The sequence below is a fragment of the Bos indicus genome, chromosome 29 (genome assembly GCF_029378745.1).
Source record: "Bos indicus isolate NIAB-ARS_2022 breed Sahiwal x Tharparkar chromosome 29, NIAB-ARS_B.indTharparkar_mat_pri_1.0, whole genome shotgun sequence".
NCBI lineage: Eukaryota > Metazoa > Chordata > Mammalia > Artiodactyla > Bovidae > Bos > Bos indicus.
The window spans coordinates 38182909-38254997 of record NC_091788.1 but is presented as its reverse complement, the minus strand read 5'-3'; the positions used below and the strand labels follow the sequence as shown (position 1 = coordinate 38254997).

Genomic DNA, 72089 nt, shown 5'->3' with positions numbered 1-72089 from the left:
TAACACCCTTTTGAAATGTAACTTGTTTATATACAAGGGGACTTACTGTTCTGCTAAGACCTGTGGATCCAAAAGTGAATGCATCCCCTCTAGGTCCAAGGAAGTCACATTCTTGGTTGGGATTTTTGAGGAAACGTGAGATCTCCATAATTCTAGCCATCTCAGTCCTTTCAAACAACCTTGATCAGGACAAACAAAACTAAAGTAGAAATAGTCATTGTGTTTCTACCCACTTCTAGAAAGTGTTGCTAACTCCCCAGTACTGGATCTTGTAATGCTGCTGACTAGATGGAGAAGTGATGTGAAAAGAAATAAGGAAGGTGAGACAGTTAGGTCAGGATGTTAGGTAACAAAGACAAGGTATTTAGAAGCTGAAGAATTGAGAGAAATTTGGGGCCTGAATTGGAAAAGCAGTTTTCAAACCAAACTGGGCCATGTGGTATGTGTAATCCTCACTTCAGTCCTTAGACTGAACTACTGACCAGTCTGCCTCTTTTTTCTGGAGCACAGTTCAGATCCATCTAGCTGTTTCTCATTGCTGCTTCTTCCTCCTGGCTCCCACAGTGTGCCCAGCCGTTCAGCCTAAACCATTCAGAAAAGGTCTGTTCTTTAAGGTAGGCACTGCAGGATGTCTACAAAATGATCTATTCTCTGCTTCTCTTTCAAAACTGAAAATAGTTTGTTATATACCATGAGCACAGTAGCCACAGGACTGCATTTCTTACCCACCCATGTTCTTAGTCATGACTGGTGACTTTGAGATGCAAGCACATCTCAAGAGGGATTTCTTGGAAGACTGCTTTCAAGGAGCTGATTTAGCTAAGAGAAGAGACTCTCTCCTTTCCCCTATTCTCCCTAACTGTTGCCTGGATTTTAGTTGTGATGGCTGGAACTCCTGCAGTTGTATTGGAAAATCATGTAACCTTGAAGATGGATACCACCCAAGCTCTGGCTGGCCCACCTCCAGCTTTGTTTCAGTGGGAGAGAAAAATTAAGTTTATCTTGCTAAAGTTATGGTTGTTTTAGTTTTTAGCAATGTGCATCCAAACTTAATCCTGATACTACTATGTGATTAATATTATATAGCCTTATTATTTTGTTGGGTTTAGTGAATATATTTATATTTTACATTTCTCTTATTTTTTATTTTATAAATTGAGGCATAAACCACAGGTATATCTAAATTGTATAACTGCAAAATTATGAGTAAAGCATGCTTTCTATAGATTTTGAATTTTTATACTTTCTTATCTTCTTTGCTTTCTTGTTTTCTCCATATTTGTACAGCCTGGGCCATGTCCAATCTTATAACCTCATCCATATCCATATCTTCAGGCCAAAACAGGCTGAGACCTGGGTGGGGAGAACCAAAGAAGAATGAATTACAGGGACATGAATGAAGGGTGGTGGCCCTTGTTACTCATCATGAATGTTCTGTAGTAGGATCACATTCCCCTGCCCTTCTGTGGACCCACCTCCCCCAGGTTTGCCATGGCCATGGAAGATACTTCAGCCAGTGGAATTTGAGTAGAGGTGATATGTCACTTCCAAATGGAAGTATTATTTTCTGTCCCACTAGCTGGAATGCAGAGGTAATGACAGGAGCTGGAGCAGCCATATTAAACCAGAGGTAAGTAGCAGAGGTGGAAGATGTGATAAGAAAGAAGTGGGTCTCCATCTATGGGGAGAGACCTGCACTAACATTATATGAAAGCAAATTGAAATTTTATTGTATTTAAGACAATGTTATTTAGAATTTGATTACAGTAGTTGAACCTGTAACCTAGCACTCATAATAGAATAATTGATCTTTGTATTAGCCTTGTCTTGACATTAGAGTCTGGTATAATGAGACAAGATCTACTGACGTATACTTACAAGTGAGTCAAGTGACAGCCCTGCCCTCGGGAAGCTGTGGTCTAGTGTGGGTTTCAGAAATTACAAAGCAAATACAAAGCCACATGGCATGGACAGCTTCAAGATGCTGTAGAGACACTTGGGAGGGGAACCTAAATCAGTCCTGATCTCTGGAGATTGCCGGAATTAAGGGACAATCTTATATCAGTCTCTTCATAAATAGGCCATGGTGCCAAGTTTCATGTAAAAGTGATTTATTTCCAATTTTTTTCAGAGGTTTTTCCTTTTTGATCCAGTGCTTAAAATATGCATTTGAGACCTGGTTTGGGAAGACTGCAAATGCCCCAGGGCAACTAAGCTGGTGAGCCACAACTACTGATCCTGAATGCCCTAAAGCCTGTGATCTGCATCAAGAGAAGCACAGGATTGAAAAGCCACTGCACTGCCATTACAGAGTAGCCCCTCCTCACTGCAAATAGAGAAGCCCTGAGTAGCAACGAAGACCTAATGCAGACAAATTAAAAAAAAAAAAAATTCTCCCAGAGAAACCAATGAGGTCTCAGGGGAAGCAGGACATGAAAATGGATGAAAGCAGTCTGGGTCTGATTTCATGCAAGTCATGGAGAGGGAAGCTACAGCCTGTTTTCACAGGGAACTTGGGACATAAGTTGTGCCTCAAACATGCCCCAACCCAAGGCTAGGGAGCTGGGATTTCACTCTCCCACTAGCACCTCCCTCTCATCCTTCAACGAACACCCAGCTGGTGTCTCCAAGCCCTTGTATTAGATCCTCCAAAGACAAATCATAGGAGACATGAGAAGCAAAAGGACAACAAAGCTCAGGAAAATGCAACCTCAGATAATGTCAAGATTTCTGCACCCACTCTGCCATCTCCAGCAAAATATCTGTAATTGTGTGAATCTAAAGAAACCCATTGGTCTCTAGACATAACCTTTTTTTTTTAATTTAGATTTTATTTTTTATTTATTTTAATTGGAGACTAATTACTTTAAAATATTGTAATTGTTTTTGCCTTACATTTACATGAATCACCCATGGGTATGCACTTGTTCCCCATCCTGAACCCCCTCCCACCTCCCTCCCTATCCCATTTCTCAGGGTCATCCCAGTGCACCAGCCCTGAGCACCCTGTCTCATGCATCGAACATGGACTGGTGATCTGTTTCATATATGATAATATACATGTTTCAGTACTATTCTCTCAGATCATCCCACCCTCGTCTTCTCCCACGGATTCCAAAAGACTGTTCTATACATCTGTGTCTCTTTTGCTATCTCGCATATAGGGTTATCATTACCATCTTTCTAAATTCCATATATATGTCTTAGTATACTGTATTGGTGTTTTTCTTTCTGGCTTACTTCACTCTGTATAATAGGCTCCAGTTTCATCCACCTCATTAGAACTGATTCAAATGCATTCTTTTTAATGGCTGAGTAATACTCCATTGTGTACATGTACCACAGCTTTCTTATCCATTCATCTGACAATGCATATCTAGTTTGCTTCCATGACCTGGCTATTATAAACAGTGCTTCAGTGAATATTGGGGTACACATATCTCTTCCAATTCTGGTTTCCTCAGTGTGTATGCCCAGCAGTGGGATTGCTGGGTCATAAGGCAGTTCTATTTCCAGTTTTTTAAGGAATCTCCACACTGTTTTCCATAGTGGCTGTACTAGTTTGCATTCCCACCAACAATATAAGATGATTCCCTTTTCTCCACACCCTCTCCAGCATTTATTGTTTGTAGACTTTTGGATAGCAGCCATTCCGACTGGCATGAGATGGTACCTCATTGTGGTGTTGATTTGCATTTCTCTGATAAGGAGTGATGTTGAGCATCTTTTCATGTGTTTGTTAGCCATCTGTATGTCTTCTCTGGAGAAATGTCTGTTTAGTTCTTTGGCCCACTTTTTGATTCGGTCATTTATTTTTCTGCAATTGAGCTGCAGAAGTTGCTTGTATACTTTTGAGATTAATTCTTTGTCAGTTGCTTCATTTGCTATTATTTTCTCCCATTCTGAAGGCTGTCTGTTCACTTTGCTTATAACTTCCTTCGTTGTTAAAAAGCTTTTAAGTTTAATTAGTTCCCATTTATTTATTTTTGCTTTTGTTTCCATTACTCTGGGAGGTGGGTCAGAGAGGATCCTGCTGTGATTTATGTTGGAGAGTGTTTTGCCTATGTTTTCCCCTAGGAGTTTTACAGTTTCTGGTCTTATGTTTAGATCTTTAATACATTTTGAGTTTGTTTTTGTGTATGGTGTTAGAAAGTGTTCTGGTTTCATTCTTTTACAAGTGGTTGACCAGTTTTCCCAGCACCACTTGTTAAAGAGATTGTCTTTTCTCCATTGTATATTCTTGCCTCCTTTGTCTAAGATAAGGTTTCCATAGGTGTGTGGATTTATCTCTGGGCTTTCTATTTTGTTTCATTGATCTATATTTCTGTCTTTGTGCCAGTACCATGTTGCCTTGATGACTGTGGCTTTGTAGTAGAGCCTGAAGTCAGGCAGGTTGATTCCTCCTGTTCCATTCTTCTTTCTCACGATTGCTTTGGCTATTCAAGGTTTTTTGTGTTTCCATACAAATTGTGAAATTATTTGTTTTAGTTCTGTGAAAAATACTGTTGTTAGCTTGATAGGGATTGCATTGAATCTATACATTGCTTTGGTTAGTATACTCATTTTCACTATATTGATTCTTCCAATCCATGAACATGGTATATTTCCTCCATCTATTAGTGTCCTCTTTGATTTCTTTCATCAGTGTTTTATAGTTTTCTATACATAGGTCTTTTGTTTCTTTATGTAGATGTATTCCTAAGTATTTTATTCTTTTCATTGCAATGGTGAATGGGATTGTTTCCTTAATTTCTCTTTCTGTTTTCTCATTGTTAGTCTATAGGAATGCAAGGGATTTCTGTGTGTTAATTTTATATCCTACAACTTTACTATATTCATTGAATAGCTCTAGTAATTTTCTGGTGGTGTCTTTAGGTTTTTCTAGATAGAGGATCATGTCATCTGCAAACAGTGAGAGTTCTACTTCTTATTTTCCAATCTGGATTACTTTTATTTCTTTTTATGCTCTGATTGCTGTGGTTAAAACTTCCAAAACTATGTTAAATAGTAGTGGTGAAAGTGGGTACCCTTGTCTTGTTCCTGACTTTAGGGAAAATGCTTTCAATTATTCACCATTGAGGATAATGTTTGCTATGGGTTTCTCATATATAGCTTTTATTATGTTGAGGTATGTTTCTTCTATTCCTGCTTTCTGTAGGGTATTTATTATAAATGGATATTGAATTTTGTCAAAGGCTTTCTCTGCATCTACTGAGATAATCATATGGTTTCATCTTTCAGTTTGTTAATGTAGTGTATCACATTGATTTATTTGCAGATATTAAAGAATCCTTGCATCCCTGGGATAAAGCCCACTTGGTCATGATGTATGATCTTTCTAATATGTTGTTGGATTCTGATTGCTAGAATTTTGTTAAGGATTTTTGTATCTATGTACAACAGTGATATTAGCCTGCTAGTCTTCTTTTTTGTGACATCTTTGTCTGGTTTTGGTATTAGTGTGATGGTGGCCACGTAGAATGAGTTTGGAAGTTTACCTTCCTCTGCAATTTTCTGGAAAAGTTTGAGTAAGATAGGTATTAGCTCTTCTCTAAATTTTTGGTAGAATTCAGCTGTGAAGCTGTCTGGTCCTGAGCTTTTGTTTGCTGGAAGATTTCTGATTACAGTTTCAATTTCCGTGTTTGTGATGGGTCTGTTAAGATCTTCTATTTCTTCCTGGTTAAATTTTGGAAAGTTATGCTATTCTAGGAATCTGTCCATTTCTTCCAAGTTGTCCGTTTTATTGGCATATAGTTGCTGATAGTAGTATCTTATGGTCCTTTGTATTTCTCTGTTGTCTGTTACGATTTCTCCATTTTCATTTCTAATTTTGTTGATTTGATTCTTCTCCCGTTCTTTCTTGATGAGTCTGGCTAATGGTTTATCCATTTTATTTATCTTCTCAAGGAACCAGCTTTTAGCTTTGTTGATTTTTGCTATGGTCTCCTTTGTTTCTTTTGCATTTATTTCTGCCCTAATTTTTATGATTTCTTTTCTTCTGCTAACCCTGGGGTTCTTCATTTCTTCCTTTTCCAGTTGCTTTAGGTATAGAGTTATGTCATTTATTTGACTTTTTCCTTGTTTCTTGAGGTAAGCCTGTTTTGCTATGAACCTTCCCCTTAGTGCTGCTTTTACTGTGTCCCACAGGTTTTGGGTTGTTGTGTTTTCATTTTCATTCATTTCTATGCATATTTTGATTTCCTTTTTGATTTCTTCTGTGATTTCTTGGTTATTCAGCAGCGTGTTGTTCAGCCTCCATATGTTGGAATTTTTAATAGTCATTTTCCCTGTGTTGGCATCTAATCTTACTGCATTGTGGTCAGAAAAGATGCTCGGACTGATTTCAATTTTTTTGAATTTACCAAAGCTAGATTTATGCCCCAGGATGTGATCTATCCTGGAGAAGGTTCCGTGTGTACTTGAGAAAAAGGTGAAATTCATTGTTTTTGTGTGAAATGTCCTATAGATATCAATTAGGTATAACTGATCCATTGTATCATTTAAAGTTTGTGTTTCCATGCTAATTTTCTGTTTAGTTGATCTATCCATAGTTGTGAGTGGGGTATTAAAGTCTCCCACTATTATTGTGTTATTGTTAATTTCCCCTTTCATACTTGTTAGCATTTGCTTTACATATTATGGTGCTCCTATTTGGGGTGCATATATATTTAAAATTATTATATCTTGTTCTTAGATTGATCCTTTGATCACTATGTAGTGTTCTTCTTTGTCTCTTTTCACAGCGTTTATTTCAAAGTCTGTTTTATCTGATATGAGTATTGCTACTCCTGCTTTCTTTTGGTCTCTACTTGTATGAAAATATCTTTGTCTATCCCTTCACTTTCAGTCTGTATGTGTCCCTTGTTTTGAGGTGGATCTCTTGTAGACAGCATATATAGGGGTCTTGTTTTTGTATCCATTCAGCCAGTCTTTGTCTTTTGGTTGGGGCATTCAACCCATTTACATTTTAGTTAATTATTGATAAGTATGATCCCTTTGTTTTGGGTTCGAGTTTATACACCTTTTCTGTGTTTCCTGTCTAGAGAAGATCCTTTAGCATTTGCCAAAGATCTGGTTTGGTGGTGCTGAATTCTCTCAGCTTTTGCTTGTCTGTAAAGCTTTTGATTTCTCCTTCATATTTGAATGAGATCCTTGCTGGGCACAGTAATCTGGGTTGAAGGTTTTTTCTCTTTCATCACTTTTAGTATGTTCTGCCATTCCCTTCTGGCATGAAGAGTTTCTACTGATAGATCACCTGCTATCGTTATGGGAATCCCCTTGTGTGATTTGTTGTTTTTCCCTTGCTGCTTTTAATATTTGTTCTTTGTGTTTGATCTTTGTTAATTTGATTAATATATGTCTTGGGGTGTTTCGCCTTGGGTTTATCCTGTTTGGGACTCTCTGGGTTTCTTGGACTTGGGTGACTATTTCTTTTCCCATTTTAGGGAAGTTTTCAACTATTATCTCCTCTGGTATTTTCTCATGGCCTTTCTTTTTGTCTTCTTCTTCTTGGACTCTTATGATGAGAATGTTAGGGTGTTTGACATTGTCCCAGAGGTCCCTGAGGTTCTAATCATTTCTTTTCATTCTTTTTTTCTTTTTTCCTCTCTGCTTCATTTATTTCTACCATTCTATCTTCTACTGCACTTATCCTATCTTCTGCTTAGTTATTCTACTGTTGGTTCCCTCCAGAGTGCTTTTTATCTCATGTATTGCATTATTCATTATTAATTGACTCTTTTTGTTTCTTCTAAGTGCTTGTTTATCATTTCTTTCATCTTCTCAATCCTTGTCTCCAGGCTATTTATCTGTAACTCCATTTTTTTTTTTTTTTATCTGTAACTCCATTTTGTTTTCAAGATTTTGGATCATTTTTACTATCATTATTCTGAATTCTTTTTCAGATGGACTCCCTATCTCCTCCTCCTTTGTTTGGTTTGGTGGGCATTTATCATGTTCCTTTACCTGCTGAATATTTCTCTGCCTTTTCATCTTGTTTAGGTTGCTGTGCTTGGGGTGGCCTTTATGTATTCTGGCAGTTTGTGCTTTCTCTTAATTGTGGATGTTCCTTCCTGTGTGTGGGGTTGGACAAGTGGCTTGTCAAGTTTTCCTGATTAGGGAAGCTTGCATCGGTGTTCTGGTGGGTGGAGCTGGATTTCTCCTCTCTGGTGTGCACTTCAGTGTCCAGTAGTGAGTTCTGAGATGTCTGTGGGTTTGGTGTGACTTAGACAGCCTGTATATTAAATCTCAGGTCTATGTTCCTGCATTGCTGGAGCATTTGCATGGTATGTCTTGCTCTGGAACTTGTTGGCCCTTGGGTGGAGCTTGGTTTCAGTGTAGGTATGAAGGCTTTTGGATGAGCTCTTATCATGTAATGTTCCCTGTAGTCAGGGGTTCTCTGGTGTTGTCAGGTTTTGGACTTAGGCCTCGTGCCTCTGGTTTTCAGTCTTATTCTTACAGTAACCTCAAGACTTCTCCATCCATACAGCACTGATGATAAAACATCTAGGTTAATGGATAAAGGATTCTCCACATTGAGGGACACCCAGAAAAATTCACTGAGTTACATGGAGAAGAAAAGAGGGAGGAGGTAGATAGAGGTGACCAGGAGGAGAAAAGGGGGAATCAAAAGAGAAAGAATAATCTAGCCAGTAATCAAATCCCTATGTGCTCTCCACAGCCTGGACACCCAGAGCGGTTCATGGAGTTACATAGAGAAGAGAAGGGGGAGGAAGGAGATGGAAGAGACCAGGAGGAGAAGAGAGGGTGTCAAAAGGAGAGAGACAGATCTAGCCAGTAATCAGTTCCCTAAATGTTCTTGCACAGCCCAGAATACCCAAAGAGATTCACAGATTTGGGTAGAGAAGGGAAGGGGGAGGGAAGAGATAGAGGTGACCTAGGGGAAAAAAAGGAGATTCAAAAGGGGGAGAGGGCAATCAAGCCAGTAATCACACCCCTAAGTAAAAATGTGCACTGGAGACTTGATTCTTAAAGGTAAAAAATTGATTACAAATACCAAAAAGCAAAGATTAAAAATCTAGAGTAGAGGTTAGACTCTCAAAAGTACAATTAAAAAAAAAAAAAAGAAAACAAATTCACAAAAATTATAACTATATAGGAAGTTTGCTTTAAAAATAGGGTCTTTTTTTGCAAGGTAATAGTAGGTTATAAAAATGAAAATTAAAGGAGTAATAGAGGACTTAAAAATGAAAAAATAAGAAAAAAATTTTGAATGATAATAGTAAAAATATATCTAGGAATTTCTCTGGAGCTGTTGCGGGCAGTGTGAGGTCAGTTCAATTTCACATAGTTCCTTGTTTCAGCTATACTTCTCAAGATCTATAGGCCCCTTCCAATGTAGTCGATGCTAACTACAGGGTTTTAATCTCTTGCACCTGTCACTTCCAAAGCAGTTCCCTCTGTTTATTTTGGCTTCTTCTATTTGCAAGTCTCTTCAGTGTCTAATTTCTACCCTGACACAAGGGGGTGAAGGTGATCACTTATTTAGGCTCACTTGTTCAGTCGTGCTGTGGGGAGGAAGGAACACTGCAAATAAGTATCACTGGCATGAGTGGGGAGTGCTCACAGTGTCTTGGCCACGTTGAGTTTGCCCCCACTCACGGTGCATGTGCTTTCCCAGTCTACACTGCTCAGTCTCCAGGTTGCTCTGCAGGGGAACTGTCTAAAGAGTCCCTGGGTTGCATGCATTTCCCTGGTCTAAGCCACTCAGATTCATGTTCTCGGGTACTCCACAAAGGTGCAGACTCAGTTGGGCCTACTTTTTGTATCTGTCCCAGGTCCAAACAGCTCAGGTGACCAGGTGCTTGGCATGCACACACTCTCCAGGTGCAGTGCATCTTATCGCCTCCCCTGTCCCAGCTTCTCAGTTTCCTGGGTGCACAGCGGGAGCGCAGTTTCAGGTGTGACATGTGTCTCTTCTGGGGAGCTGACCTCTGGCTGCAAACCTCCAGGCAGATGTCAATAGTCCAGGATCCCAGGAAGACTTGGTTAGCAACTGGGAGCCTGCTCACAGTTTGGTAGAGGATGCCGTCTCTGGGGCCAAGATTGCCCCTTTCCAGCTCTGGCTGTCGCCCGCCTGCCTCCCTGTCTCTGACAGAGGATGGGCTGTTCTACAGCCGGCTAGCTCTCCTATGGTATTCCTTCAGTCCCTTGTTCTGTGAGTGGGCCCGGCAGTGCCTTAGGTTAGGGCTTTACACGAGAAAGTTCTCTCTCTCTCTTTTTTTTTCTCTCTCTCTGGCTAACCCACAGTTTGAGTTGCTATCTCACATTAGCTCCCTCAGATTGCCCTCAGGGCATTCAGGCCTGGTCCTTACCATAAACAATGCAGCCCCTGCCTCCCTGTTCAGCCCCTGCTTGCTGGTGGTGGACCCAAGTGTCTGGGCTACTTCTCTGCTGGGAGTTGCCATTAGGCACATAATCTGTGGTTTTATTTATTTATTTTACCTCCTGATGATGATGCCCACTGAGATTCCAAAACTCCCCACAGACCCGCCGGTGAGAGGATTTCCTGGTGTTTGGATACCTCTCCTCTTTTATGACTCCCCACCCCCACCCCAGGACCGATCTCTGTCCCTAACACTTTTGTCTCTCTTTTTATCTTTTATCCTTTGTCCTATCTCCTTTCAAAGACAATGGGCTTCCTTTCTGGGTGTCTGCTGTCCTCTGCCAGCGTTCAAAGTTGTTTTGTGGAATTTGCTCAGCATTCAAATGTTCTTTTGATAAATTTGTGGGGGGGGAAGTGGTCTCCCCATCCTATTCCTCTGCCATCTTAGGACCGCTGCCCTAAATATAGCTTTTAATTTATTATATGAGCAGTTTATTTACATGATTGTATTAATATTAGTTGTATGGGAAATTAATTCCCTTATAGATAAACATGTATCCATTCTTTCTTAGGTTCTTTTCCCATACAAGTTATTACAGACTACTGAGCAGAATTCCTGTGCTGTAAAGTAGGTCTTTGTTGATTATCTATTAAATAAAGTAGTATACAGATATTAATCTCAAACTCTCAATTTATCTCTCTCCCACCTCTCCACTTTGGTAACTATAATTATGGTACTGATGGAGGGAAGTGTCTATAGGCACTTTTTGGATCAGGGTCTGTGCTTGTGAGAGTGCAGCGGCCAGGGAAAGTTAGCCTGAGAGAGACTTATTTGAGATGATGCTAAGTGTTGAGAAGGCCCCAGCCATGCAAAAAGCTTGGAGAAAAACACTCTAGATGTGAGAAGTAGACACTGATAAGGACCAAGGTAACCAAGCTTTATAAATGGCTACCCTTCCACTGCCATCCTTCCTTCCATGCTTGGAACTTGGTCTACAGGTCAACCAACATGACCTCATCACATACTTCAGTTGTGAGTTAACAGCAATGAGCCATGTCAGCCTCCCCAAGAAGGGAGACCTGGGGCTCTCACAAGGCTGAATAGGCTCTGGTATTAGGAATGTGTACAAAAACTGGTTATCACCTGGAGCATCAGGTGCAGGGGCACCACCAATACCTCTAACTATCTCTATGTACTTGTCCTCAGGGGTAGAAACTCCAAGGAACTGATAGAGCAAAGAAACAAGTAATCACTCTTGTTTCATCTCACCCCATGTGATTCCCATGACCCTTTGACCACACTGTTCTCTGCTCAAAATCTCTTTCCTCTTTTGCTTCTTCAAAGGTGGCTTGTGAATAACATCAACACCTGACTCTGAAGCCTGGTGTCTGGAACTCAACTGACAATCAGCTGGGATCCAGAGATGTCCAGCCTTGTCCTGAGTTTCTGTCCTTTTTCTCCAACCAGATTCATAAAGCAAAGTCCCTAAAGAACTTAAATGTGTTTATAAACCTCTCAAAGCCTTTGAAACTCCAAGGCCTATTTTAAGCGTTAAAGAGGGAACACATCCCTTGCATCCAGGCTAGTCTCAGACCCCTCAGCCAGGGGTTCACTGAGGAAAGAGTAAGACACTGTATCTAGGTTGCCAGAGGCTGAGAAGAGAATGCTTCTCACAGTGATGCAGGTCCATGTTATCCAGTCACCCAAGTTTCTGTGTTGTGTGAATGAGGAGTGGGAACTTTGGGGATGCTGGCTTGGGAATGAGTCAGTCACCACCTGCATGACTGCCTCCTGGGGTCAATACAGCTGGGGCTCCCCGACTGTGCCTGGAACCCAGAAGAAACAGTCCTCAATATTGTTTTCCTGCTGCTACAAGAAAGCAGGTCTGATGATAAAATCAGAACCAGACTTGACGGGCAACGGGAAAGGAACTTCCACTCTAGTGCCTGCAGACGTCTAAGAAGTTGCCCAGCATGGATACAATAGAGCTTTCTCTCATCTTTCCTTTCCTGGAAGTCTCTTAGCCTGAGAGCCAGTTCCTGGGTCCCAGGTCTTCACTAATCTACCTGCAGCTTAAAGTGAGCCATACACCCCAGGGTTCAGTTTGCCATATGTTGGATGACAGAGACTGGACTTGGTCCAGAACACTTGTTCCAGACTGAAGCTCAGTGCCAATCAGTGGACAAGTGGCTCAGAGGTGTGTGTTTCTGAGGTTGCTGAGTCTGCCTCTGGTGGCAGGGGGCCATAACTGCCAGGTGATGTCCATGGATCTTGGGCTCAGGACTGGGAGTAGTAGACGACATGGCACACAGTGCTGTGACACTGAAGACCTTAGAGCCATTGCCCACTGGAACATTCCACCACTTGGGTTCCATGGGATGAGATCAGGTAGTTATAAGTCAGAAGTTACCCATGGGGAAGTTTGTAAATTCCTCAGCAGATACCCAAATTAAGCTGATGAATCATCTCTCCTAAAAAACTCTGGGCACAAGATATGCCATGACTCTTAGACAAATTTTGTAGTATTTTAAATACTATTTAAAGTAGGCCATCTTTTGGATGACCAGACATTTGCTCTCTGGCCTGGGATGATGCCCACAATTAGTGTGGAATCAAAGGGCTCCTGGGGGAGGCTGTCCATCTCCCTGTGACTCATTAGGAGTGAGTACAGCTCTCACCCCTTCACATCTGGAGCAGGAATTTCAGCAGGAAGGATGTGACCTCCAAGTTTAAACAGAAGACTCAGATATGTCTGGCCCTCAGGTAGTCACTATTCTTTTCCCAGTGCTTCTTCCTTCCCTCCTGGATCCTGAGCAAGATGCTTACCTCCTCATTACTGGGTTCTGAATTCCTCCTCCCTTCTCTTGCAAATATCCCTGCAGTCCCACTTGTGGCTTCCTCTCTACCCAGGGCCTCCCTCACCTGCAGATGGCACTAAAGAAGGGAAAACCAAGGAGGGGTCTGCCCAGTTCATTCTCTCTAAAAATGTGCGCATTCCTTATGCTTCCAGTCAGTCAGTCAGTTCAGTCACTCAGTCGTGTCTGACTCTTTGTGACCCCATGAATTGCAGCACACCAGGCCTCCCTGTCCATCACCAACTCCCAGAGTTTACTCAAACTCATGTCCATCGAGTCGGTGATGCCACCCAGCCGTCTCATCCTCTGCCGTCCCCTTCTCCTCCTGCCCCCAAGCCCTCCCAGAATCAGGGCCTTTTCCAGTGAGTCAACTCTTTGCATCAGGTGGCCTAAGTATTGGAGTTTCAGCTTTAACATCAGTCCTTCCAAACAACACCCAGGGCTGATCTCCTTCAGAATGGACTGGTTGGACCTCCTTGCAACCAAAAGGACTCTCAAGAGTCTTCTCCAACACCACAGTTCAAAAGCATCAATTCTTCGGTGCTCAGCTTTCTTCACAGTCCAACTCTCACATCCATACATGACCACTGGAAAAACCATAGCCTTGACTAGACGGACCTTTGTTGGCAAAGTAATGTCTCTGCTTTTGAATATGCTATCTAGGTTGGTCATAACTTTCCTTCCAAGGAGTAAGTGTCTTTTAATTTCATGGCTGCAATCAACATCTGCAGTGATTTTGGAGCCCAAAGAAATAAAGCCTGACAGTTTCCACTGTTTCCCCATCTATCCCCCATGAAGTGATGGGACCAGATGCCATGATCTTAGTTTTCTGAATGTTGAGCTTTAAGCCAACTTTTTTAACTCTCCTCTTTCACTTTCATCAAGAGGCTTTTTAGTTCCTCTTCACTTTCTGCCATAAGGGTGGTGTCATCTGCATATCTGAGGTTATTGATATTTCTCCCAGCAATCTTAATTCCAGCTTGTGCTTCTTTGAGCCCAGCATTTCTCATGATGTACTCTGCATATAAGTTAAATAAGCAGGGTGACAATATACAGCCTTGATGTACTCTTTTTCCTATTTGGAAGCAGCCTGTTGTTCCATGTCCAGTTCTAACTGTTGCTTCCTGACCTGCGTATAGGTTTCTCAAGAGGCAGGTCAGGTGGTCTGGTATTCCCATCTCTTTCAGAATTTTCCACAGTTTCCAGTGATCCACACAGTTAAAGGCTTTGGCATAGTCGATAAAACAGAAATAGATGTTTTTCTGAAACTCTCTTGCTTTTTCAATGATCCAGTGGATGTTGGCAATTTGATCTCTGGTTCCTCTGCCTTTTCTAATACTACCTTGAACATATGGAAGTTTATGGTTCACATATTTCTGAAGCCTGGCTTGGAGAATTTTGAGCATTACTTTACCAGCATGTGAGATGAGTGCAATTGTGCGGTAGTTTGAGCATTCTTTGGCATTGGCTTTCTTTGGGATTGGAATGAAAACTGACCTTTTCCAGCCCTATGGCCACTGCTGAGTTTTCCAAATTTGCTGGGATATTGAGTGCAGCACTTTCACAGCATCGTCTTTCAGGATTTGAAATAGCTCAACTGGAATTCCATCACCTCCACTAGATTTGTTTGTAGTGATGCTTTCTAAGGCCCATTTGACTTCACATTCCAGGATGTCTGACTCTAGGTGAGTGATCACACCATTGTGATTATTTGGGTCAGGAAGCTCTTTTTTGTACAGTTCTTCTGTGTATTCTTACCACCTCTTCTTAATAGCTTCTGCTTCTGTTAGGGCCATACCATTTCTGTCCTTTATCGAGTCCATCTTTGCATGAAATGTTCCCTTGGTATCTCTGATTTTCTTGAAGAGATCTCTAGTCTTTCCCATTCTGTTGTTTTCCTCTATTTCTTTGCATTGATCGCTGAGGAAGGCTTTCTTATCTCTCCTTGCTATTCTTTGGAACTCTACAATCAAATGGTAATATCTTTCTTTTTCTCCTTTGCTTCTCACTTCTCTTCTTTTCACAGCTATTTGTAAGGCCTCCTCAGATAGCCATTTTACTCTTTTGCATTTCCTTTCCATAGGGATGGTCTTGATCCTTGTCTCCTGTACAATGTCACGAACCTCCATCCATAGTTCATCAGGCACTATGTCTATCAGATCTAGTACCTTAAATCTATTTCTCACTTCCACTGTATAATCATAAGGGATTTGATTTAGGTCATACCTGAATGGTCTAGTGGTTTTCCCTATTTTGTAAATCATCAAGATCGCCAGCTAGATGACTCAGCAGCTTAGCAGGGGAGTAGAGATGCAGATAGGGGTGGTGGTAAGGTTCTCAGGTGTTTGGGGGATGGTTTTCAGATGACAAGAGATGAGTTGGAGTAAGGAGCATGTGGTCCTCCAACCACTCACTCATTGGGGACCTGCCTGAATCTGCTATCTTGGGCCCCTCAGGGTATCACTAAGACAGAAACTTCATTCTATAAACTTATTACTACAAAATGATTTCAAACAGAACAAATATAAGAAAGAAGAGTGTCATGAACTCTATATTTCATCATTTGGCATCAATAAGTACAAAACTAACCTCTTAGTCCCACAGGTTGTCATAGACTGGAGACTATACAATATCAAAGTGGTGGACAATTGAGTTCCCGGTGAAGACATTCTTGACTTGCATCAGGTCTTTCTCTTCTTTCTATGTTCTCACATGTGATGGGGGAAGGGAAGGAGGAAGAGGGAGAATAATAAAGGAAAAGAGGGAGAGGCTAATCTCATCATGAGGGACCGCCATCAAAACCCCATGTCAAATCACATACTTCCCATAGGCCCTACTTCCTACTACCATCACATTGGAAGTCAAGGGTAGACACTTTTCAATCCATAGCAGCTATGCCGATCTGTTTTTAAATCAAGACAGACCCAAATTTAATTATTTTTTTTACTCTATTCATTTTTCCTGAAGATTTAGGGAAGAGATGAACATTTCACAAAATCTACATAATAAGTATTTGGGGTAAATTGATATGACGTGAAAAAAATGCTCCTCTGTTCCTAATAAAATTAACACCTAATATCCAGTCCATGTGCAAATTTCCCTGATTCTCAAAAAGCAGATGTCTTTTCACAGTTTATTAAAAGAATGTACTCATATCTTGCACTTGGATGTTCATCTTAAGACTAAATAACTGTTTCTCTCCCAATTTTAATGCCATTTATATGTTCAGAATCTGGGAGGAAGCAGGGTGGTTTGTCTTACAGAATGGCCCGCTATTGGGTTTAGATCAGGAGTCCACAATACCAGCACAGTGGGTCAGGACCAGTACCAGTCCTTGATCTATTAGGAACCAGACCTCCACAGCAGGAGGTGAGCTGCAGGCCAGTGAGGCTTCATCTGTATTATAGCTGCTCTCCATCACTCTCTCATCACCCCCAGAAGGGACAGTCTAGCTCCTTTTCCTGGAACTGTTTGTAGTTACATAACTTATGCTTAATAGAAACAAAAATAGCTTAAATATTGATGATTATTTTCCTTCCTCAGTGCTCAGAATGGTGAGTTGGTGCCCTAGCAATCTGTCACAGTAACAAATTAGATGTTGCCTATTAACATTTGGACACATTTGACCAGCTTAAAATTAAATATTAAAAAACTAAGATCATGGGATCCAGCCCCATCCTTCATGGAAAATAGGAGAAAATGTGGAAGCAGTGACAGATTTCTTCATCTTAGCCTCTAAAACCACTGTGGATGGTGCCTGCAGCCATGAAATCAGAAGGCGTTTGCTTCTTGGCAGGAAAGCTATGAGAAACATAAACAGTGTGTTGAGAAGCAGAAACATCATTCTGCCCAACAAACTTGTAGATATTTGGCTGTTTCATTTGGATTCCTAAAATTTCTGTCCAGTCCCCACTTGTCTTTGAAGTCCCTCAGGTCTCTGGTTCTTCAAGATTCCCAAGATTATTTTGTGCATTTCTTGACCCAGTCCTGAAATCAGCCATCTCTTTAAGAATCCATGGATTGTCTGGTGGGAAATGCATTTAGAAGCTACATGTTAGACCTCAGAATAGTCACTGTTATCAAGTTGTCATTGCTTCTAAGCTTTACAGTGGTCAGAGTAAGAAGTACACATTTACCCTAAAAAATAAAATAAAAAGGAATATAATTAGTTGGTACAAAATTCTGCTTTGAGTTCAAGATTTAAGACAATAAGGTTTTAATTAAACTTCTTTATGTTATGTGTGAACCTCTTTTTCTAACCAATGAAAGTGATACTTCAGAACAATATTAGTTTTAATTATTGACTTGCTTTTACCTGTTAAGAGACATATGATTCTGTTACAATAACAGAAACAAAATCAGGAACAGCAGGTTGTTGAACATAGTTTCAGATTTATTTTCTTTTCATTTTCATTGGTTTTCTTTTGGATCAGCAGTATTTTTGTTTGTTGTTAGAAGGTATTCCACTCTGAATGTAGAGTCATAATTTAAATTTTAAAGCCGCTTAATTAATGTGTTGTTACGTGCAGCTAGTCACCAACTTGATACAATTAGATTTATTATTCTTTCTTCTCTATTTCACTCATTCCTGTCCGACTCTTTGCAACCCCATTGACTGCAGCATGCCAGGCTTCCCTATCCATCACCAACTCCCAGCGCTTGCTCAAGCTCATGTCCACCAAGATGGTGATGCTATCCAACCATCTTATCATCTGTCTTCCTATTCTCCTCCTGCCTTCAATCTTTTCTAATATCAAGGTCTTTTCCAATGAGTCAGTTCTTCCAATCAGTTGGGCAAACAATTGGGGCTTCAGCTTCAGCATCAGTCCTTCCAGTGAATATTCAGGACTGATTTCCTTTAGGATGGACTGGTTTGATCCCCCAGCAGTCCAAGGGACTCTCAAGAGTCTTCTCCAACACCATAGTTCAAGGGGCATATACGTTTGTCATTTGTCAGTGATGTGATATTACCCCTGTTGGAATTTAACCACCAAAACTGAATTTAAACAATATGCAAAATTCAGGATTAAGACACAGTGCCCCATCTATACACATGTGGCAACCAGGAGAGGCTCCTGTTGTATTCAAAGGACAGGCATGGATAGATCTCATGCAGGAATAGGCCCTGAAAGTCCTGGATGAGTCATTAAACATGATTGTCTTTACTTTGGCTGCCACAGTTGTTTTGTGTTCTTTGATTGGTAAGACATTTCAAAATTATTTTTTGTATGTTTGGTTTGGCAGGCAAAATCTTTCATGGCATAGACCCTACGGGAAAATTATATCCGAAATATCTCCATTTATCTTCAGCAGTTAAATTTGCTGGTTTGTATGTTCCTATCGATCTTTCTTTATAAATAGAAAGGAAACAAACATGTTTAGTATGCATTCAGTCTCTTTGGAAATCATCCAACTTGAATTACATACCTTCTTTCCCGAGGGCACTCCCAACTCTAGTCCAGAAATAAAAACCTGCAGAGACTGAAGGCTGATTCTAGCACATAGCTATGGAGATTTCATTCCCACTGTTTTTTCAGGGAAAAATAAAGCATTAGTTGCTAACATTAAAATCAGTATATTGTACATAAATATACAACCTGCTTTCCAGCATGGTTGAAGTGGAGGAAAGGCTGATCCCAGTGGTAAGGCCTGTGCTGCCTAGGGTTCAACATGGCAACCTAGTCCTAGTATCATTTCTCTTGCCTCCTGGGGCAATGAGTTTGTGAGAGCTAGACTGCTAGCTCACATAAGATAAACACTATTTTTGTCTTGATCAACTTTTACTTTGAAGCCTCTTACCCAGAACCTAGCACACAGTTCTTCCTTGAACATTTGTAGGATGATATAAAATATCTTGTGGATGCATATGATATATCTTCCAATACTGAAACCATGCAATTGAAGTACTGCTCTGCCCTAAATCTATGATACAGATTGGCATCATGGGTGCCCCTGACATCTGCCATTAGACCCACTACCTAAAGCCAGTTGTATGTCCCTGGGCTGCCCCTGAAGTCTTCCCTTTGCCATTTGACAACTTATCCTCCTAGCAATCTCCTCTCCAACGAAGACAGCAATGCATATCTCATGAAGTGGCTAGGAAGATGACATGAAACCAAGAATGTCAAGCATGGCCCCTAGTATCCATTTTCATGATGTTCTTCGCAGTTTTTTCTCCAAGTAGGCAAGGTTTTCCATCTTCTTAGATGTCCATGCAGATCAGTTTGATTTTCCAGCCCAGCTTCAAGGAAGAGATTACAGTTCAATTCTCTGTATTCTGAGAAGCTTCAAAGTCCACTCGCCAAGGACACTGATGGAGGTAAAGATTTTATTGAGAGCTTTGTGTTTTATCAGATCTATTAGTGGCCTAAAGGGGAAAATTAGTGCAGGTCAGAGCATATATAACTAGGAGCTCCTGGTCACCACTACATGCTAGGAACCCGAACTTCTTTGAGTACCTGGAGCCAGGAAAGAAACATGAAGTGGCCTGTGCTCCTCGGGCTGGTGGCCTTCTCAGAGTGTATAGTCAAGTAAGTATGGGGACTGTAAGCAGCAGCATCTTCCTTTCTCGGATTTTCTTTTCATCTGATTATTCTTCCACCCATCAGGTTGAGAAGAGAATTGAATATTTCCCTGACAGTTTTAAATTCACTTCTTACTTATTGATAAATACCTTGCTATAGCAAGTTAGCAAGGGTCTTGGTGTAGATTAGCATGTTTGCACAACTCTTGGAGTCCAGTCATCTCATGATCTATTGAAAATGGAACTCCTTGCAATTGTTCAGTGCACAGTCAATGCAGATGTAGTTGTGGTCCTGTGGAATAGCACTTTTTCTACATTTTATTCAACATGTCCTCTTTGTTCTCTCTCTATTTCAGTATGTATATGTCTATGTCTGCATCTCTGTTTCACTGTCATTTATCTCTCCATCTCTTTGGAAGTCTCTGTGAATGTGTTTCTCTCTGTGTTGTTTTCTTTTCTTTTAAATTTCATTTGACTCATCCTTCCTTCTCAAGCCTCTGAATTTCCCTAACTTGTTCCTTATCTCCTGGATTCTTCTTTCAACTGTCTCTTCTATTTCAACTTGGAGAACGAGTGGAAAACTACTTATACACTGTTTTATATCTGACAAGCAGTGTGACCACAGCCAACTCACAAACCTCTTGCATTTCAAATTTTTCCCTTGTAAAAGAGGATAGGAATCCCATTTCTACCTCCTTCCCTGAGCTTCTGTGAGAAGGATACAGTGGGATGGCAACAGCAATACTAATGGCTGTCATTGTTGAGATTTCCTATTTATCAGGTACCTTATATCCATCACTTCACTTATCCCCAAAATATTCTATTTGGAGGGTGGGAATTATTACATTCCACCTTTTTCCCAAGGGAGAGACTGAGACCCCACATGGTCATATGGCTTACCCAAGATTACAGAACAGAACCTATTTTCAAATCTATGTATTTCCCATGGTATATGCATAAAATTCTGATAATAATGTGACACTAATAAAAATGATTGGAAAATACACAGTGCCATTACAATGACATTTATACCTTAACAGATAGAGCTAATTGTTGCTTCTCCTTTGTTTTCTTTCCCCAATGATTGGTGAAAGAATACCTCTAACAAAAGTGAACGTCATGCGAGAAACCCTCAGTGAAAAACCTTGCTGAACAATTTCCTGAAGGAATATGCTTACAGACTGCCCCAGATTTCTAACAAAATAGTGTTTGCTTAGGCAATAATTTAGACTTACCTTATTTGTGATTATTATAGCGATTACTATAACTACAAGGTATAATTTTACTTTATTTAAATTTTATGAATTTGAATGTTTTTTACACTAACTTTTCCCAATAAAGTCCACTATGAAACCAAAAAAAAATTGGCTTCTGTACCCATGAGGAACTTCCTGGATGTGAGTCTATTGGGAGGATGGTGCTCCCCCGCGCCCCCTGGTGGTGTGGACTAGCACTGGGGCTCATCTGCAGGTGGCAGATCAGACGTTGGGGCTGTGGCAGGGGCAGAAGGCAGGGACACTGGGGAACAGGGACCCCATTCCTGGAGGAGAAGGCATTCTCATCCTCCACTCTTGGTCTGTGGTCACTAGGCCCTGCAATGACCAGGTAGCAGGTAAACATCCATTTTTGTGGCAGGTAAACGTCCATTTCTGTGTCAGAAATGTGTCATTAGTTTGAGGGAGATTGTTTTCTGAACTAAGTGAGGCACTCAGTTACAGATAAAGGATGAACCATCTCTGATCAAAAGGTAAAGCCAATTTCAAAGTAATTGTGAATCCTCAGGCAGAGGAATTCAACTTCCACAAGTGTAAGAACCACAGCAGTAAAAATTTACCAAACCCCTATTCTGTGTAATAGCATAAGAATCTAACTGTGATTATTTTTATTAGATTAGAAAAGAAATCATTCTGCTTTCAAGAATGCCCAGGCCAGCCTGGGAGCGAGGCAAAGAGTAAATACATGTCAAATGAAAGGGTCACCTGTGTGGTGTTGATTGGATGTGGTATGAGTTTAGAGGGAGTGAGTGGTGTTGATCAAAGAGGACCTCCTGTAGATGGAGGTGCTCAGGTTGGGTTTGGAGAGACTAGAAAGCTTCTCAAATGAAGGCACCAGGACTTCCCTTGGGGTCCAATGGTCATGACTCTGGGCTTCGAATGCAGGAGGTACTTCTTCAATGCCTGGTCATAGATTTAATATCCTTCATACTGTGTAGTGCAGGAAAAAATATCAAATGCAGGCACCTCTCTGAGAAAGATTGTGAACTTCATGGTGGTTGGAAAGTGATCTCAGGAGACATGTGACACCCAGAGGGAGGCAGCAGTGTGGAAATCGAGGGGAGCCAGATCTATACTAACCCACCCTTCCTGGTCCCCATAGATAGCATACGTGGGTAACATCACCACTAGAACACCCCCTCAGCAATTCCAGGTTGTTTGACATGGGCTCACCTGACTTGTGGGTGCCCCCCATCTTTTGCACCAGTCCTGCCTGTTATGAGTACAGACACCTCCCAAACCACCCATCTTTTACATGTCTGATACCCCGCCTTTTTCATCATTGGCACCTGACACTCATCTGACAGTGTGTCTGACTTATCTGACAGTGTCACTCTCTGACATTCAACTCTTGTGTCTGCAGATACACACATTACCTTCAAGTATCGGGAGTCTTCCACCTACCAGCATACGACCAAGCCCTTTGAAATCATCTATGGATCTGGGAGAATAAAGGGATATCTTGTTTATGACACCATTCAGGTAGTGTGTAAACAGAAGCTGAGTCAGTACTGGGAATGGAGTGACCACAGCTACAAAACAGATGCAGGACCAGCTGGCAGGACCCATCCTACACTAACTCCCCTAGTGATTGGCCATCCTACCCACAGGGTCCTGTCCCTGGGCAGACAGCACCCGTGATGACATACAAACTCCCAGATTAGCTAACCCAGAGAGTACCTTGGGGTGTGGACTTGCAGCTCCTCTGCCCATGAGCAGTTCAAGGTTCATTTTGCTGGGAGCGAGAAGAGGGGGGGGAAAGCACCCACTTTTAAATTCTCAGAATGTTCTAGGCACTTTCGGGTAGTAACTGGTTTAATCCTGCAACAACCCTACACAGCAGGTACTTTGATTAGCTCATAATACAGATGAGGAAATTGAGGTGCAGACAGCAAGGGCCTTGCAGAGGTCACACATGTGGTAAGCAATGGAGCTGGGCTGGCTTTTCAGGATTGAAGTTGCCGTGGGGTATTTGGGGCAGAATCAAACTGATCTGGGGACCCTGGTGGCAGCCAAGTCCTTCCGATATCCAAGATGGAAAGAAGCAGTACAGACATGTCAGAGGGGCCTGATAAATGAGTTCTCACTCTAGGGGGCCTTTGAGAGTCTAATAAAACTTATGACCTCCCTCCCTCAAAGTACCCGAGTAGTTCTCTCTCTTTTATTCTCTTTCTCTCATAAACACTCACACAAACACACACACGTCTCCAGAAGTGTATTTCCCAGGCAGTACCTTCATAGAACCCTGCAAGCAACATTGTATTTTCAGCTTCTGTCTTCCTGGGCAGATGCAGAATCCACAGTACATTACAGTGAATTCAGTCCATTTCTGTCATCAGGTCATAGTGATGACAAAGAGAAGACTGTTCTGATCTCTACTCATATTGTCCCGAAGGGGGCACCATTGGGTCCTGTCCTGACTTTTTGTTGCCCCAACTGTACAGAAGACTTGAAGCCAATTTGACTCAAGCAGATGTTGTTTTTTCAGAGGGGCAGATGTTTTAAAGTCCACAACCCCTCACAAACGGAATCCAAATTCTCCTCAGCGTGGTCTAACCATCTGAGGTCCACCAAAGACACAGCCCAGCCTCAGTTCTTCTCTGAGGATTTAATGACGATGCACCCCAGTCCAGTCCTAGCCCTACTTCACAAATCTGTAAGTGGGAACACTCTTCTCTCCCATAGATTGGGAACCTTGTAAGTACTGACCAGCCGTTTGGTCTAAGCCTGGAGGAGTATGGATTTGACCGTTTACCCTTTGATGGCGTCTTGGGCTTGAACTACCCCAACAGGTCCATCATAACAGGTTCTTCACAACCTGAAGAAACAAGGTGCCATTTCTGACCCTGTCTTTTCCTTCTACTTGAGCAAGTAAGTCTGAGCTGGACAAGCCCTCTCTCCAAATTAGCTTAAGATGCTTCAGTTGCAAGAAAATTATAGAACACTTAATAAAGAAGTATCCTGAGAGATACTCTAACCCAGGAAAACTATGGCCCCAGGGCCCCACCTGGCTTCATTACTGGCCCTTATAAATAAAGTTTTATTGGAATACAACCATGCTCCTGGGTTCAAGAGCAGCAGTTTGGTGTAGGGGGTGAGTGGAGATGAAGACTAATGCAAGGTACCAGGATGTGAGTTGGAAGAAAAGGCAACAAGATTTACTGATGATTTTGAAATGTGTGGAAAGAGAGGGATGATGGAAATCTTTCCTTCCTCACTAACATTTCACTGGGAGCCCAGATCAGCTACATGATTTGCAGGAGCCAGTGCAAAACAGAAGTGTGGGACCCAAAATGAAAGTGTGGGAATCCTTTTTCAACAAGTATTGGGATTTCAAGCCCGGGAGAGCAAAGGTCGGGTCCCCTACTGAGTGTGGGGCCCTATGGACAGCACAGGTCACAGGCTAGCAGTGCCAGCCCTGGGTGAGCTGAACTCACACCTTTAGCACTTTCAGGCCTTGATTTTTCTGGACTGAGACAAGGGGAAGCCAAAGCCTTCAGCACACTGTCTTCTGAGGGTATCTCTGAGCACTCAGGTCACAGGAGGTCCAGAACTCACCAGAAGCTTGGGTAGGTGGAGCCCAGGAAAGGTGGCCCAGCCTCTACCCTCCTCTGTGCCACTCATTATCCAGTAACTGACCTTGGTCTAGTTCACAGTTGCTCATAGCCTCAATTTCTGCATCTGTAAATAGGGACATCATCAGGGCCTTGATGGGTGGACAAGCACAGTCCTGACAGTGCTGTTGTTACTGTCATCCAAGGATCACTCTCTTCCTTCTTTCTACAAATGCAGGGTGAACAGCAGCATGCTGATGTTGGGTGGCAGGGACAAAGCCTACTACAAGGGACAGCTCAACTGGATACCATTGTCCCGAGTGGGTGACTGGCATATAAACATAGACCAGTAAGCTTCTCCCTCTGAGGGTCACCCCAAGTGATGCTCCCACATCAGTACATGGACACAAAGCAGACACACACAAATACACTCACAGACATACACCAGACATATACACCATCCACAGTGACACATACAGACACACAGACACACACAAACACAAAGGCGGGCACATATAAACACATAAGCAGATACATACAAACACACACACAGACATACATTGCATAAGCAGACAGACACACAAGCAAACACACAGAGCCACATACAAATACACACACAAACACAGAAACACACAGATACAAAAACCACCCATGGATTCATAATTGCCCCAGGCCTCCTGACCAGGGCTCTGTCCAGGGTCCTTAACAGGGTCCATAAAGGCCTATGCAGCTGAGGGAGGGCTTCACCCCTGAGTGTGAGGTGGGGAACATGTTTAGAGGACCCTACAGTGTGGTGAAAAGAGAATCAGGGAGAATTTCCTCAGCCTGAACAGAGCTGTGATAAGATGACCAACTGTCCATGTTTACACAGGACTAAGGAAGCTCTCAGTTCATATAAATGTCAATTTAAACATAGGGAACATCCTGAACAAATGAGGGAAAACAGTCTCCTTAGGGAGAAGCTAGCCAGCAGTGGAGAGAGGTTGACCACAGTCTTGAAATCTGAAAGTGACTCATAATAAGACACCCCACTTAACCTAGCTACCTATTGTTTATCCTAAGCACACAGTGGAGAAGCTGCTGTAACTGAGAGAACAGGAAGGTGGGATCTAGGAATGGCTTGAGAACAAGGGGCAATAATTGATGAGATTCTGTGTAGTATCCTCAGACAAATGCTGACCTGTCCTTTGGAGGTCCCCTGGGCTACTCAGATATCTCCTGGCCAGGGCATCAGTGTCTGAGCTGGGTGAGTAAGCAGTGCTGGAGATACCCTTTCCCAGGGAAGCTGGTCTCCCCCACCCCATGAGAATCTGCTGCTTCAGGGAACCTCCATCTTCACTGTGTATTTGACCCATTTTTGTTCGACACCAGATACAGCTCTCTGGATGGTCCTCATTCATTATTTTCACAGTCTTCATTCACTCATTCAACAGACAAGCATTGTGCATCCACTCTGAGCCAGGCACTTTAGGGATGTGATGAGAAAAAAACTTGCCCTCACATCTGAGAAGGCAAATGTACAAGAAATGCCTCACAGACATAGTGAATTGTCACATTGGTACATGCTAGACATGAGGAAGGGTCTACAGAGAATGACCAAGACAGGCGACTAATGTACACCGAGGAAAAGACTTCACTGAAACCATGACAGTTAAGCTGGAATCTGGAAGAGGAAAAGAAATTTGCTAGTCAAAGGGGAGGGGGGTCTTCTAGGAAGGAAGGCCAGCTGTGTCAAGGTACAAAAGAGCCTGATGTATTCAAATATTGCATTCAAGGGTGTCAAGGAAGGTGTCATGTCGAGAGCAAAGTAAAAGAGTCAGGGAAAGAGATGTTGCCTTACATCTCTGAAGGGCTGTTCAGGAGACAGGAAGGGGGCAGCTCTGGGGAGACTCAGACTTACCTTGATGCTGTTTTTGTTCCACTGTCTCTCAGCATCTCCATGAAAGGAAAGCTTATTGGTTGTTCTGGCGGCTGCGAGGCCCTTGTGGACACTGGGACATCACTGATCAACAGCCCAACAAGACTGGTCACTAACATTCAGAGGCTCATCTGTGCCACGCCCCTGGGTCCCAAGGTGAAGGGTCATGCCACAGGGTCACTCCCAGTCTCCACACACAACAAGGATCTCCAGGGCCAACCTCTCTCCCTCTCTCTCTAACAGCACTACATTTCGTGTTCTACCATCAATACCCTGCCCTCTATTATCTTCACCATCAACGGCATCAACTGCCCACTGCCAGCTCGAGCCTACGTCCTCAAGGTGAGGAGACAACCCTGAGGGTTGGTTCTCAAATAGGAACTTGCAGAAACCCTTGAGTTGGTTCAGGGAGGAAGGTACCCTCTGCAGGCCATGTCACACCATGGCAGATGATCCTGAGCCCCTGTAGCTGGGCCAGTGCCTCCCACAAAACCAACCACTTGAGAGTAAAGGTCAGTCTGGGGCACTGATCTTCCTGAAATAGATATGGAGACACCACCCCATGCTGGCCTGGTATGAATCACAAGAAGAGGGGAACACTAAGGACCTCAGCCTCAGAGAACTTCTGTTCAATCAGAACCCTCAGATGCATGAACACAGAAAGTCAGCTCTAGCAATCCCTGAAATAGGCCATGTGACAAGGAGAATGGCTGGGGATAGTCCCAGTGTGCTATCCCACTAGAGGGATTAACAGTCTCCCTTCCCTTCTCAAAGTTTTCCTTGTTTGGATGATAAATTACATAGTTACCCTAGTCTCAACTGCTTCTTTCTGTTGCTATGCCCATGTGCCCCCTTTGTGAGTTGGGATACCTAAGCCCTCTGTGGGTAAGTTGGATGCTAAGGTGACTAAAGGGTGCACAGTGTCTGTACAGCCCTGACACAGGGTGGAGGCTTCATGTCAGCTCCCTGTGGGAGTTCAGAGTAGGCTGATGGGCTCAAAGAAGGCTTTGAGGAAGAAAGGGAATTTCAGTAATTCTAACCCCGCAGACTCATAGCACAATAAGGGGGCTTGCTTGTCTATAGGCAAATCTACACTGGATTTCATGCAAATGGCACCAGAGGTGCTCTGCAAAGGAGCACTGGGGACTTACTAGGGATGATCAGGGCTACAGATCGACCAGTGTGGGTGGAGCATGAGAATGAATCACCCAGTCATTCCTGGAGTGGCCAAAGAAGGTTAGTGTGGCTCCAAGGAGTTTTCCCAGAGGGCCTGAGTGAAGACTTAAAGAACATGTTGTGAAAATCGCTATTAATGTATTTAACATGCATAACCAGCAATGAGCTACTGTATAGCACAGGGAAATCTGCTCAATGTTAGGTGGCAGCCAGGATGGGAGGGGTATCTTTGGGACAAGGATACATGTATATGTATGACTGAGTCACTTCATCACCCACCTGAAACTCAGAATATTGTTAACACCTATACTCGAATACAAAAATGAAGGTTTTTAATAAAGAACAGGTTGTGGAGACGAAGAAGAACCGGCAATCTCTGCAACGAAAACAAGAATCAGGAGTCAGTAGGAAAGAAACAAGAGAGTATGAAGAGAACTATGGGACACTCTCGTTTTTTTCTAAAAAATTTGTACTGAAGTATGACTAATCTTCAATGTTGCCTTAAGTTCTGCTGCACAGCAAACTGACTCAGTTATACACATACAAAAATATTTTTTTTCTTATTCTTTTTCATTACAGTTTGTCACTGGATATTGAATATATTTCCATGTGCTCTCAGTAGGACTTTGTTGTTTATCATTCCTCTGTATATTACTTTGCGTCTGATAATCCCCTACTCCCTGTCCTCCCCTCACCCACACCCTTCCTTCTGGCAACCACATGTTTTGGCCCTTTTTGTTTTGGATGAACCGTCAAATCCCCAGCTGCTGAGAAAATCACCTGATACTTACCAAAAGAGGTAATAAAACAAAGAAGTGTGCTGAGCCTGGATACTGGGGGGAGTTGCAGGTAAGGGCTCAGGCTGACTGGTGTCTCTGACTCCCCTAGGATTCTCAAGGTGGCTGCTTTAGCACCTTTAAAGGAGGCGCAGAAATTTTTAAACATGCAGAGACCTGAGTCCTGGGTGACGTCTTCCTGAGGCTGTATTTCTCTGTTTATGATTGAGGAAATAACAGGATTGGCCTGGCTCAGGCAGCGTAAATGCTTGGACTGGTTTAGGAATCAATCAGGCTGCTCCAAACACACACACTGGCTCACACTTAGGGCACTCTTGCCCAGGGATGCTGGTGAACTGCATTTGGTGCTCTGCAAACCCTATTCTCAGTAAAGAATAAAAGGTTTCACTCTTAATGGTGCTAAAACAAATGGGTGCCTCTGTTTGTGTCTGGGAGGTGCATAATGATCAAGAAGGATCTGGTACAAAGTCTGAGGCACACTTGAGAGGAGCCCAACTCCAACTGGCTTCAGAGAAAGGGGGAACTTATTGGATGGATTCTGGGGATCTGGGACATAGGAACCTGAGCAGATCCAAAGATCTCAGTGACTGGGCCCAAGAAATCAAAAGTCATTGGTTTTCTCCTTTTCATCCTCGCTCTTTCCCCTCTCTCTTCTTTGACTGTCTTAGCCTGACAGCTTTCTTCCCTAAGGCTTCTACACCTACTGAGGAACTCCAGAGCTACCTGCCCTAGGGTTTTATATCCTGAAGTCATCTAACCCATAAGAAAAGAAGCTCAGAGATATCAGGATTCTAGGGAGTGCTCTGAATGGCCCACCTCAGATCACATGTCCAACTGGAGACCAACCATCCTGGCAGTGCCATGGGGTGCTATGAGTGGCTTTACATGGTCATGTGGCCCTGACCCAGCAGCAAACATGATTGTCAATTTCCTGCAGAACCACATGACTGGAGCTGGGTAGTTGTAGCCTCAAAGATAGTGGCTAGGGGATGGTCTAGACCATGGAAGAGTTTATGACTCTTCCACCACCAACTCCACCATCTCCTCAATCAGAGGAATTATAAGGGGTAATGAAAATATTCTAATCATCCCATCTCAGGTGAACATTGGCAGTGGGCTTCTGCTCCAGGGGTTCTGTGTGAGTCCATCATACTGAAAGTGTTTGCTTTTGTCCCCACACTCCAGTCACCAGCCCTCTGCCACACACGCTTGCTGTGTCCTGTCCAGTCCCACTTGGCAAGTGATGGCCCCTGTGGATCCCTGAGCCATCCTCCTCCTGCAGGGCTCAAATGCCCCTTCCTTGGCCTCCAACTCTGCTGGGGAGAATGTAACTCATATATCAGGGCACCCAGGGTACACAGAGGCTTCAGCCTTTCTGAGCTTCCTCCAAGGGTGGTGCTACAAACCATTTGGTTAGAGCTGCCATGGTTAGGCACTTTTGGAGTGAAAGCATCAGTTCTTCCCACCTGAACACCCTCGACAGAGACCTCATCTGGGACAGCAGGGGTCAGAGATTGATTACCTTTAGTACTGACTAGTTTCATTTCCTTGCTCTATAAGGGACTCTCAAGAATCTTCTCCAGCACCACTATTCAAAAACACCAATTCTTAGGTGCTCCCCATTCTATAATCTCACATCTGTATAAGACTACTGGAAAAAGCCATGGCTATGACACTACAGACCTTTGTCAGCCAAGTGATGTCTCTGCTTTTTAATACACTGTCCAGGTTTGTCATAGCTTTACTTCCAAGGAGCAAGTGTCTTTTAATTTCATGGCTGTGGTCAAGGCCCATTGTGATTTTGGAGCCCAAGAAAATAAAATCTGCCACTGTTTCCACTGTTCTTCCATCTACTATCATTAAATGCTGGGGCTGAGTGCCATGATCTTAGTTTTTTGAATGTTGAGTTTTTAAGGCAGCTTTTTCCTTTTCTCTTTCACCCTCATCAAGAGGCTCTTTAGTTCCTCTTCCCCTTCTGTCATTAGGGTGGTAACATCTTCATATCTGCTGTTGTTATTTCCCCTAGTAATCTTGATTCCAGCTTGGATTATCCAGCCCAGCACTTTGAATGATGTGTCCTCAGTTCAGTTCAGTGACTCATTTGTGTCCGACTCTTTGCAACCCCATGAACTGAAGCACTCCATGCTTGCCTGTCCATCACCAACTCCTGGAACCTACTAAAACTCATGTCCATCAAGTCACTGATGCTATCCAACTGTCTCATCCTCTGTCATCCCCTTCTCCTCCTGCCTTCACTCTTTCCCAGCATCAGGGTCTTTTCCAATGAATCAGTTATTCCCGTCATGTGGCCAAAATATTGGAGTTTCAGTATCAACATCAGTCCTTCCAATGAATATTCAGGATTGATTACATTTAGGAATGACTAGCTGGTCTCTTTGCAGTCCAAGGGACTCTCAAGAGTCTTCTCCCACACCACAGTTCAAAAGCATCAATTTTTCAGTGCTCAGCCTTTTTTATAGGCTCTCTCTCACATTCACACATGATTACTAGAAAAACCATAGTTTTGACTAGACAGACCTTTGTCGGCAATGTAATGTCTCTGCTTTTTAATATGCTGTCTAGGTTGGTCATAGCTTTTCTTTCAAGGGGTTCAGTTCAGTTCAGTAGCTCAGTCGTGTCCGACTCTTCACGAGCCCATGAATCGCAGCACGCCAGGCCTCCCTGTCCATCACCAACTCACAGAGTTTACTCAGACTCACATCCATCGAGTCAGTGATGCCATCCAGCCATCTCATCCTCTGTCATCCCCTTCTCCTCCTGCCCCCAATCCCTCCCAGTATCAGAGTCTTTTCCAATGAGTCAACTCTTCACATCAGGTGGCCAAAGTACTGGAGTTTCAGCTTCAGAATCATTCCCACCAAAGAAATCCCAGGGCTGATCTTCAGAATGGACTGGTTGGATCTCCTTGCAATCCAAGGGACTCTCAAGAGTCTTCTCCAACACCACAGTTCAAAACCATCAATTCTTTGGTGCTCAGTCTTCTTCACAGTCCAACTCTAACATCCATACATGACCACAGGCAAAATCATAGCCTTGACTAGATGGACCTTTGTTGGCAAAGTAATGTCTCTGCTTTTGAATATGCTATCTAGGTTGGTCATAACTTTCCTTCCAAGGAGTAAGTGTCTTTTAATTTCATGGCTGAAGTCACCATCTGCAGTGATTTTGGAGCAAAAAAAAATAAAGTGTGACACTGTTTCCACTGTTTCCCCATCTATTTCCCATGAAGTGATGGGACCAGATGCCATGATCTTCATTTTCTGAATGTTGAGCCTTAAGCCAACTTTTTCACTCTCCACTTTCACTTTCATCAAGAGGCTTTTTAGGTCCTCCTCACTTTCTGCCATAAGGGTGGTGTCATCTGCATATCTGAGGTTATTGATATTTCTCCTGGCAATCTTGATTCCAGCTTGTGCTTCTTCCAGCCCAGCGTTTCTCATGATGTACTCTGCATATAAGTTAAATAAGCAGGGTGACAATATACAGCCTTGACGTACTGGTTTTCCTATTTGGAACCAGTCTGTTGTTCCATGTCCAGTTCTAACTGTTGCTTCCTGACCTGCATACAAATTTCTCAAGAGGCAGATCAGGTGGTCTGGTATTCCCATAGGCTGGCACAGAAAAAAAAAAAAACACAGGCACAGATAAACATGCATAGTCAGGCAGAGACACACAAGCATACACACAGAGCCACATAGGAATACACACACAAATAAACACACAAACACAAAGATACACAAACCATCTGTGGATCCATAATCACTCCAGGCCTCCTGACCAGGGCTTTGAGCAGGGTCCTTCACAGGGTCCAGAGAGGTCTGTGCAGCTGGGGAAGAACTGCACCCCTGAGTGTGAGGTGGGGAGCATGGTTAGAGGACCCTACAGTGTGGTGAAAAAAGGATTAGGGAGAATTTCCTCAGCCCAAACAGAGTTATGATAAGATGACCAATTGTCCAGAGCTACATGGGACCAAGGAAGTGTTCAGTACATATAAATATCAGTTTAAAAACAGGGAAAGTCCTGAACAAATGGGGAAAACTGGTCTCCTTAGGGAGAAGCTAGCCAGCAATGGAAAGAGGTTGGCCACAGTCCTGAGACCTGAAAGCAACTCATAATAAAAAACACCCCACATAACCACAGCTACTTATTGCCTCCCTCAGGCACCCAGTGCAGAAAGTGCTGACTGAGAGAATCAGGAAGGTGGGATACAGAAATGACTTGAGGACAAGGGGCAATAATGGATGGGTTTCTGTGTAATACCCTCAGACAAATGCTGACCTGTCCTTTGGAGGTCCCCTGGACTAGTCAGTTATCACCTGGCCAGGGCCTCAGTGTCTGAGCTGGGTAAATGAACAGTGCTGGGAGACACCCTCTCCCAGGACAGCCAGTCTTCCCCATCCCTATTAGAATCTGCTGCCCCTGGGAACCTCCATCTTCACTGTGTGTTTGACCCATTTTTGTTTGACACTGGATACAGCTCTCTGGATGATCCTCATTCATTATTTTCACAGTCTTTGTTCACTCATTTAACAGACAAACATTGTGCATCCACTATTTGCCAGGCATTTTAGTGAGGCAATGAGAATAAAACTTTCCTTCACATCTAAGAAGGCAGATGTACAAGAAATGACTCAGTCACATAGTGAATTGTCACTTAGGTCTAGCATATACCTAAGTTTATGTGGGTATACAGAGGGTTTACAGAGAGTGACCAAAACAGGAGCCTGATACACACTGTGGATATACATCCACAAACCATGACAGTTAAGCTGGAATCTGGAAGATGAGAAGAAATTAGCTACTCAAAGATGAGGAGGGTCTTCCAGGAAGGAAGACCAGCTTGTGTCAAGGTACTAAAGAGCCTGGTGTATTCAAATACTGTATTCAAGGATGTCAAGGAAGGTGCTGTGATCAGAGCAAAGGTAAAGTCAAGGCAAGAGATGAAGAGATGTTCAGGAAACAGTCTGGGAGGAGGCAATTCTGGGGAGATTCAGAGAAACCTTGACACCTGCTTTGTCCTGATGTCTCAGCATCTCCATGAAAAGTAAGGTTATTGCTTGTTCTGGAGGATGTCATGCCATTGTGGACACTGTGACATTACTGATCGTCAGACCAACAACGCTGGTAATAATATCCAGAAGCTCATCGGGGCCACACCACGGGGTTCCAAGGAGAAGGGTCACGCCAATGGGTCACTCCCAGTCTTCACACACAACAAGGATCTCCAGGGCCAACCTCTCTCCCTCTCTCACTAACAGCACTACATTTCATGTTTTACCATCAATACCCTGCCCTCTATTATTTTCACCATCAACGGCATCAAGTATCCAGTGCCAGCTCAAGCCTACATCCTCAAGGTGAGGGGACAACCCTGAGGGTTGGTTCTCAAATAGGAATTTGCAGGAACCCTTGGGCTACTGCTGGAAGGAGGCTGCCCTCTGCAGGCCATGTCACACCATTGCAGATGCTGCTGAGCCCTGTGGCTGGGCCAGTGCCTGCCAGAAAAAAAAAAAAAAAAACCACTTGAGAGTAAAGGGACGTCTGGGACACTGATCATCCTGAAATAAATGTGGAGACACCACCCGATGCTGGCATGGTGGAAGTCACAAAGAGAGGGGAACACTAAGGTCCTCAGTCCTCAAAGAGCTTCTATTCAATCAGAGCCCTCAGATGCATGAACACAGAATGTCAGCTCTAGCAGTCCCTGAAATAAGCCATGTGACAAGGAGATGGCTGCAGACAGTCCCAGTGTGCTGTCCCAGCATAAATTAACACTCTTCCTTCCCTTCTCAAAGTTTTCCTGCTTTGAATGATAAGTTACTTGGTTACCTTAGTTCTTGGCTGCAACTTCCCCTTGCTAAGCCCAGTTCCCCCTCTGTGAGTTAGAGTACAAGTCCCCTCGGTGGGAAAGTTGGATGCTAAGGTGAATAAAGGGTGCACAGTGACTGCTCAGCCCCAGCACAGGGTGGAGGCTTCATGTCAGCTCCCAGTGGGAGTTCAGATCAGGCTGATGGGCTCAAAGAAGGCTTTGAGGAAGAGAGGGAATTTCAGTAATTCTAACCCCGCAGTTCATGGAGCCATAAGGAGACCTGCTTGGGTCTAGGCTAATTTACACTGGATTCCATGGAAATGGCATCCCAAGGTCCTCTCAAATGGGCCTTGGGAGCAGATTAGTGGTGATGAGTATTACAGACCAACCGGTGTGGGTGGAGCACCAGAGTAATTCATGCATCCAAGCCTGGAGTGGCCAAAGAGGGTGAGTGTGGGTCCAAGGAATCTCCTCAGAGGGCCTGAGCAAAGTCTTAAAGAATGTGTTATGAGCACTGCTATGAATGTATTTAAGGTGGATAACAAACAACAAGCTACTGAGTAGTACAGGGAACTCTGCTCAATGTTATGTGGCAGCCTGGATGGGAGGGGTGTCTTTGGAACAAGAATACATGGATACGATGACTGAGTCCCTTTACTGTCCACCTGAAACCCAAAATATTGTTAATTAGCTATACTCCAAAACAAAATTAAAAGTTAAAAAAAAAAAAAGATTGTGGGGATTCAGGAGAAGAACTGGCATTCTCTGGGGAGAAAACAAGGGCCAGGATTCAGAAGTAAAGAAACAGAGTGTGAGGAGAAACATGGGACACTCTTGTTCTTTTCTAAAAAATTGTATTGAAGTATGGCTGATCTTCAGTGTTGCCTTAAGTTCTGTTGCACAGCAAACTGACTCAGTTACACACATACAAAAATATATATTCTTTTTCTTATTCTTTTCATTACAGTTCATCAAAGAATATTGAATATAGTTCCCTGTGCTATACATTAGGACTTTGTTGTTTATCCAGTCCTCTGTATATTGCTTTGCTTCTGATAATCCCAAATTTCTCATCCTCTCATCCCCAACTCCACTACTATATGACAACCACATGTCTTGGCCCTTTTCATTTTTGGATGAACCCTCACGTCCCCAGCTGCTGAGAAAACCACCTGATACTTTACCAAAAGAGGGAAATAAAACCAAGAAGTGTGGCAGGTATGGATATTGAGGGCAGTTGCAGGTAAGGACTCAGGCTGACTGGTGTGTGTCTCTGACTCCCCCAGGATTCTCGAGGCCACTGCTTTAGCACCTTTCAAACAGAAGCAAAAGATATTAAGAAGAGGTGGCAAGAGTATACAGAAGAACTGTACAAAAAAGATCTTCACGACCAAGATAATCACAATGGTGTGATCACTCACCTAGAGCCAGACATCCTGGAATGTGAAGTCAAATGGGCCTTAGAAAGCATTACTATGAACAAAGCCAGTGGAAGTGATGGAATTCCAGTTGAGCTATTTCAAATCCTGAAAGATGATGCTGTGAAAGTGCTGCACTCAATGTGCCAGCAAATTTGGAAAACTCAGCAGTGGCCACCGGACTGGAAAAGGTCAGTTTTCATTCCAATCCCAAAGAAAGCCAATGCCAAAGAATGCTCAAACTACTGTACAATTGCACTCATCTCACATGCTAGTAAAATAATGCTCAAAATTCTCCAAGCCAGGCTTCAGAAATACGTGAACCATGAACTTCCAGATGTTCAAGCTGGTTTTAGAAAAGGCAGAGGAACCAGAGATCAAATTGCCAACATCCGTTGGGATCATTGAAAAAGCAAGAGAGTTCCAGAAAAACATCTATTTCTGCTTTATTGACTATGTCAAAGGCTTTGACTGTGTGGATCACAATAAACTGTGGAAAATTCTGAAAGAGATGGGAATACCAGACCACCTGACCTGCCTCTTGAGAGCCTGTATGCAGGTCAGGAAGCAACAGTTAGAACTGGACATGGAACAACAGACTGGTTCCAAATAGGAAAACCAGTACGTCAAGGCTGTATATTGTCACCCTGCTTATTTAACTTATATGCAGAGTACATCATGAGAAATGCTGGGCTGGAAGAAGCACAAGCTGGAATCAAGATTGCCAGGATAAATATCAATAATGTCAGATATGCGGATGACACCACCCTTATGTCAGAAAGTGAAGAGGAACTAAAAAGCCTCTTGATGAAAGTGAAAGAAGAGAGTGAAAAAGTTGGCTTAAAGCTCAACATTCAGAAAACTACGATCATAGCATCTGATCACATCACTTCATGGCAAATAGATGGGGAAACAGTGGAAACAGTGTGAGACTTTATTTTGCGGGGCTCCAAAATCATTGCAGATGGTGATTGCAGCCATGAAATTAAAAGACACTTACTTCTTGGAAGGAAAGTTATGATCAACCTAGACAGCATATTCAAAAGCAGAGACATTACTTTGCCAACAAAGGCCCGTCTAGTCAAGGCTATGGTTTTTCCAGTAGTCACGTATGGATGGGAGAGTTGGACTGTGAAGAAAGCTGAGTGCTAAAGAATTGATGGTTTTGAACTGTGGTGTTGGAAAAGACTCTTGAGAGTCCCTTGAACTGCAAGGAGATCCAACCAGTCCATTCTAAAGGAGATCCGTCCTGGATGTTCTTTGGAAGGACTGATGCTAAAGCTGAAACTCCAATATTTTGGCCACCTCATGTGAAGAGTTGACTCATTGGAAAAGTCTCTGATGCTCGGAGGGATTGGGGGCAGGAGAAGAAGCGGAGGACAGAGAATAAGATGGCTCGATGGCATCACCAACTCGATGGACATGAGTTTGGGTGAACTCCAGGAGTTGGTGATGGACAGGGAGTCCTGGCGTGCTGCAATTCATGAGGTTGCAAAGAGTCGGACACAACTAAGTGACTGAACTGAACTGAACTGAAGGGGGCACAGAGGAAGATAACAACTCAGAGACCTGGATCCTGGGTGACGTCTTCCTGAGGCTGTATTTCTCTGTTTATGATTGAGGAAATGACAGAATTGGCCTAGTTCAGGCAGTGTAAATGCTTGGACTGGTTCAAGAATTAATCAGGCTGCTCCTAAAACACACTTGCTCACACTTAGGGAACTCCTGCCCAGGAATGCTGGTGAACTGCATTTGGTGCTCTGCAAACCCTATTCTCAGTAAAGAATAAAGGGTTTCACTCCTAATGGTGTTAAAATAAATGGGTGTCTCAGTTTGGCTCTGGGATGTATAATGCATAATGATCATGAAGGATCTGGTACCAAGTCTGAATCATGAATGAGAGGAGTCCAACTCCAACTGGCTTCAAAGAAAGGGGGTACTTATTGGAAGGATTCTGGGGATCTGAGACACAGGAACCAGAGCAGATCCAAAGATCCCAGTGAGTGGACCCAACAAATCAGAAGTCATCAGTTCTCTCTTTCTCATCCTCACTCTTTCCCCACTCTCTTCATTGTCTTAGCCTGACAGCTTTGTTCCTTAAGGCTTCTATACCTAGTGAGGGAATCCAAAGCTACCTGCCTTAGGGTTTTATATCCCTAAGGCATCTAACCTGTAAGGAAAGAAGCTCAGAGACATCATGGTTCAAGGGAGTGCTCTGAATGGCCTACCACAGATCACATGTCCAGCTGGAGGTCAACCATACTGGCAGTGCCATGGGGTCCTATGAGTGGCTTTACATGGTTATGTAGCCCTGATCCAGCAGCAATCATGATTGTCAGTTTCCTGCAGAACCACATGAGTGGAGCTGGGTAGATGGAGCTGGGTAGATGTAGCCTCAAAGATAGTGGCTAGGGGATGGTCTAGACCATGAAAGAGTTTATGACTCTTCCACCACCAACTCCACCACCTCCTTAATCAGAGGGATTATAAGGGGTAATGAAAATATTCAATCATCACATCTCAGATGAACATTGGCAGTGGGCTTCTGCTCCAGGGACTCTAGGTGAGCTTTTTCATACTAAGAGGGTTCTTTTTTGTCCCCCCACCCAAGTCACCAGCTCTCTGCCACACACACCTGCTGTGTCCTTTCCAGTTTCACTTGGCAAGTGACGGCCCCTGTGGATCCCTGAGCCATTATCCTCCTCCAGGGCCCAGAATGCGCCTTCTTTGGCCTCCAACTCTGATGGGGAGACTGCAACTCAAGAATTAGGGGACTCAGGGTCTGCAGAATCTTAAACCTTTCTCAACTTCCTCCAGGGGTAGTACTACAAAACATTTGGTTCGAATTGCCATGGTTAGGCAGTTTTGGAGTGGAAGCATCAGTTCTTTCCACATGAACACCTTCAGTAGAGGTCTAAGATGGTACAGCAGGGGTCACAGTTTGATTTCCTTTAGGACTGACTGGTTTGATTTCATTGCTGTACAAGGGATTCTCAAGAATCTTCTCCAGCACCACTATTCAAAAACATCAATTCTTAGGTGTTCCCCATTCTTTATGGTCCAAATCTCACATCTGTACAAGACTACAGGAAAAGCCATAGCTTTGACACTACAGACTTTTGTCAGCCAAGTGATGTCTCTGCTTTTTAATACACTGTCCAGGTTTGTCATAGCTTTACTTCCAAGGAGCAAGTGTCTTTTAATTTCATGGCTGTAGTCAAGGTCCATTGTGATTTTGGAGCCCAAGAAAATAAAATCTGCCACTGTTTCCACTTTTCCTGCATCTATTTGCCATGAAGTGATGGGACTGAGTGTCATGATCTTAGTTTTTTAAATGTTGACTTTTAAGGCAGACTTTTCCTCTTCTCTTTCACCCTCATCAAGAGGTTCTTTAGTTCCTCTTCCTTTTCTGCCATTAGTGTGGTAACATCTTCATATATCTGCTGTTGTTATTTCTCCCAGTAATCTTGATTCCTGCTTGGGATTATCCAGCCCAGCATGTTGAATGATGTGTCTTACATATAGGTTAAATAAGCAGAGTAACAATATATAACTTCTTGTGCTCATTTCCCAATTTTGAATCATTCAGCTGTTCCACCAGGCTCTGTCACTTTTTAAACTGCATATAGATTTTTCAAGAGACAGATACGGTGATCTGGGACTACCATTTCTTTAAGACTATTCCACAGTTGGTTGTGGTCCACACAATGGAAGGCTTTAGTATAGTCAGTGAAGCAGATGCAAATGTGTTTTTTCTGGAATTCCCTTATTCTCTGTATGATTCAACGGATGTTGGCAATTTGAACTCTGGTACATCCACCTTTTCTAATTCCAACTTCTACATCTGGAATCTGTCAGTTCATGTACTGTTGAAGCTTAGTTTGATGAATTTTGAGCATTACCTTCTAGCATGTGAGATGAGTGCAGTTTTTGATAGTTTGAATATTCTTTGGAATTGCCCTTCTTAGGAATTGGAATGAACACTGACATTTTCCAGTCCTGTGGCCACTGCTGAGTTTTCCAAATTTGCTGAGGTATTGAGTGCAGCACTTTTACAGCATCATCTCTTAGGACTTTTAGCAGCTCAGCTGGAATTCCATCACTTCCACTAATATTTCCTTAGGCCACTTGACTTCATACTCCAGGATGTCTTGCTTTACATAAGTGACCCCAACATCATGTCTATCCAGGTCATTGTGACCTTTTTTGTATAATTCTGTGTATTGCTACCTCTTCTTAATCTCTCCTGCTTCTGTTACATCCTTGCCTTTTCTGTCCTTTATTGTGTCCATCATTGTATGAAATGTTCCTATGGTATCTCCAATTTTATTGAAGAGATATACAGTCTTTACAATACTACTGTTATCCTCTATTCCTTTCAGTATTCACTTAAGATTTTCTTATCTCTGCTTACTATTCTCTGGAAATCTACATTCCATTGGGTATATCTTTCCCTTTCTCATTTGACTTAGGCTTCTCTTTGCTCAGCTGTTTGTAAGGCCTCCTCAGACAACCACTTTGACTCCCGGCATTTCTTTTTCTCGGGGGTGGTTTTGGTCACCACCTCCTGTACAATGTTAGGAAACTTCATCCATAGTTCTTCAGGCACTCTGCCTACCAGATCTAATCCCTTGAATCTATTTGTCACCTCCACTGTATAATCATAAGGTGTTCGATTGAGGTCATAGCTGAATGTTCTAGTAGTTTTCCTTAGTTTCTTCCATTTAAGTCTGAATATTTCTTACTTCTGCCTAAACAATTAGTGATAGATCATGACCCTTCACCCCTGGTGGGTGCAGAGCAAAAATACACAATTTGAGGACTGTTGTTGCCCTGGGTTTGTGCTTGACTTTATACGTGCTTAGCTGTGTGACCTTGATCAAGTCCCTTAACCTCAGTTTCCTCATCTGGAATATGGGCATCATGATGATAATTCCACCTTTGAGATTGCATGCGTGCCTACAAGGAGAAAGTGGCCCTAAGAGGACTTTCTGAGTTCCTGATTCTGGATCAAATATGAATTATTATGCATCCTGGGAGGAGGCAATCTTCTGTTCAGAGGTTATGGCTGCCACCCCCAAGGCTAAATATTGAGTCAAGCAAAATCACATCTATTTTTGAATGATGACACAGAACTCTGACTGAGCCGATGTTTCTGTTTTTCGTGCTGAAACAGGAGCTAAAGGACTGGCTCAGATTACTCCCTTCCTCAGCCTTACCAGTAGGCCTTTCCTTGCCAACTATTTCTAGCCTGAAATCACACTGCAAGGAGAGTTGTAAAGGCTGTTGGTCTCTTGTCAGTTTCCCACATCTCTGCTGCTGCTGCTGCTGCTAAGTTGCTTCAGTCATGTCCGACTCTGTGCAACCCCATAGACAGAAGCCCACCAGGCTCCCCTGTCCCTGGGATTCTCCAGGCAAGAACACTGGAGTGGGTTGCCATTTCCTTCTCTAATGCATGAAAGTGAAAAGTGAAAGGGAAGTCACTCAGTCGTGTCTGACTCTTAGCAACCCCATGGACTACAGCCTACCAGGCTCCTCCATTCATGGGATTTTCCAGGCAAGAGTACTGGAGTGGGGTGCCATTGCCTTCTCTGCCCACATCTCTAGCGTAACACAAAAAGCTGTAACTATGGCCACCTGCACAGTCCAATATCAACCTCTTAAATGGAACTACCTCATTTGGTCCCTCATGTCTAAAACATCTGCAATTGCCTTATAAATCTTCCTATGCTTGTGGTTTAATGAAGAAATATGTGTGGATCTGATCTAGCTTTCTTTCCCAAGGATGATTCCAGCCATGGAATGAAGTAACCAGACTTTCAGTCATCTAACTGCCCAAGGAGTTGACCAAAGCAAACCACCCATCATGCATTTCTTACTTGCCTCAATACACCATTGAAGTGATCTGCCGCAACAACCTCATACATTAGTAAGTACACTCCAGAAGGGAGACTTTTTCTTTGGACTCCTTTTCCACCTAGTGCAGAATGTCTGCCATGAGCTTGGCCATCCAGCAGCTGGTCACCTGGTTTCTGCAGATTCAGCCCACCCCAAGTCTCTCCCACATCCCTCAACAAAATCTAGAGAACAAACTTAGTCAAAGCTCTCACTCCTGCAGAAAACAGTTGATTTCTTTTTTTAACCTTTGATACACATTCAAAACCTTGTGCTCCTTAGCTTGCAAATGAAGGACTTGCACCGGTGCCCAACAGTCTCCTCTTTCTTCTAAACCTTTCTCCACTCCCACCCAAACACCAGCTTCTCTAGATACTATGTTCTCATTGCTCTTCAGTTGCTAAGTCCAAATCTTTGTGATTATTTGACCTGCAGTAAGCCAGGCTTCCTTGTCCTTCATTACTTCCCAGAGTTTCCTCAAACTCATGTCCATCGAGTCAGTGATACTCAAGCAAAACCCCAAGGAAGACATTACAGTAGAATTCTCTATTTTTGGAGGATTTTCAAAGTCCACTCCCCAAGGTCACTGATGGAGGTAAAGATTATTGAAAACTTCGTGTTATTATAAAAAATTAGTGCCTAAAGGGGACAATTAGGGCAGGTCAGAGCATATATCACTAGAAGTTACTGGTCACCACTGCATGCTAACAACTGAAGCTTCCCTGAGTACTTGAAGCCAGGAAAGAAGCATGAAGTAGCTTGGGCACCCTGGGCTGGTGTCCCTCTCAGAGTGCATAGTCATGTAAGTATGGGGACTGTAAGTGGCATTATATTCCTTTCTGAGATGCTTCTTTTCATCTGATTATTCTTTCACCAATCAGAGTTAGAAGGAAATGTAATCATTCACGAGAGTCTTAAAGTTCAACTCCTATTTATTGATAAGTACCTTGCTAGGAGAACTGTGGGTCTCAAGGGTCTTGTGTAGGTTTGCATGGTTGCAGAACTCTTGGGGCCTCGTCATGTCATGACCTATTGAAAATGGAACTCCTTGCAATTGTTCAGTTCAGAAAATAATAGCAAATGAAGCAACCGACAAACAACTAATCTCAAAAATATACAAGCAACTCCTACAGCTCAACTCCAGAAAAATAAATGACCCAATCAAAAAATGGGCCAAAGAACTAAATAGACATTTCTCCAAAGAAGACACAGATGGCTAACAAACACATGAAAAGATGCTCAACATCACTCATTATCAGAGAAATGCAAATCAAAACCACTATGAGGTACCATTTCACACCAGTCAGAATGGCTGCGATCCAAAAGTCTACAAATAATAAATGCTGGAGAGGGTGTGGAGAAAAGGGAACCCTCTTACACTGTTGGTGGGAATGCAAACTAGTACAGCCACTATGGAGAACAGTGTGGAGATTCCTTAAAAAACTGGAAATAGAACTGCCTTATGATCCAGCAACCCCACTGCTGGGCATACACACTGAGGAAACCAGAAGGGAAAGAGACACGTGTACCCCAATGTTCATCGCAGCACTGTTTATAATAGCCAAGACATGGAAGCAACCTAGATGTCCATCAGCAGATGAATGGATAAGAAAGCTGTGGTACATATACACAATGGAGTATTACTCAGCCATTAAAAAGAATACATTTGAATCAGTTCTAATGAGGTGGATGAAACTGGAGCCTATTATACAGAGTGAAGTAAGCCAGAAGGAAAAACATAAATACAGTATACTAACGCATATATATGGAATTTAGAAAGATGGTAACAATAACCCGGTGTACGAGACAGCAAAAGAGACACTGATGTATAGAACAGTCTTATGGACTCTGTGGGAGAGGGAGAGGGTGGGAAGATTTGGGAGAATGACACTGAAACATGTAAAATATCATGTAGGAAACGAGTTGCCAGTCCAGGTTCGATGCACGATGCTGGATGCTTGGGGCTGGTGCACTGGGATGGCCCAGAGGGATGGTATGGGGAGGGAGGAGGGAGGAGGGTTCAGGATGGGGAACACATGTATACCTGTGGCGGATTCATTTTGATATTTGGCAAAACTAATACAATTATGTAAAGTTTAAAAATAAAATAAAATTAGAAAAAAAAAAAAAAAAAAAGAACTGAAGAGGTAGGTGTGGTCCTAGGAACAGCAGTTTTCCACAGTTTTTTCTAGATCTCTTCTCTGTTCTCTCTCTACTTCAGTGTGTATATGTCTATGTCTGCATCTCTGTATCTCCCTCACTTATGTCTCCCTCTTTTTGGAAGTCTCTGTGAGTGCAGATCTCTGTGTATTGTTTTTCTTTTCTTTTAATTTCAGTTTTGACTCTTTCTTGCTTCTCGAGCCTCTTAATCTCCCTAAATTGTTCTTTATCTCCTGGATTCTTCTTTCAACCCTCTCTTCACTTTCAACTTGGAGAAAAATTGGGAGAGCTAGTTATATACTGTTTACATCTGACAAGCAGTGTGACCACAGCCAACTCAAACACTTCCTGCATTTCAAATTCCTCCCCTGTAGAAAGAGGATAGGAATCCCCCTTCTACCTCCCTACCTAAGCTTCCTTGAGAAGGATACAGTGGGATGTCAAAAGCAATGTTAATGGCTGTCATTATTGAGACTTCCTATTTATCAGGTACATTATATCCATCATTTTACCTATCCCCAGAATATTCAATTTGGAGGGTGGAAATTATTACATTCCACCTTTTTTACTGAGATGGAAACCGAGACCCCGACATGGTCATATGGCTTACCCAAGATTATAAAACAGAATCTGAATTGAAACCTATGTCTTTGTCATGGTATATGCATAAAATTCTTATAATAGGTGACACTCATAAAAATGATTGGAAAATACACAGTGTCATTACAATGACAGCTATACCTGAACACTGACAGCTAATTGTTGCTTCTTCTTTGTTTTCTTTCCCCAGTGCTTGGTGAAAGAATACCTCTAACGAAAGTGAAGACCATGCGAGAAATGCTCAGTGAAAAAAAACTTGCTGAACAATATCTTGGAGTAACATTCTTACAGACTGTCCCAGATTTCTACTTATGATTCAAATATAACATCTGTATCCATGAGGAACTTCCTGGATGTGAGTGTGTTCGGAGGATGGAGGTCCACAGCATTCCCTGGTGGTCTAGGGCCTAGTACTGGGTCTCATCCAGAGGTGGCAGGTTAGATGTTGGGGCTGGGGCTCCTGCAGAAGGCAGGGACACTGGGGAACAAGGACCCCATTCCAGAGGAGAAGGCACTCTCATCCTCAACTCTCGGTCTGTGGTGACTGGGCCCAGCATTACCAGGTGGCAGGTAAACAACCATTTCTGTGTCAAAGATGTGTCATTAGTTTGAGGGAGATTGTTCCTTCTGAACTAAGTGAGCCACTCAGTTACAGATGAAGGGTGAGCCATCTCCAGTCAAAAGATAAAGCCAACTGCAAAGCAATTGTGAATCCCCAGGCAGAGGAATTCAGCTTCAACAGATGCAAGGATAACAGCAGTAAGTTGTGTAGTAAAATTGTTCAGTAGAGTTACTAAACTGCTCTTCTTTTATTAGAATTTTTTTTTAAATAAAGGCTCAATTTGTCTTCAAGAATGCCCAGGCTAGCATGAGAAATAGGCAAAGAGTAAATACATGTCAAATGAGAGGGTCACCTGTGTGGTGTTGATTGGATATGGTTTGAGTTTAGAGGGAGTGGCTGGGGTTGATCAAGGTGGACCTTCTGGGGAAGGGGGTGCTCAGGCTGAATTTGAAGAGGAGACTAGAGAGCTCCTCAAATGAAGGTACTAGGACTTCCCTGGGGTCAAGTGCTTATAGCTCTGGGCTTCCAATGCAGGAGGTACTGTTTCAAAGCCTGATCATAGAACTAATATCCCATATGCCGCATAGTACAGCAAAAAAAATCAAATGCAGGCATTTCTGTGAGCTATGGCTGTGAGCTGCACAGTGGTTGGAAAGTGATCTCAGGAGACATGTGACACCCAGAGAGAGGCAGCAGTGTGGGAATCGAAGGGGGCAAAGTCTGCGCTAACCAACCCCCTTTTGGTCCCCACAGTTGTCCTCTGTGGGTAACATCACCATTGGAACACCCGCTCAGGAGTTTCAGGTCATCTTTGATACAGGCTCATCTGACTTGTGGGTGCCCTTCATATTTTGCACTAGTCCATCCTGTTGTGAGTATAAGCACCTCTCAATCCACCCATCTTTTACTTGCCCGCCACCTTTGGCACTTGTCTGACCTTCATGTCTTGTGTCTGCAGATACACACAATACCTTCAAGTATCACGAGTCTTCCACCTATTGGAATACCCATAAGCCTTTGAACATCATCTATGAAACTGGAATAATGAAGTTTCCTTATGACACCACTTGGGTAATGTGGAAACAGAAGCTGAGTCAGGACTGACTATGGAGTGACTGCTGCTTACAAAACAGATGCAGGACCAGCTGGCAGAACCCATCCTTTCCTAACTCCCATAGATATTGGCCATCTTACCTACAGGATCCTGTCCCTGGGGAGACAGCGCCTGTGTTGACACACAAACTCCCAGATTAGCTAACCCAGAGAGTGCCTTGAGGTGTGGACTTGCAACTCCACTGCCCATGAGCAGCTCAAGGTTCATTTTGATGGGAGCAAGAAGAAGGGGGAAAAGAGCATGCACTTTTATATTCTCTGACTGTTCCAGGCACTTTGATGGTAATAACTTGTTTAATCCTGCAACAACCCACGCAGCAGGTACTTTGATAAGCTTATGATACAGATGAGGAAACTGAGGTGCAGACAGCAAGGGCCTTGCTGAGGTCACATATGTGGTATGCGGTGGAGGTGGACTGGCTTGTCGGGACTGAAGCTGCTGTAAGATGTTTGGGGACAGGATAAAACTAATCTGGGGACCCTGGGGGCAGTCAAGCACTTCAGATATCCAAGTTGAGAAAGAAGGAAGCCAGAGATGTTGTGGGGCCTAATAAATGGTTTCTCACTTCAGGGGCCTTTGAGAGTCTAATAAAACCTTCAGCCTGCCTCCCCCAAATTACCTCCGGAGTTGCCCTCCCTCTTTTACTCTCTCTCTCATACACACTCACACAAAGACACACATATCCCCAATGTGTATTTCCCAGGAGGTAATTTCATAAGAACCCTGCCAGCAACATTGCGTAATTGGCTTCTGCCATCCTGGCAGATGCAGAATCCAAAATACATTGCAATCAATTCAGTCCATTTTTGTCTTCAGTCATAGTGTCACCAATAGAAGGCTCTCCTGCTCTCTACTCTTTTTGTCCTGAAGGGGGCACCATTGGGTCCTGACCTGAGTCTCTTGGTTGCCCCACCTGGACAGAAGGCTAGGGCAGATGTTTTAAAATCCACAGTCCCACACAAATGGAACCCAAATTTCCCTCCCATCTTGGTCTAGCCATCTGAGGTCCATCAAAGACACAGCTTAGCCTCAGTTCTTCTCTGAGGATCTAATGGCAATGCACGTCAGCCTAGTCCCAGCCCCACTTCCTAAATCTTTATGTGGGAATACTCTCCTCTCCACAGACTGGGGACCTTGTTAGCACTGACCAGCCATTTGGCCTAAGCTTGGAGATAAACAAGTTTGATAATACACCTTTTGATGGCCTCTTGGGCTTGAACTACCCCCACATGTCCGCCATAGGAGCCATCCCCATCTTTGACAACCTGAAGAAACAAGGTGCCATTTCTGAGCCTGTCTTTGCCTTCTTCTTGAGCAAGTAAGTCTGAGCTGGACAAGCCCTCTATCCAAATTAGCTGTAAGATGCTTTCCATTGCACAAAAATTATCGAACACTTGATACAGAAGTATCCTGAGAGATAATCTAACCCAAGATAACTATGGCCCCAGCCCTCACCTGGCTTCACCACTGGCTTTTATAAATAAAGTTTTATTGGAACACAACCATGCTCCTAGGCTCAAAAGAAGCAGCTTTGTCTAGGGGTGAGGAAAGGGGAAGACCAATGGAAGGTGTCAGCATACAAGTTGGAGGAAAAGACAACAGGATTTGCTGATGGATTTGATATGGAAGGAAGAAGAGGGATGGCAGAAATCTTTCCTTCCTCACTATGAGTTCACTGGGAACCAAACACCAGCTACCCAATTTTCAGGAGCCAGTGAAAAATTAAAGTGTGGGAGCCATTGTTCACCAAGTATTGGAAATTTCAAGACAGGGATAACAGAGGCGGTGGGCCCAGCTGATGGGAGGCCCTATAGATAGCACAGGTCATGGCCAATGAAGCCAATATGGGTGACCGGAAGCCACACTCTTAGTGCTTTCAGTCCTTGATTTTTCTGAAAAATGACAAGTTGGACAAGCAGAAGGTCAAAACCCTTCAGCATACTGTCCTCTGAGGGTGTATCTGAGCACTCAGGTCTCAGGAGGTCCAGGGTCTCTTCAGAAGCCTGGGTGGGTGGAGCCCGGCCAGGTGACTCAGCTTCTAACCTCTGTCCACTCATTAGCCAGTTACTGGCCTCAACCAGGTTCTCAAGCCCTCTTGGGCTCAATCTCTGCTTCTGTAAATAGGGAGCTTATTAGGGCCTTGATGGGTGGACAAGCACAGCCCTAATAGTACTATTTACTGTCCTCCAAGGATCCCCATCTTTATTCTCTCTACAGATGCAGGGTAAGTGGCTGTGTGGTGATGTTTGGTGGTGTGGACAAAGACTACTACCAGGGAGAACTCAACTGGGTACCATTGAACGAAATTGCTTACTGGCGGATAAACATGGGCCAGCAAGCCTCTCCCTCTGAGGGCTACCTCAAGTGATGCTCCCACATGTGTACATTGACACAGGCAGACACACAGAAATGCACTCGCAGACACACAGTCAACAGACATATACACCACCCACAGTGACACATACAGACACAAAGCACACATAAACACACAAGCGGGCACATGTCAGCATGTCAGCAGGCACATAGAAACACATGCAGGCACAGATAAACATGCATAGCCAGTCAGAGACACACAAGCACACACAAAGAGCCACATAGGAATACACACACAAATAAACACACAAACATAAAGATACACAAACCATCCGTGGATCCATAATCACCCCAGGCCTCCTGACCAGGGCTTTGACCAGGGTCCTTCACAGGGTCCAGAGAGGCCTGTGCAGCTGGGGGAGCACTGCACCCCTGAGTGTGAGGTGGGGAGCACAGTTAGAGGACCCTACAGTCTGGTGAAAAAAGGTTTAGGGAGAATTTCCTCAGCCTGAACAGAGTTATGATAAGATGACCAACTGTCCAGGTTTACCCAGGACAGAGTAAGTTCTCATTACAGATCAATGTCAGTTTAAAAACAGGGAAAGTGCTGAACAAATGGCGAAAACTAGTCTCCTTAGGGAGAAGCTAGCCAGCAGTGGAGAGAGGCTGGCCACAGTATTGAGATCTGAAAGCGACTCATAATAAAAGACACCCCACATAACTATAGCTATCTACCCCGGGCACACAGTGCAGCAGGTGTTATAACAGAGAATCAGGAAGGTGGGATCCAGAAATGAGAACAAGGGGCAATAATGGATGGGATTTTGTGTAGTATCCTCAGACAATGCTGACCTGTCCTTTGGAGGTCCCCTGGGCTAGTCAGTTATCATCTGGCCAGGGCCTCAGTATCTCAGCTGGGTGAGTGAGCAGTGCAGGGAGACACCCTCTCCCAGGGTAGCCAGTCTCCCTTGCCCCTGTGAGAATCTGTTACCCCTGGGAACCTCCATGTTCACTGTGCATTTGACCTGTTTTTGTTCGACACTGGATACAGTTCTCTGGATGGTCCTTATTCATTATTTTCACAGTCTTCATTCACTCATTCAACAGACTAACATCGTTCATCCACTGTGTGCCAGGCATTTTAGGGACGTGATGAGAACAAAACTTCCCCTTACATAAGAAGGCAGATGTAAAGAAATGACTCACACACATAGTGAATTGTCACTTTGGTACATACTAGACATGAGGAAGGGTCTACAGAAAGTGACCAAGACAAGAGACTGATATATACCATGGGAAAGACTTTCCTGAAACCATGACAGTTAAGCTGGAATCTGGAAGATGAGAAGTTAGCTAGTCAAAGGGGAGGAGGGTCTTTTATAAAGGAAGACCAACTTGTGTCAAGGTACAAAAGAGCCTGGTGTAGTCAAGTACTGCATTCAAGGATGTCAAGGAAGGTGTCATGTCCAGAGCAAAGGAAGAGAGTCAGGGCAAGAGATGAAGGGCTGTTCAGGAAATACTCGGGGAAGGGGCAGCTCTGGGGACATTCAGATAAACCTTGACACCTGCTTTGTCCTGATGTCCCAGCATCTCCATGAAAAGAAAGGTTATTGCTTGTTCTCGTGGATGTCATGTCATTATGGACACTGGGACACCAGTGACCGTTGGCCCAACAAGACTGGTAAATAACATCCAGAAGCTAATCACACCAGGCCACAGGGTTCCGAAGTGAGGGGTCATACCACAGGGTCACTCCCAGTCTCCCCACACAACAAGGATCTCCAGGGCCAACCTCTCTCCTTCTCTCTCTAACAGCACTACGTTTCATGTTTTGCCATCAATACCCTACCCTCAATTCTCTTCACCATCAATGGCATCAACTACCCAATGCCAGCTCAAGCTTACATCCTCAAAGTGAGGGGAGAACCCTGAGGGTTGGTTCTCAAATAGGAACTTGCAGGAACCTTTTGCTGCTGCTGGGAGGAGGCTGCCCTCTGCAGACCATGTCACACCATTGCAGATGCTGCTGAGCCCCTGTGACTGGGCCAAAGCCTTCCACAAGACCAACCACTTGAGAGTAAAGGGCAGTCTGGAACACTGATCATCCTGAAATAAATGTGGAGACACCACCCAATGCTGGCATGGTGGGAGTCACAAGGAGAGGGGAACACTAAGATCCTCAGTCCTCAGAGAGCTTCAATCAATCAGAGCCCTCAGATACATGAACACAAAAAGTCAGCTTTAGCATTCCATGAAATATGCCATGTGACAAGAAGAATGGCTAGGGACAGTCTCAGTGTGCTGTCCCACCATAAAGTAACTGTCTCCCTTCACTTCTCAAAGTTTTCCTGGTTTGAATGATAAGTTCTTGGTTACCATAGTTCTTGGCTGCAACTTGCCCTTGCTAAGCCCAGTTCCCCCTCTGGGAGTTGGGGTATCAGTCCTCTCTGTGGGGAAGTTGGATGCTAAGGTGAATAAAGGGTGCACAGTGACTGCTCAGCCCTGGCACAGGGTGGAGGCTTCATGTCAGCTCCCAGTGGGAGTTCAGATCAGGCTGATGGGCTCAAAGAAGGCTTTGAGGAAGAGAGGGAATTTCAGCAATTCTAACCCCGCAGTTCATGGAGCCATAAGGAGACCTGCTTTCGTCTAGGCTAATTTACACTAAATTCCATGAAAATGGCATCCCAAGGTGCTCTTAAAGGGGCACTGGGGACAGATTAGTGGTGATGAGGGCTACGGACCAACCGGTGGGGGTGGAGCACCAGAGTAAGTCACCCAACCTAGCCTGGAGTGGCCAAAGAGGGTGAGTGTGGGTCCAAGGAATCTCCCCAGAGGGCCTGAGCAAAGTCTTAAAGAATCTGTTGTGTGTACTACTATTAATGTATCTAAGATGGCTAACCAACAACAAGCTCCTGAGGAGTACAGGGAACTCTGCTAAAGTTATGTGGCAGCCTGGATGGAGGTGGGGGGTGTCTTTGGGACAAGGATACATGGATACATATGACTGAGTCCCTTTACAGTCCACCTGAAATTCATAATATTGTTAATTGGCTATACTCCAAAACAAAATTAGAAGCTTTAAAAAAAAATAGGTTGTGCGGATGCAGGAGAAAAACAGGTATTCTCTGCAGCGAAGCAAGGAGCAGGAGTCAGAGGAAAGAAACAAAGTGTGAGGAGAACTATGGGACACTCTTCTTCTTTTCTAAAAAAACGTATTGAAGTATGGCTGATCTTCAGTGTTGCATTAAGTTCTGTTGCACAGCAAAATGACTCAGTTACAAACATACAAAAATATTCTTTTTCTTATTCTTTTCATTACAATTCATCAATGAATATTGAATATAGTTCCTTGTGCTATACACTAGGACTTTGTTTTTTATCAGTCCTCGGTATATTGCTTTGCTTCTGATAATCCCAAATTCCCTATCCTCCCCTCCCCAACTCTCCTGCCATATGGCAACCACATATCTTTGCCTTTTTCATTTTTGAATGAACCCTCACATCTGCAGCTGCTGAGAAAACCACCTGATACTTACCAAAAGAGGGAAATAAAACCAAAAAGTGTGCTGAGTCTGGATATTGACTGCAGCTGCAGGTAAGGGCTCCAGAGAAGGCAATGGCACCCCACTCCAGTCCTCTTGCCTGGAAAATCCCATGGATGGAGGAGCCTGGTAGGCTGCAGTCCATGGGGTCTCGAAGAATTGGACACAACTGAGTGACTTCACTTTCACTTTTCATTTTCATACATTGAAGAAGGAAATGGCAACCCACTCCAGTGTTCTTGCCTGGAGAATCCCAGGGACGGGGGAGCCTGATGGGCTGCCATCTATGGGGTCACACAGATTTGGACATGACTGAAGTGACTTAGCAGCAGCAGCAGCAGCAGGTAAGGGCTCAGGCTGACTGGTGTGTGTCTCTGACTCCCCCAGGATTCTCAAGGCCACTGCTTTGGCACCTTTAAAGAGAACAGAGTGAGTACATCTACAGAGACCTGGATCCTGGGTGACGTCTTCCTGAGGCTGTATTTCTCTGTTTATGATCGAGGAAATGACAGGATTGGCCTGGCTCCAGCAGTGTAACTGCTTGGACTGGTTCAGGAATCAATCAGGCCGCTCTTAACACACACTAGCTCACACTAGGGCACTCCTGCCCAGCGATGCTGGTGAACTGTGTTTGGTGCTCTGCAAACCCTATTCTCAGTAAAGAATAAAAAGTTTCACTCTTTTAAATACACTGGCTATGTTTGTCATAGCTTTCCTTCCAAGGAGCACGCTCTTTTACTTTCATGGCTGCAGTCACCATCTGCAGTGATTTTGGAGCCCAAGAAAATAAAATCTGTCATTGCTCCCACGTTAACCCCTTCTATCTGCCATGAAGTGATGGGACCAGATGCCATGATCTTAGCTTTCTAAATGTTGAGTTTTAAGTCAGCTTTTTCACTCTCCTCTTTCACCCTCATCAGGAGGCTCTTAAGTTCCTCTTCACTTCCTGCCATTAGAGTGGTATCATCTGCATATCTGAGGTTGTTGATATTTCATCACTTTGTCAACAAAGATTTTTATACTCAAAGCTATGGTTTATCCAGTAGTCATGTACGGATGTGAGAGTTGGACCATAAAGAAGGTTGAGCACCAAAGAATTGATGCTTTTGAACTGTGGTGCTGGAAAAGACTCTTGAGAGTCCCTTGGACTGCAAGAAGATTAAACCAGTCAATCCTAAAGGAAGTCAACCTTGAATATTCACTGGAAGGACTGATGCTGAAGCTAAAGTTTCAATACTTTGGACACCTGATGTGAAGAGCCCTGGAAAAGACCCTGATGCTGGGAAATATTGAAAGCAAAAGAAGGTGGCAACAGAGGATGAGATAGTTGTATGGCATCACTGACTCAATGGACGTGAGTTTGAGCAAATTCTGGGAGATTGTGAAGTCAGGGAAGTCTGACTTGCAGTTCATAGGGTTGCCAAGAGTCGGACACAACTTAGTGACTGACCAATAACAAACAGGACAACAATATTGACCTTTTCTGACCTCAGTCAACTAAAGCTTGGATTTTGTCTGCAGCCAAGCCCCTTCATGACTGTGTTTGTACCCTTAGCTTAAAACTTCAGTTTTGCTGTTCCAGGAGACACTGCTTTGGGAAAGACCCCTGGTGTTCTTCTTACTCATCATATGTAATAAATGTTCATTCTCCAAAAAAAAAAGTTTCACTCTTAATGGTGCTAAAACAAATGGGTGCCTCTGTTTGGGTCTGGGAGGTGCATAATAATCAGTGAGGATTTAAAACCAAGTCTGAACCACTAGTGAGAGGAGCCCAACTCAACTGATTTCAATAATTGCAAGCTCTAAAGGTGCCCATGAAAAGCACAGAGGGAAATGCAGTCAGTGTCTGTGGGCTCTTTGAATGGATCAGGCTCTGTACTTGTGAGATTGGAGTGGCCAAGGAAGGCCCGTCTGAGGGAGACACATTTGAGATGATGCTAAACATTGAGAAGAAGCCAGCAAAGCAAAAAGCTGGAAGAACATTCTGATGTGAGAAATAGTCACTGTAAAGGCCCAAGGTAACCAAGCATAATAAATAGCTACTTTTCCAGTTCCAATATTGGTTTCATGCTTGGAACTTGACCACAGGTCACCAACCAGGACCTCATTACATACTTCACTTGTGAGTTACCAGCAATGAACCATCTCATGCTCCCCAGAAGGGAGATCCTGGTGCTGTCACAGGGCTGAGTCAGCCCTGGGCCCAGGGCCGTGTACACAAGCTGGTTATCACCAGGGGCATCAGGTGCCAGGGGCATCACCAGTGACTCTGGCTATCTCTGTGTGCTTGTCCTCAGGGGTGGAAACTCCAGGGAACTGATAGAGCCAAGAGACAAAAGCTCTTGTCCCATCTTGCCTTGTGTGATCCCATGGCCGGCTGACTACACTGCTCTCTGGGCAAAATCTCCTTCCTCTCTTCCTTCTCCAAAGGTGGCTTGTGAATAAGATCAGCACCTGACCCTGAAGTCTGGTGGCTGGAACTCAACTCACAACCAGCTGAGACCCAGAGATGTCCAGCATTGTCCTGAGTGTCTGTCCTTTTTCTCCAACCAGTTCCCTAAAGCAAAGTCCCCAAAGAACATGAATGGTTCACCCCCTCTCAAGGCATTCAAAGCTCCAAGATCTTTTTTGAGCATCAAAGAAGGAACAAGTCCCTTGATTACAGGCTTGTCTCAATCCAAACCTTGCTCAGGCAGGGGTTCCCTGAGGAAAGAGTAACACTCTGCGTCTAAGTTCTCAGGGGGCTGAACATGGAATGCTCCTTCTTGTGAATGCAGGTCCATGTGACCCAGTGTCTCAAGGGTCTGTGTTGTGTGAATGAGGAGTGGAAGCTCTGGGCCTGCTGAGCTGGGAGTCAGTCAGGCACCACCTGCATGACTGCTTCCTGGGGACACTCCAGCTGGGGCTCCCCCACTGTGCCTGGAACCCAGCAGGACCAGCTCCGGATAGTGCTTTCCTGCTGCTACAAGAAGGCAGATCTGATAGAATTGCAGCCAGACTTGAGGGACAATGGGAAAGGAACTTCCACTCTGGTACCTGCAGACCTCTGAGAGCTGCCCAGCAGTGAATGCAATTGAACTTTCTCTCATCTTTCACTTCCTGGAGTTCTCCTAGCCTGAGAACCAGAGGTCCTGGTTCCCAGGTTTTCATTAACTTACCTGAAGCCTTAGAGTGAGTCATAAACCCTATGGTTCAGTTTCCCATCTCTTGGATGAGGGAGACTGTACTTGCTCCAGAACAGTTGTTCCTGACTGAAGTTCAATGTCAATAAGTGGACAAGTGGCTCAGAGGTATCTGTTACTGAGAATGCTAGGGCTGCATCTAGTGGGCAGCGGGCCATGACTGCCTGGCGATGTCCATGGATCCTGGGCTCAGGACTGGGAGTGGAAGACAACTTAGCACACAGCTGCTGTGAGATGGAGGACCTTAGAGGCCTTGCCCATGGAGCTCACCTCCATTTGGGTTCCCTGGGATGAGTTCAGGTAGCTACAAGTCAGAAGTTACCAACTGGGAAGGTTGTAGTTTCCTCTGCAGAAACCCGAGTTGGGCTGATGAATTAACTCTCTGAAAGGAACTCTGGGCATAAGACCTGCCAGGACGCTTAGACAAATTAGGAAGTATTTTAAATGCTTGGATGACCTGCCATTTTGCTGCCCAGCTTGGGATGATGCCCATAGTTAGAGTGGAATCAAAGGGCCCCTGGGGGAAGCTGTCCCTCTCCCCATGACTCATTAACAGTGAGTATGGCTCTATCCCCTTCATGTCCAGAGCAGGAATTCCAGCAAGAAGAACATGACCTCCAGTAAGGTTAACCAGAAGACTTGGGTGGATTTGGCTCTCTGGTTGGCACCATTCCTTTCCTAGTGTTTCTTCCTTCCCTCCTGGATCCTGAGCAATCTGCCCACGTCTTGGCTCCTGCTTATGAATTCCTCCTCCCTTTCCTTCCAAATGTCCCCAGAGCCCCACTAGTGGCTCCCTCCATACCCAGGCCCTCTCTCTCACCTGCTGCTGCTAAGTCGCTTCAGTTGTGTCACTGAAGTCGTGACACTAAAGAAGAGAAAACCAGGGAGGGGGCTGCCCAGTTCATTCTTTCTAAAAATGTCCCCATCCCTTCTCCTGCCAGGCCCTGATCTGGCTCATTAGAGTCTCCAGCTGGATGAACAAGCAAGTTAGCAGCGGGGGTGCAGATGGGGGTGAGGGTGGGGTCTTCGGGTGTGGGGGATGGTGATCAGAGGACAGAAGAGCTGGATAGAGAGCAGGTGGGTCTCCAACCACTCAGTCTTTGGGGGGCCTACCTGAATCTGCTTTTCTTGGGCCCTGCAGGGTACCACTAAGATAGAGACTTCAAAATGGACATTTTGGTAATTTATTACAAAATAATGTCAAACAAAACAGAAATAAGAAAGAACAGTATCATGAACCCTGTATTTCATCATTCGGCATCAATAACTACAAAACTACTCTCTGAGTCCCATAGGTTGTCATAGAGCAGAGACTAGAAGTGCAAGTCAGTTGGTGGACAATCAGTTCCTGGTGATGACAATCTTCTTGACTTGCATCAGTTCTCTTCTTTCTATATTCTCATGTGTGGTAGGGGAGGGAACGGAGAAAGAGGGAGAATAAGAGAGAAAGGGGGGAGGCAAGAGTTTAAACTCATCATCATGAGGGCCCCACCATCAAAAACCCATATCAAGTTTACCTCGCAAAGACCCTACCTCATAATACCATCACATCGGGAGTTAAGGATTCAAGGTCTGAATTGCAGGGAACAAAACTCAATCTATAGCGGCTATGCAGATCTCTTTTCAAATCAAGACAGAGCCTCATTTAATTTCTTTTTTCTTTTACTATTTATTCATCTCTGCTGAAGTATTTTAAGGAAAAGGTTCAGTTCAGTTCAGTCCAGTAGCTCAGTCATGTCCGACTCTTTGCAACCCCATGTATTGCAGGACGCCAGGCCTCCCTGTCCATCACCAACTCCCGGAGGTCACCCAAACTCATGTCCATCAAGTCGGTGATGCCATCCAGCCATCTCATCCTCTGTTGTCCCCTTCTCCTCCTGCCCCCAATCCCTCCCAGCATCAGAGTCTTTTCCAATGTCAACTCTTCTCATGAGGTGGCCAAAGTACTGGAGTTTCAGCTTCAGCATCAGTCCTTCCGATGAACACCCAGGAATGATCTCCTTCAGAATGGACTGGTTGGATGTCCTTGCAGTCCAAGGGACTCTCAAGAGTCTTCTCCAATACCACAGTTCAAAAGCATCAATTTTTGGTGCTCAGCCTTCTTCACAGTCCAACTCTAACATCCATACATGACCACAGGAAAAATCATAGCCTTGACTAGACAGACCTTTGTTGGCAAGGTAATGTCTCTGCTTTTGAAGATGCTGTCTAGGTTGGTCATAACTTTCCTTCCAAGGAGTAAGCGTCTTTTAATTTCATGACTACAGTCACCATCTGCAGTGATTTTGGAGCCCAAAGAAATAAAGTCTGACACTGTTTCCACTGTTTCCCCATCTATTTCCCATGAAGTGATGGGTTCAGATGCCATGATCTTAGTTTTCTGAATGTTGAGCTTTAAGGCAACTTTTTCACTCTCCTCTTTCACTTTCATCAAGAGGATTTTTGTTCCTCTTCACTTTCTGCCATAAGGGTGGTGTCATCTGCAAATCTGAGGTTATTGATATTTCTCCTGGCAATCTTGATTCCAGCTTGTGCTTCTTCCAGCCCAGCGTTTCTCATGATGTACTTTGCATATAAATTAAATAAGCAAGGAAAAGGTTACCATCTCACAAAATATAGATAACCAAAATGTATTTTGTTCCAAATAAAATTAACATCTAATATTCAGTCCATGTTCAAATTTCCCTGATTCTCTAAAAACAGATGTCTTTTCACAGTTTATTGAAAGAATGTACTCATATGTTTCACTTTTAAGTTGTTCTCTTTTAAGACTAAATAACTGTCTCTTTCCCAATTTTAAAGCCATTTGTTTGTTCAAAAACTGGGAGGAAGTGGCGTGATTTGTCTTATAGAATGTCTCAAGTATTGGGTTAGAGCAGGGATCCACAACACTGGCACCAGGACCAATACCATTCCTTGGTCTATTGAGAACCAGGTTGCAGAGCAGGAGGTGAGCAGCAGGCCAGTGAGTGAGGCTTCATCTGTATTTACAGCTGCTCCCCATCACTCTCTCATCACCCAGAGATGGGTCAGTCTCATTTTAGGAAAAGAAGATCTGGGCTCCCACCAATTCTGCATTATGATGATCTGTATAATTATTTCATTACATATCCCAATGTAATAATAAAAGAAATAAAGTGCACAATAAGTGAAATATCCTTCAATCATCCCAAAATCATCTCCCTTTGAAAAAATTGTCTTCCAGGAAACCAGCCCCTTGTGACAAAAGTTGGGGGATTGCTTCTCTGTAGCTTTATCTGTGTTTTTCCCTGGAGACTGGCAGGTAGATCTATACTTGAGTTCAAAAATTTTTATTGGGATATTTCATATGCAGATATATATTTCTTATGGTGCTACTTAAAGAGTCTCACTATTTCTAGTTGCCTCACTTTGAGAGATGCTGAAATGCAGTGGATCCTGATGTTGCCAGCTTCATGCATCCATTGTATACTCCCTTTTTTATTTCCACTTATGGTTTCAGCATCCATTGATGACCTTTGCCCAGATCCATCGTTTCATGAGGATGCTGCAAAATAGTGCTTTCCTGTTTCTACCACTCCTTCTGTTTTAATTTCTGGAATTCTTCAATAAAAATAAGATTCCTTAAACTGTTTGTGGTTACATGGAATCTGCTACATACAAAAAAACAAGGCATAAATATTGATGATTATTTTCCTTTCTCAGCTCTCAGAATGGTGTTAGGGCCCTAGAAATCTGTCACAATGACAAATGAGATGTTGTCTATTAGTACTTTGAATTTCTGACTTTTTATATATTTAATTTGTTCTAATTAATGGATGTAATGCTAAAATTATCCCAGTTTTGGCTTCTGCATATGGATTCCTAAGCTTTTCTTAGACCCACTACCTAAAACCACTCATATGTCCCTGGGCTGCCTCTGAAGTCTACACTTTTCCTTTTGACCTCTTTGCCTCCTAGCAGTCAGCTCTCAAACGAAGACAGCAAACCATGTAGTAGCTAGGCAGACCACATGAGATCATGAATGTCTAGCATGGCCCCTCATATTCACTTTTATGGTGTCCTTAGCAGTTATTTTCTCCAAGTTGGCAAGTTTCTCCATGCCTTAGATGTCCATGCGCTTCACTTTGGTTTTCAAGCCAAGCCTCAAGGAAGAGATCACAGTAGAATTCTCTGAATTCTGAGAATTTTCTAAGACCATTCACCAAAGACAGGGATGGAGATAAAAATTTTATTGAGAGCTTTGTACTTTTATCAGATCAATTAGTGCCCTATAGCGGACAATTAGGGCAGGTTAGAGTACATATAACTAGAAGCTCCTGGTCACCACTGCATGTCAAGGAACTAAAGCTTCCCTGAGTACTTGGACCCAGGAAAGAAGCATGAAGTGGCTTGTGCTCCTCGGGCTGGTGGCCCTCTCAGAGTGCGTAGTCATGTAAGTATGGGGACTGTAAGTGGCATCATCTTCCTTTCTGGGTTAGAAAGAAATAGAATATTTCCCTGATAGTCTTAAGGTTCAACTCTTACTTACTGATAAGCACCTTCTATAGGTACTTATTCTTGCTTCTTTAGCCTTGGGCTTCGCAGGTAGTGCGAAGTGGTAAAGGACCCACGTGCAAATATAGGAGATGTAAGAGATGCAGGTTCAGTTCCTAGGTCGGGAATATCCCCTGGAGAAGGACATGGCAACCCACTCCAATATTTTTGCCTGGAGAATCCCACAGGCAGAGGAGCCTGGCAGGCTGTGGTCCATAGGGTCATATAGAGTTGGACATGACTGAAGGGGCTTAGCACGCATGCAGGCACCTTGCTATAGAAACTGTGGGTCCCAAGGATCGAGATGTAGGTTTCCATGGTTGCATAACTCTTGGGACCCCATCATGTGGTGACCTGCTGAAAATGGAAGACCTTGCAATTGTTTAGTGCACAACCTGTACAAATGTATGTGTGGTCCTGTGGAATAGCATTTTTCTACATTTTATTCTAGGTGTCCTCTCTGTTCTTTCTCTACTTGAGTGTGTATATGTCTATATGTCTATGTCTGCATCTCGGCATCTCTCTCATTTATCTCTCCATCTCTTTGGAAGTCCCTGTGAGTGCAGATTTCTCCGTGTTGTTTTCTCTTCTTTTAATTTTTCAGTTTTGACTCATCCTTGCTTCTTTAGCCTCTTAATTTCCCTAATTTGTTTCCTATCTTCTGGATTCTTCTCTCAACCCTCTGTTCCATTTCTATTTGGAGAAAGATTGGGAGAGCTACTTCTACATTGTTTTACATCTGAAAAGCAGTGTGAACACAGCCAAGTGACAAACTCCTTGAATTTCAGATTCTTTCCCCATAAAATTAGGACAATGATCCCCTTCTACAACCTTCCTCCCTGATCTTCCTTAACAACAATACAGTGGGATGGCAATAGGAATACTAACAGCTGTCATTGTTGAGATTCACTATACATCAGATACATTATATCATCACTTCACTTATGTCCCAAATTTTCTATATGGAGGGTGGTAATCATTACATTCCACCTTTTTACCCAGGGGTAAGCTGAGAATCCAAATGGTCTTACCCAATGTTACACAACAGAGCCTGTATTCAAACCTACACCCTTGCCATGGTATTTGCATGGCATTCCGATAATAAGGTGACATTCATAAAAATGCTTGGAAAATACACAGTGTATTACAATGACAGTTATACCTTAACACAGACAGCTAATGGTATCTTCTCCTTTGTTTCTTTTCCTAATCCTCGGTGAAAGTTTGCCTCTAAAGAAAATGAAGACCTTGCGAGAAACCCTGAGGGAAAAAAACTTGCTGAACAATTTCCTGGAGGAACAAGCTTACAGACTGTCCAAGAATGACTCCAAAATAACTATTCACCTGCTGAGGAACTATCTGGATGTGAGTTTGTAGGGAGGATGGCTCTCACAGCGCCCCCTGGTGCTCTGGCCTAGCACTGAGGTTCTTCTGGAGGTGGCAGATGGGAAGTTGGGGCTGGGGCTCCTGCAGGAGGCAGAAACACTGGGGAACAGGAACCCCATTCCAGAGGAGAAGGCATTCTCATCCACAACTCTTGGTCTGTGGTGACTGGGCCCAGCAATGACCAGGTGGCAGATAAACATCCATGTCTGTGTCAAAGATGTGTCATTAGTTTGAGGGAGATTGTTCTTTCTGAACTAAGTGAGCCACTCAGTTACAGATGAAGGGTGAGCCATCTCTAGTCAAAAGATAAAGCCAACTGCAAAGCAATTGTGAATTCCCCAGGCAGAAGAATTCAACTTCCACAGATGCAAGAATAACAGCAGGAAAAAGTTACCGAATCCCTATTCTGTGTAAGGCCATAAGAATCTAACACTGTGGATGTTGTTATTAGATTAGAGAAAAGAGCACATTTTGTCTTCAAGATTGTGCAGGCAGCCTGAGGGATAGGCAAAGAGTAAATATATGACAAATGAAAGGGTCACCTGTGCAGTGTTTATGGGACGTGGTCTGAGTTTAGAGGGAGTGGCTGGGATTGATCAAGGAGACCCTCCTGGAGAAGGGTGTGCACAGACTGGGTTTGAAGAGGAGACTAGAGAGCTTCTCAAATGAAGACACCAGGACTTCCCTGGAGGTCCAGTGCTTATGACTCTGGGCTTTGAATGCAGGCGGTACTTTTTCAACCCCTGGTCATAGAGTGAATATCCCACACACCACGTGGTGCAAGAAAAAATATCAAATGCAGGCACCTCTGAGAACAAAGGCTGTGAGCTGCATGGTGATTGGAAAGTGATCTCAGAAGACATGTGACACCCAGAGGGAGGCAGCAGTGTGGGAATCGAGGGGAGCCAGATCTGCACTAACCCACCCATCTTGGTCCCCACAGACTGCCTACGTGGGTAACATCACCATTGGAACACCCCCTCAGGAGTTCCGGGTCGTCTTTGACACAGGCTCAGCTAACTTGTGGGTGCCTTGCATCACCTGTACCAGTCCAGCCTGTTGTGAGTACAAACACCCTCCAACCCACCCATCTTTTACTTGCCCTCAACTCCCTTCTCCACCCTTGGCACCTGACTGACACTTATCTCTTGTGTCTGCAGATACACACAACACCTTCAATCCTCAAAATTCTTCAAGCTTCCGGGAAGCAGGCTCGCCTATCACCATCTTCTATGGATCTGGGACAATTCAGGGATTTCTTGGCTCTGACACCGTTCGGGTAACATGGAAACAAAAGCTGAGTCAGGACTGACTATGGAGTGACCGACCACTGCTTACAAAACAGATACAGGACCAGCTGGCAGGACCATCCTTTCCTAACTCCCATAGATACTGGCCATCTTACCCACAGGATCCTGTCCCTGGGGAGACAGTCTCTGTAGTGACACACAAACAAATGGATTAGCTAACCCAGAGAGTTGCTTGGGCTGTGGACTTGCAGCTCCTCTGCCCATGCGCAGCTCAGGGTTCATTTTGCTGGGAGCCAGAAGAGGGGGGAAAAAAGCAGCTACTTTTATATTCTCAGACTGTGCCAGGCACTGCCATGGTAATAACTTGCTTAAACCTACAACAACCCCACACAGCAGGTGCATTAATTAGCTAATGATACAGATGAGGATACACTGGCTTCCCTGGTAACTCAGAGGTTAAAGCGTCTGCCAGCAACGCAGGAGACCTGGGTTTGATCCCTGGGTTGGGAAGATCCCCTGGAGAAGGAAATGGCAACCCACTCCAGTATTCTTGCCTAGAGAATCCCATGGATGGAGGAGCCTGGTGGGCTACAGTCCATGGGGTTGCAAAGAGTCGGACACGACTGAGCGACTTCACAGATGAGGAAACTGAGGTGCAGACAGCAAGGGCCTTCCTGAGGTCACACGTGTGGTAAGCGATGGAGCTGGGCTGGATTGGTGAAGCTGGTGGTGGGTGTTTGGGGAAAGGATCAGGGGACCCTGAGGGAAATCAAGCACTTCAGATATCCAGAGTAGATAAGAAGGAGGACTGAGATGTAGGGGGGCCTGATAAGTATGTTCTCAATGTATGGGGCCTTTGGGAGTCTAATAAAACCTATAGCCTCCCTCCCGCAAAGTACCTGAGTAGTTCGCCTCTCTCTCTTACTCTCTCTCTCATACACACTCACACAAACACACACATACCCCCAAAAGGGTATTTCCCAGGCAGTAATTTCATAAGAACCCTGCCAGCAACATTGTATAATGGACTTCTGTCTTTCTGGGCAGATGCAGAACCCAAAATACATTACCGTCAATTCAGTCCATTTCTCTCATCAGTTCATAGAGACACCAGAGAAGGCTTTCCTGCTCTTTACTCATTTTGTCCATAAGGGGACAGCGTTGGATCCTGGCCTGACTCTTGGTTGCCCCACCTGTACGGAAGCCATGAGGCCAGTTTGACTCATTCAGAAGGTGTTTTTCAGAGGGGCAGATGTTTTAAAATATACAGACGCACCTAAATGGAACCCAAATTCCCATCCAGTCTCGGTCTAACCATCTGAGATCTACCTAGGACATAGAAAGACCTCAGTTCTTCTCTGCAGAGCTACTGCAATCTCTTCCTCAGCCCAAGCCTAGACCCACTTGCTGCTGCTGCTAAGTCACTTCAGTCGTGTCCGACTCTGTGCGACCCCATAGACGGCAGCCTACCAGGCTCCCCCGTCCGTGGGATTCTCCAGGCAAGAACACTGGAGTGGGTTGCCATTTCCTTCTCCAGTGCATGAAAATGAAAAGTGAAAGTCAAGTCGCTCAGTCGTATCTGACTTTTAGCGACCCCATGGACTGCAGCCTACCAGGCTTCTCCATCCATAGGATTTTCCAGGCAAAAGTACTGGAGTGGGGTGCCATAGGCCCACTTAACAAACGTTTATGTGGGAACACTCTTCTCGCCCACAGATCGGGAACCTTGTTAGCCTTAAACAGTCGTTTGGCCTAAGCCAGGAGGAATACGGGTTTGATGGTGCACCCTTTGATGGCGTCCTGGGCTTGGCCTTCCCCTGCATCAGCACCAAAGGTGCCACCCCATCTTTGACAACTTGTGGTCGCAAGGTGCCTTTTCTGAGCCTGTCTTTGCCTTCTACTTGAGCAAGTAAGTCTGAGCTGGACAATCTGGCTCCAAATTAGTTGTAAGATGCTTTCAGTTGCATGAAAATTATGTGACAATTGATACAAAAGTATCCTGAGAGATAATCTAACCCAAGATAACTATGGCCCCAGGGCCCCACCTGGCTTCACCACTGGCTTTTATAATAAAGTTTTATTAGAACACAACCATGCTCCTGGGCACAAGAGCTGGGGCTTGGTGTAGGGGGTGAGCCAAAAGGAAGACTAATGCAAGGTGTCAGGATACGAGTTGGAAGAAAAGGCAACAGGATTTGCTGATGAATTTGACATGGAAGGGAAGAGAGGGAAGGTGGAAATCTTTCCCTTCTCACTAACATTTCACTGAGCACCCAGGACCAGCTACACAAAGAAAGGTAGGACCCAAAACAAAAGTGTGGGACTCCTTTTTCAACAAGTATTGGGAATTTTAAGACAGGGAGAGCAGAGGTGGGGGCCCTGCTGAGTGTGGGGCCCAATGGACAACACAGGTCATGGGCCAGTGAAGCCAACCCTGGGTGACTTGAATCCACACCCTAGTGCTTCAGGCCTTGATTTTTCTGAAAAAAATACAGGCTGGACAAGGGGGAAGCCAAAACCCTTCAGCACACTGACCTCTGAGGGTATCTCTGAGCACTCAGGTTACAGGAGGTCCAGGGCTTCTTCTGAAAACTGAATGGATAGAGCCTTGCCAGGTGGCCAGGCTTCTAACCTCCTTTGTGCCACTCATTAGCCAGCAACCGACCTCAGTCTGGTTCTCAATTGCTCCTAGCCTCGAATTCTGCATCTGTAGATGGAGACCTTATTAGGGCCTTGATGAGTAGACAAGCACAGCTCTCAGACAGAATCTCTTCCAAAGATCTCCCCCTCTCTTCTCTCTACAGATACAAGCCGGAGGGCAGTGTGGTGATGTTTGGTGGGGTGGACCACCGCTACTACAAGGGAGAGCTCAACTGGATACCAGTGTCCCAACCTCACCACTGGCTGATAAGCATGAACCAGTAAGCCTCTCTCTCTAAGGGTCACCACAAGTGATGCTCCCACAGCTGTACACAGACACAGACAGACACACAAATCCACTCCCAGGCACAGTCAACAGACATACACATCAACCACTATGACACAGACAGCCACAAGGCACTCATGCAAACATATAAGCAGGCACATATAAACATGAATAGCCAGCCAGAGACACACAAGTACACACAGAGCCATATATGAACACACATAAACAAACACAGAAACACATAAATACACAAACCACCCAGGGGTTCATAATCACCCCAGGCCTCCTGACCAGGGCTCTGAATAGGGTCCATCACAAGGTCCAGAAAGGCCTGTGCAGCTGCAGGAGGACTGCACCCCTGAGTGTGAGGTGGGGAGCATGGTTATAGGACTTTACAGTGTGGTGAAAAGACAATCAGGGAGAATTACCTCAGCCTGAACAAAGCTGTGGTAAGATGACCCACTGTCCAGGGCTACAAAGGACCAAGGAAGTTCTCAGCAAGATAAATGTCAGTTAAAAACAGGGAAAGTCCTGAAGAAATGGGGAAAACTGGTCTCCTTAGGGAGAAGCTAGCCAGCAGTGGAGAGAGGTTGGCCACGGTCTTGGGACCTGAAAATGACTCATAAAAAGAGACACCCCACACCCCTGGGCACACAGTGGGGCGGGGGTTATAACTGAAAGAATCGGGAAGGTGAGATCCAGGAGTAGCTTGAGAAGAAGAGGCAATAATTGATGAGATTCTGTGTTTGACCCTCAGATAAAAGCTTACCTGTCCTTTGAGGTTCTGTGTCTAGTCAGGTATCTCCTGGTCAGGGTCTCAGTGTCTGAGCCCAATGAGGAGGTGCTGCTCAGAGACACCGTCTCCCAGGGCAGCCAGTCTCCCCCACCCCTATGAGAATCTGCTGCCCACAGGGACTTCCATCTTCACAGTGTGTTTGTCCCATTGTTGGTGAGACATCAGATATACCTCTCTGGATGGTCTTCATTACTTTCACAGTCTTCATTCACTCATTCAACAGACAAGCATTGTGCATCCACTGTGTGCCAAGCAATTTAGGAAGGCAATGAGAATAAAGCTTGCCCTCACATCTAAGAAGGTAAATGTACAAGAAATGATACACACACAGAGTGAACTGTCACCTTGGTACATGCTAGACATGAGGAAGGGTCTACAGAGAGTGACCAAGACAGGAGACTGATATACACCGGGAGAAAGATTTCCCTGAAACCATGACAGTTAAGCTGAAATCTGGAAAATGAGGAGAAATTAGCTAGTCAAAGGCGAGGGGACGCTTCTAGCAAGGAAGCCCAGCATGTGGCAAGGTATAAAAGAGCCAAGGTACAAAAGGTGTATTCAAGTACTGCTCAAGGATGTCAAGGAAGGTGCTGTGATCAAAGCAAAAGAAAAGTCAGGGCAAGAGATGACTCACTGTTCTAGAGACAGTCAGGGAGGGGGCAGCTGTGGGGGAGGGAGCTCACAGTCCCTCAAGGAGGGAGCCTTCCACATGACCCTGAGGCCCGCTTTGTCTACTGTCTCTCAGCATCAGCATGAATGGGAATATTGTTGCTTGTTCTCATGGATGTCAAGCCTTTGTGGACACCGGGACATCATTGATCTACGGCCCAACAGACCTAGTCACCAACATCAACAAGCTCATGAACGCCAGGCTTGAGAATTCTGAGGTGAAGGGTCATGCCACAAGGTCACTCCCAGTCTCCCCACATAATAAGGATTCTCTGGGCCAACCTCTCTCCTTCTCTCTAACAGTATGCAGTTTTATGTGATGCCGTCAAGACCCTGCCTCCTGTCATCTTCAACATCAATGGCATCGACTATCCACTGCCCCCTCAAGCCTACATCACCAAGGTGAGGGGCCATCCCTGAGGGTTTGTTCTCTAAATTGGGGTTTTCAGGAACCCTTGGGCTACTGCTGGGAGGAGGGCATGCTCCTCAGGCCAAGCCACAACTTGCAGATGCTGCTGAGCCCCTGTGGCTGGGCCAGCGCCTCCCACAAAATCAACCACTTGAGAGTAGAGGACAATCTGGGACATCCATCCTCCTGAAATAAATGTGGAGACACCACTCCATGATGACATGGTGGGAGTCACAAGGAGAGGGGAACACTAAGGGCCTCTGCCCTCATAGATCTTCAGTTCAACTAGACCCCTCAGATGCAGAAATACAGGAAGTCAGCTCTAGGGATCCTTAAAATAGGACATGTGACAAGGGGGGTTGGCTGGTGGCAGTCCCTGTGTGCTCCCACCATAATGATTAACAGTCTCCCTTTCCTTATTGAAATTGTCCCGGTTACAATAAATTACATGGCTACCTTAGACCTTGACTGCAACTTCCCCTTGCTAAGTCCCAGTTTTCCCCCCTGTGAGTCAGGCTACCTGACCCCTCTATGGGGAGGTTGGATGCTAAGGTGATTAAAGGGTGCACAGTGACTGCTCAGCCCTGACACAGGGTGGAGGCTTCACGTCAGCTCCCTGTGGGAGTTCAGAGCAGGCTGTTGGGCTCAAAGAAGGCTTTGAGGAAGAGAGGGAATTGCAGTAATTCTAAAACCCCTGACTCATGGCACCATAGGGAGGTCTGCTTGGGTCTAGGCAAATCTGCCCTGGGTTCCATGCAAATGGCACCCCACAGTGCTCTGCAAAGGGACCCTGGGACTTATTAGGGGTGATGAGGGCTATGGACCGACAGGTGGGGATGGAGACCAGAATAAGTCACCCAGCCAAGCCTGGAGTGGCCAAAGGCTGAGTGTGGGTCCAAACAGGCTTCTCAGAGGGCCTGAGCGAAGTCTTAAAGAACATGTTGTGAGCACTGTTTTGAATGTATTTAACATGCATAACCAACAGTGAGCTACTGTATAGCACAGGGAACACTGCTCAACATAAGGTGGCAGCCTGGATGGAAAGGATGTCTTTGGGACAAGGATACGTGTATATGTATGACTGAGTCCCTTTACTGTCCACCTGAAACTTCAAATACTGTTAATCAGCTATACTCCAAAACAAAATTAAAAGTTTAAAAAAAGAGCTGGTTTTGGGAACCCAGGAGAAGAACAGGCATTCTCTGCAGAGAAAACAAGGAGCAGGAGTCAGAAGGAAAGAAACAGAGAGTGGGAGGAGAACCAAGGGACACTCTTGTTCTTTTCTAAAAAACTGTATTGCAGTATAACTGATCTTCAGTGTTGCCTTAAGTTATGCTGCACAGCTAAGTGATTTAGCTGTACATATTTAAATATATTTTTATTAGTTAATCAGTAAATATTGAATATAGTTCCTTGTACTATAAGTAGGACTTTGTTACTTTTCTGTATATTATTTTGCATCTGATAACTCCAAACTTCCAATCCTCCCCTCCCCACGTTCCCGAATATGTCAGTCACACGACTTGGCCCTTTTTGGTTTTGGATGAACCCTCATATCCCCAGCTGCTGAGAAAATCACCTGATACTTACAAAAAAAGGGAAATAAAATGAAGAAGTGTGTCAGGTCTGGATATTGAGGAGGGAGTAGCAGGTAAGCACACAGGCTGACTGGTGTATGTCTCTAACTCCCCCAGGATAAAAACTCCTGCATGAGCATCTTTCAAGGGGGCCTAGAAAATCTATCTCCAGACAACTGGCTCTTGGGTGACGTCTTTCTGAGGCAGTACTTCTCAGTTTTTGATCGAAAAAATGAAAGGATTGGCCTGGCTCCGGCAGTGTAAATGCTTGGACTGTTTCAGGAATCAAGCAGGCGACTCCTAACACACACTCGCTCACACTAGGGCACTCCTGCCCAGCGATGCTGGTGAACTGTGTTTGGTGCTCTGCAAACTCTATTCTCAGTAAAGAATAAAATGTTTCACTCTTAATGGTGCTAAAACAAATGGGTGCCTCTTTTTGGGTCTGGGAGGTGCATCATAATCAGGGAGGATCTAGAACCAAGTCTGAACCACTAGGGAGAGGAGCTCAACTCCAACTGATTTCAAGGAAAGGGGAGACTTTTCATAAGAACACTGGAGATCGTGTACATAGGAACCAGAGAAGACAGAGAGATCTCAGTGACTGGACCCAAGAAATCAGAAGTCATCAGTTCTCTCTTTCTCACCCTCGCTCTTTCCCCTCTTTCCTTTGTATGTCTAGCCTGACAGCTTTCTTCCTTAAGGCTTCTACACCTAGTGAGGGAGACCAGAGCTACATGCCTTAGGGTTTTTATCCCTAAGGCGTCTAACCCATAAGGAAAGAAGCTCATAGTCTTGAGGGTTCAAGGGAGTGCTCTGACTAGTCCACCTCAGATCACATGTCTGTATGGTATCTCCAATTGTCTTGAAGAGATGTCTTGTCTTTGCAATTCTATTGTTTACCTCTATTTCTTGCACTGTTCACTTAAGAAGGCTTTCTTATCTCTCCTTGCTCTTCTCTGGAAGTCTGCATTCCTTTGATTTTAACTTTCTCCTTTGCATTTGCTTTCACTTCTCTTCTTTTCTCAGCTATTTGTAGCCATCCCCAGATAACCACTTTGCCTTCTTGCATTTCTGTTTCTTGGAGATGGTTTGATCACCACCTTCTGTACAATGTTAGAAATCTCCATCATTAGTTCTTCAGGCACCCTGTCTACCAGATTTAATCCCTTGAATCTATTTGTCACCTCTGCTGTATAATCATAAGGGGTTTGATTTAGGTGATACTTGAACGGTCTAGTTGTTTTCTCTCCTTTCATCATTTTAGCCTGGATATTGCTTGCTTCTGCCTACACAATTAGTGGCAGGTCACCACCCTCCGTCCCTGGTGGGAGCAGAGCAAAACCACACAATTTGGGATCTGATGTCCTGAGTTTGCACTTTGGCTCCTCATATCCCTAGTTGTGTGAGCTTGATCAAGTCCCTTAACCTCAGTTTCCTCATTAGGAAAGTGAGCATCATGATGATAATTCCACCTTGGAGACTGTATGTGTGCCTGGGAGGAGCAAGTAGCCCTGAGAAGGCTTTTTGAATTCCTGAGTCTGGAGCAAATGTGAATTATTCTGCCTCTTCAGGTGGCAATCTTCTGTTTAGAGACAACTCTCGCCACGCTTAGGGCTCAATATGAGTCAAGCAAAATGACTTCTGTTTCTGAACCATGACAAGGAACTCTGACTGAGCAGCACTTCTTTTTCCTGGATCCACCAGGAGCTAAAGAGCTGGCTTCACTTACTCCCCTCCTCACACTTATCAGCCAACCTTTCCTTACCAAATACTTCTAGCCTAAAATCACACTGCAGGGAGAGTTGTAAAGGCTTTTGGTCTCTTGTCAGTTCCCCGCATCTCCTCGGTAGCACAGGAATCTGTTACTATGGCAACCTGCACAGTCCAATCTCAACCTGTTAAATGGAACTGTCCCCATTCGGCCCCTCATGTCTAGAACACCGGCAGTTGCCTTAGAAACCTTCCTATGCCTGCTATTTAGTGAGGAAATACATGTGAACCTGAACTAGCTTTCTTTTCCAAGGGTGATTCCAACCATGCAAAGAAGTAACCAGATGTTTAGTCATCTAACTACCCACGGGACTTAACAAAATCAAAGCACCCATCACTCATTTGTGACTTGCCTCAAAACACCATTGAAGTGATCTGCTGCAAAAATCTGCTGCAACATTGGCATGTACACTTCAGAAGGAAGACGTTTCAGATTTCTTTCTTTCTAAGCAGTTTCTGGGGATGAGATTGCAGTAGGAGATCTCACCACCCCTCAGTCCTAAATAGTTAACATGGCATGAAAGAAAGAATTGCTTTCAAGGCTTAAGAACCCATATTCTGGATTGAAATCCCAGGTTGACCTTTTACTAGCTACAGGACCTTGGACAAATTATTCATCCTCTTAATTTGTTTCTTATTGATAAAATGGGATTAATTCTGTAACAGAGTTCGCTCTTTCACAGACCTTAGCAGGTGGTCATTGCTGTGCACCATTGGCCCTTACCGTGTTACCAGGCAACTGTTACCCCAAGACCATTAGTGATCTTGCTCTGCCATTGATTGGTGCTGCAAGTGGCCCCTTCCTGAAACAACCAGCTGTCTATGAGCATCACTTAGAGGCCCATTCAGCCTACAGTAGGTGGAGAGTTGGTTCTCAGGCTAAAGTGAAATAAGAGTTGAATCCCATTTTTTTACCTGGGGCCCTCCAGCTTAGCTGGCCTTGGGCCAATGGGTTAGCTGGTGTACACAGGGAACCAGCTTGGGGGTATCCTACAGGGCTCCAGAGCCCTCACCAAGGTCACCCCTGGTCCTGAGTCTGGCCATAAGACAGTGGTGAACATCTCCCCACTTCCTGCCTCGGGAAGAGCAGTGCCAGTCTGCCTGGGTCCCAGTCTGCAGGACTTGCGCATCCTGCAGTGGGCAGGCTGTGGAGCTTGAGGGGCAGTTGGGTCCTGGGACCCTGGCTCTGTCAGCAGTAAAGGCTGGGCAAGGTATGGGGATGTAGCCCTGAAGGAGCAGAAAATTAAGATCTTGTTCCCCTTAACTAAGACCAGGACCTTAGAAGGAGAAAACTGCGCCTTGGGACCTTGCCCTTTCTTGTCAGAACAGAGAAAATTTGTTTGGCAGAGATTTATAGGGACATCATTACCTTACCAAGACCTGATCTCAAGAACAAAAGATGTGACACCAAGAAGTTTGTAACAACTAATCACACCACAGAAAACAAGAAGCCAGGCCAGACTTTCCTCAAATCTACTTGTGATTCTGGCAGGAATCTACAGAGGCCATCACCACACAGGTGAAATGTGGCAGTTCACTTTTACTGCCGCAGTGAGCTCTGGATTCATTTCCTTCCTAGTGCAGAATGTCCACCAGGAGCCAGGCCCTCCAGCAGCTGCCTGCCTGGTTTTTGCAGACTCAGCCCTCTCCAGGTCTCTTCCACATTCCCCAGTAAAGTCTAAAGAACAAACACAGTCAAAACTCTCATATCCTGCTGCAAGCAGTTTGT

At 44.3% G+C, this 72089-nt stretch overlaps 1 protein-coding gene and 2 pseudogenes across 1 annotated transcript; all 3 read left to right on the top strand.

Moving 5' to 3' along the window:
* Positions 1–19678: 19678 nt before the first annotated feature.
* Positions 19679–44560, top strand: LOC139176095 (pregnancy-associated glycoprotein 1-like; annotated as a pseudogene).
* Positions 44561–44683: 123 nt separating this feature from the next.
* On the top strand, positions 44684–52414 carry LOC139180681 (pregnancy-associated glycoprotein 1-like). Its single transcript, XM_070782797.1, has 8 exons — positions 44684–44701; positions 45662–45779; positions 45867–45979; positions 47147–47340; positions 48240–48356; positions 49923–50055; positions 50151–50249; positions 52265–52414. Exons 1-8 carry the CDS (start codon positions 44684–44686, stop codon positions 52412–52414), a joined length of 942 nt encoding a protein of 313 aa, XP_070638898.1.
* Positions 52415–59420: 7006 nt separating this feature from the next.
* On the top strand, positions 59421–68851 carry LOC109554207 (pregnancy-associated glycoprotein 2-like; annotated as a pseudogene).
* The last annotated feature ends 3238 nt before the right edge of the window (positions 68852–72089 follow it).

Bases quoted from the DNA above. Each gene is read 5' to 3' on its own strand.
- LOC139180681 (XM_070782797.1), top strand. The intron at 45,980-47,146 runs GTAATGTGGAAA...TCCTCTCCACAG, and splicing joins TTCCTTATGACACCACTTGG to ACTGGGGACCTTGTTAGCAC. The intron at 47,341-48,239 runs GTAAGTCTGAGC...TTCTCTCTACAG, and splicing joins TTTGCCTTCTTCTTGAGCAA to ATGCAGGGTAAGTGGCTGTG.